The 72,089-nt window shown below is 37.6% G+C and overlaps 1 protein-coding gene across 1 annotated transcript; it reads right to left on the bottom strand.

The window, feature by feature from the left end:
* Positions 1–29,684: 29,684 nt before the first annotated feature.
* On the bottom strand, positions 29,685–56,676 carry TMEM47 (transmembrane protein 47). Its single transcript, XM_052663610.1, has 3 exons — positions 56,291–56,676; positions 40,931–41,071; positions 29,685–30,559 (listed from the first exon to the last, which is right to left on the bottom strand). The coding sequence occupies exons 1-3, from the start codon at positions 56,514–56,516 to the stop codon at positions 30,381–30,383; spliced, it is 546 nt and encodes a 181-aa protein (XP_052519570.1). The 5' UTR covers positions 56,517–56,676; the 3' UTR covers positions 29,685–30,380.
* Between the last annotated feature and the right edge of the window lie 15,413 nt (positions 56,677–72,089).

Here is a 72,089-nt window from a genome sequence, read left to right as displayed (position 1 = left end):
AGTGGTCTGGTATTCCCATCTCTTTCAGAATTTTCCACAGTTTATTGTGATCCACACAGTCAAAGGCTTTGACATAGTCAATAAAGCAGAAATAGATGTTAGTGTGACTTTACCACCAAGACAGAGAACACGTTCCTATCTCCCCAGATCCCCAATCACCTTCCTCAATCACAGACACACAAGCACTTTCAGTTGTGCTGTAATTTAATTACACTCACATAATTTGCTAATGGGGGCTTCCCAGGTGGTGCTAGTGGTAAAGAATCCACCTGCCAATGAAGGAGATATAAGAGACGTGGGTTCGATCCCTTGGTCAGGAAGATCTTCTAGAGGAGGAAATGGCAACCCACTCCTGAATTCTTGCCTGGAAAATTCCATGGACAGAGGATTCTGGCGGGCTATAGTCCATGGGGTTGCAAAAAGTCACACATGACTGAGAGTCTGAACAAAATTTGTTAATATGTCCTTCTCCCAGACTAAACTGTGAACTCCTCATAAATGAAAAATGAATCTTACACATGTTTGTGCCCTACCCCCTTGGTCTAGCACATGACCTAGAATAAAATAGTTTTCTAATTACTCTCTATAAATGATTAAAGTCACATTTGTGTTAATTCTTTTGAAACTTTTGTCACCAAAGTCAAACAGGTGTTCAATAATTATTTCCAAGGTAAAAGAGTTTTTCAAAGAGTAAAGCAGGAGGAAGACAAATATCAGCAAATCCTGAAGCTCCTTTCAGCAGGACTTCAACCTAATGGCAAATAATCACATCCCTTCTGGTGATGTTTATGAACTAGAGAATGGTCCCAATTGGTCAGTTTCACACAGGTCTGAATATACACATTTTGATTGAATTTGCTCAAAAGAAGATAGCTGCACTGTCAATCATATTTATTAGTTGATTTTAAGAATTCATGCATTTGATTGTTCTAGAATTAGATAAACCGTGGAAATATGACTGCGAGAAATGGCTAAGAGTTTCATTGGGGATGACAGAAGGCAAAGCTGAGCAAGAAGGAGGTTTGTAATCCTGCATTAATTCTGGAGTTCATCAACCCATGACTATGGAAATCTTGATATATTTGAATTGCAACAACAATTTATAAAAACTCTTAAATATTTTTTGTCCTTCTGCTTTCTCCTTCAATATAAGCCTACAAAATTATAAGATACTTAAGGGTTGGGACCATGTCTCTGAATCTTTAATAACAAACACACTCTCATAGTAGGTGTCCAAAACTATATTATTGATTGTTTCATATGTGAGTTGGAGAAAGATGCATAAAAATGTTTAAGCATGCTAGATTCTATTTATTTATTTTTTGGCTGCACCACTCAGCTTCTAGGATCTTAGATCCCTGACCAGGGGTTGAGCCCAGGCCTTTGCCAGTGAACGTGGTGAAAGCACAGAGTCCTTGGGCCACCAGGGAACTATCTAGAATTCTTCATATAGCCATGACAGAGTAACTGGTATTAGACTTACCCTCTTATCATGAAGTACTATGAGTGAGTGTGTCACTCAGTCATGTCTTACCCTTTGTGACCCCATGGACTGTAGCCCACAAGTCTCCTTTGTCCATAGAATTCTCCAGGCAAGAATACTGGAGTGGGTAGCTGTTCCCTTCTCCAGTGGATCTTCGCAACCCACGGATCAAACCCAGCCAGGTCTCCCACATTGCAGATGGATTCTTTACTGTCTTAGTCACCAGGAAAGCCCAAGAATACTGGAGTGGGTAGCCTGTCCCTTCTCCAGGGGATCTTCCCAACCCAGGAATCAAACTGAGATCTCCTGCACTGCAGGAAGATTCTTTACCAGCTGAGCTACATGGGAAGCCCTGCATTGCAGGAGGATTCTCTACCATCTGAACAACCAGGGAACCCTTTTGAAGTATTATAACATTTGGCAAATTATCTGTGGCATGTGTCCAAGCATTGAATAATAGGTAGCTCAAAACTTTGATACTTAAGAGAAGGAAAACACTTGGGGTGAACCACTTTTCAATGTGACTTTCTATATGGGGGCACTTTTCAAATGCTGAACAGGGAAGTGGGGCCCAAGTGAACTAACAGGGGAGAAACAGTACAAAGCAATTGATTGATCTCTTACCAGAAACAATGAGTGCTATAACATTATAGAACATCTTTAAAATGCTGTAAGAAAAAGAGAAGGAAAAAAAATTTCAATTCAGAATTCTACATCCATTGAAAATATCCTTCAAAAAAGAGGGTGATAAAAGAAAACATAAGAAAAATATTTGTGACGATGGATTCAGTTCAGTTCAGTTCAGTTGCTCAGTCGTGTCTGACTCTTTGCAACCCCATGAACGCAGCATGCCAGGCCTCCCTGTCCATCACCAACTCCTGGAGTTCACTCAGACTCGCGTGCATCTAATCAGTGATGCCATCCAGCCATCTCATCCTCTGTCATCCCCTTCTCCTCCAGCCCCCAATCCCTCCCAGCATCAAAGTCTTTTCCAATGAGTCAACTCTTCGCATGAGGTGGCCAAAGTACTGGAGTTTCAGCTTTAGCATCATTCCTTCCAAAGAAATCCCAGGGTTGATCTCCTTCAGAATGGACTGGTTGGATCTCCTTGCAGTCCAAGGGACTCTCAAGAGTCTTCTCCAACACCACAGTTCAAACGCATCAGTTCTTCGGCATTCTACTGACCCATTATCAATACAATGACAAAAATACTCTAAGTTCTAGCAGTGATGTGAACCAACTGGAAATACATTGCTAGTATAAACGTTAAATGGTACAGCCATTTTGCAAAATAGTGTGATGGTTTCTTATAAAGTTAAACGTACAGATTTACACAAGTGAAATGAAAATGTATGTTCACGCAAAAATCCATTCATATTTGTCTATAGTGGCTTTTATGCATGATCAACAAAATTTGAAACAAGACAAATTTTCTCAAATGTGAAGTGGATAGACAAATTTTGGTATATTCACAGCATTAATAAATACTATATAGCGTAAAAAAGAATGAATCATTTTTAATTTAATTTTTATTTTGTATTGGAGTATAATTGATTTACAATGCTGTGATTTGCAATGCTATGTTAGTTTCAGGTGTGCAGCATAGTGATTCAGTTATACATGTACATATATCTATTCTTTTTCAGATTCTTTTCCCATACAAGTTATTACAGACTATTGAGTAGAGTTCCCTGTGATATGCAGTAGGTCCTTGTTGATTATCTATTTTATATATTCAATAGTTATAATTGGTGATTTCCTTACCCCTCTCTCAATAATTGATAAAGCAAGTAGACCAAAAATTCATAAGACTGCAGAACATTTAATCAATATTAGCAACCAATTCAACCTTATTCATATTTCTACATCACCTCAATAATCACTTAAAGGCCTTAAGTTTCCTAATTCCAAGGTTTTCTATGCTAGAGTAATTGAAATATTATGATATTATAAATAGGCATATACCTCAAATGAACAGAATACATCATCCAGAAAAAGATTCACGCATAAAATCAATTGATTTTCAGGAAAGAATTCAATGCAGTTCAAAAGAGAAAGGAAAGTATCTTCAACAAAGTAGGCTTGGTAAACTTAATAAACATGGAAAAAATTAACCTGACTTCTTGCTTAATGGTACACAAAAATTAATTGGAGATGATTAAGATCTAAATATAAAAATTAAAACTATAAAATTTTTTTAAAGAAAATTGCAGAATCCTTGTAAATATGAAGTCAGCAAATATTTCTTAGTGCATCACAGAAAAAATATTGAACTTAAAAATGAGAAATTAGACTCCAAAATTTTTTAAATTCTCTTTTTTAATAATTGTCTTTATGAAATAAGAATGAAGTTCACAAAGAAGTTGAAAATATTAACAACATACATTCTTGACAGAGGACGTATGTCCATAATATATAAAAATCTCTCTATAATGATACATATACTGCTATATTTAAAATAGAAAACCAACAAAGACCTACTCTAGAGCACAGGGGACTCTGTTCAGTATTCTGTAATGACCTAAATGAGAAAGGAATTTGAGAAAGAACAGGTGCATGTGAATCACTTTACTGTATACCTGAAACTAACACAACATTGTATTCATGTAATGGAATAATGTCTACCAGTAATGTTAAAACACACACCAACATGTATGAATCTCATAGACATAATGTTGACTAAAAGATGACCAACACAAAACACTACCTATTATATGATTCCATTTAGAGGAAGTTCTAGAATATACAAATTTAACCCATGGTGACAGAAGTCAGAACAGTGGTTGCTTACCTGGGGGTCAGATATGACTGGAATAAGGCAATACCAGCATCTTTCGATTTCTTCCTGAGTGGCTATAGATTGCACTTGCTTATATGTATGTGTGTGTATACAATCAAATATCATTGAATTGTATACTTAGAATAATGCTTATTTCACTGTATGTAAATTTAACTTCAGTAATTAAAAAAAGTTCCAAGTTAATTATTGGAGAAAAGATATATAAGTTGAATAATAGAAAGGGTAATTTGCCCAGCATGCAATATTGTTTTTCCTTTTCTGATCTAGTTTGTTTGACCTACAAATATTTTATGATATATACTTGTGAGACCTCAGTGAAAACAAACTTCTGTTCTGTTACTTTATTGCTGAAAGTTATTCAAGTTCACTGAAGCACATCTTTTGATTCCACAGTCAATGTTAGCTTTTAAATAATTGTACATAAACCATATAACTACTATTATTCCTGCAAATTGAAGTTGCTGCTTTTGGGGGGTAGGGGAAGATTTTTTAATTTATTTTAATCAGGGAGAATAAACCATTCAGGTTATTGACTAATGCTTCCTAAGATACCTTGTAATCTGAAGTGTTGAATAAAAATCAGAGAAAAATCCTTGAACTATGTTAGTGATTTGGATAAAATGAATTCAAACTTTTAAGTTACTTGGAGAGGGAATTTTCTGGCTGTCCAGTGGTTAGGACTTGGTGCTTTCACTGCTATCACCTGGATTCAATTTCTGGACAGAAAACTAAGATCTCACAAGCCACATGGCACAGCCAAAATAATAATAATAATAATAATAAAACTACTTGTAGCATTAGCCCACACCTCTACATTTAACATCTCTTGAAGAAGATATGATCATTTGCAAATGTGCTATTTCTGGAGGAAACACCAACTATTAACAACTATTTGCAGTTCTTAGAGACAACTGATCAGAGGATTCTAACACAAACTATATGACTAGGCATGATATTAGTAACTCAGCATGGCAAGTTGCTGAAAAAGTAAAGGAGATACTCTTTTTTTGTCCTGATTAGAATGCCATCATTTATCTGTTCTAACTAATCTCAACAAGGAAAGGTACGGGGAAATTTAGATGTCTGCAGCTTTCAGAAATTGGTTCATCTGTTTCTAAGCTAAGTGAATTATTTATCAGTGACTCAGCACATCACTGGTGTTTGAAGGCATATTGTACAAATTTAAAAGTAGATTTTATTTATTTCTGCAGCCAGGAAACAAATCTAATTAAAATAAACAGTTTGGAAAGATTTTTATTTCTGAAAGTTAAAAATAACTTCTTCAGTATAAAAATTCAGTGTCTTCATTTTATGAACCACTTTGTACTCAGACTCCAATGCATTTTCAGTACTCATCTCTTCACGTGCTAAATGACATGAACTACTATTAAATGCCCATGTGGTGTAGATAAAAATCTCCAAGATATTATTATTATTTTAAATTTTGGCCACACCATGCAGCTTTCAGAATCTTGCTGACCAGGGATTGAACTTAGGCCATGGCAGAGAAAGTGCTGAGGCCTAACCACCTAACCATTCAGGACCACCAGGGGACTCCCTTGAAAATAATAGAAAATAGAATGGAAAGCAGTTGAAGCCACACTTTCTCTTTCCTAACAGAACCTCAGTTTTGTTTAGGCATCTACTCTATTTCTAGCTCTACAAGGAGTTCCTATTTGCCAATGGAATAAGAGCAAAGAATTTCTCTTGCTCCATATAGTGGCGCAATGGTAAAAAAAAAATCCACCTGCCAATGCAGGAGACACAAGAGAGGCAGGTTCAAACAGTGGGTCAGGAAGATCCCCTGGAGAAGGAAATGGGAACCCACTCCAGTATTCTTGCCTGGAAAACGCCATGGACAAAGGAATCTGGTGAGCTACAGTCCATGGAGTCTCAATGAGTCAGACATGACTGAGAGATTGAGTGCATACACATACACATATAGCCATGTGACCTAAGTGGGATTATCAGATTAAATTTTATTCCATGTTTCATGAAAAAATTACTTTATTTTAGAGAACAAGAAAGTAATCACCTTTAGTTGCCACTGGCGTTCGCTTGAAAAGAGGTTATTGTTAAGGAGAGCAAACTAGTGAGAGAGATATTTTACTGAATCATTAAATCACTGATGTTTCAGTATTTGACTCTGTACTACCTCTAGTCTTCCTGGTATGAAAGGAAATGCATTTCCTTGTTGTTTAGGAAAGTTTAGTTTTTCTTACCTTCCCCCCCAAAAAAAAACATTTCTTCTAAGCAACTTGGAAGCATCTCATTATCTGTACTTAGGCCTTGACTCACAGTAAAATACTTAGTCATTCCACTGAGTTTCAGGCTAAAATAAGATATGCATAGTTCATGCTTCTTGTCTACATACAAGCAACAAAAAATAAGTGAATATGCTTTGTTTTATATGCTGTAATCCAACTCTGAAGTAGTTTATCAAACCATCTCCAAGAATATCAGAAAACAGCATTTTTGGTAGCTGAAAGACTCTAAAATCCTCTAAATTATGGAAAACTTCAGGACTTTAAAAAAGCCTCAAATATTAAAATCTCTCACAAGATACACAGAAGCAAGCAACTATGGATTGAATCCAAGAGGATTTGATTGAAGGATAACAATTTTAGAATGTTGAGATTCAAGGAGAAGTAATTCCTATTATATCTACCAGGTGATTTTTGAATGGTCATAGAAAGCAATGGCTTTATTGAAGTTTTCTGTGCTGTTAGGAAATTGTGATTAAATTCCATTGTTGGGCATGAGATACTGATGAAAAACAGAATGGATATTATTTCTCTCAAATGTGAGAAGTAGGAAAAATATGACCTGTGCTTAAAATATCGTCAATACAGAGATAATTTTGCAATGCAAACTTAACCCTCCAAGTTAGGAAGATGAAAATCAGTCATTGCTAAATAGAAAGGGATTTAGACTACTATAATATGAACAGAAGAAAAGAAAATGGGGAAGAAATAAAATCCTGAAAAAAAAAAGAATATTTATGATACATGTAGCAGAATATCAAGATTATTAAAGCCATTAAAAGGGTTCCAGTACACGATGGAGACACAGGAGTCTCCTGAACTCCCCTTCTCTCATGGACATCGGACATACTCATCCTATAGCTACACACCAAGGAATTCTCTCTGCAAGAGATCTTGAAACTAGCTGAGCAGTGCCTACACACTGGTAAATGATAAAATACCCATATCACCCACACTGAAATGTATAGGAAAGGCTGAGACACTTTTGCACAATAAACCCCACCCCCTAGCACAAAGCCACATAATCTGGAAGGAACTTTCACCTTCCAGCATTTCCCTGGGGAGTGAAGAGTGTGGTTCCCACATCTAGTGCCCCAACTTCTGAGACTCCCAACTGTGCAACAGGCCCCTGAAACATCTAACCCTGAACCTGTAGGGCTTGCATCCACAAGACCCAAGAGACTATAGCCATAAAGAAACATTTCTTGACAGGCTTTTGTGAACTTGCCATTGCTTTTTCCCAGGGTTCAGCACAGAGGGAACAGGCAATTAAAAAGAATAAAATCTATTTCCCAATCTTTCCCTGAGAGAAACCTATTTGTATACTTTAATAACTACCCCCTGAAGATCAGGCTTATAATTTAACACATATCTAGAGGCTGACTACAGTCCTCCCTGTTGATCAGGAAGGCCAGAGACATCACCTTTGCCTTCTCACTTGAGTTGATACCCCCTGGAAGGAGCTTGTATACAGATCTGGTGCACCAGCTTTTGTGGCTGCTACTGAAGACTCGGGCCCCTGGGTCACCTATCACTGATACCCATTAGGACTTGCATTCATGTCTCCCACAGAACTGTAGCAGACAAAAAATTAATGGGTGCAAGAGTACCCCCTCCCACAGCTATACAGCTGGGCCTGGCACAGAGGGAGTAGGCAAAAAAGGCTGTTTCCCAGTTTCTCCTTGGAGTTTATGATAGAGAAATCTGACAAACACTAGTTCAGGCAGGTGTGCAAAATTAACCTCAACAGTGATAAGTCTTGTTAATAGTATGCACCCTGGATATGAGGTGATGAAAGTTGGAACTTTATCTCTGTGGTCATCGTTTCAAAACTAAATAATCCTAGCCCTGTCATGAGAAAAACACAAGATAAACCCCAATTGAGAAAAATTCGATGAAATACCTGATTTCTCCTCATACTGTCAGGATCATTGAAAACTAGGCAAATATGAGAAATTCTAACAGACACAAGGAGCCTAAGGAGACACGATGACTAAATGTAACATGGTACCCTGAATGTGCTCCTGAAACAGAAAAAGGACGTTAACAAAAGTCTGAGGGAATCTGAATAAATTATGGACATTAGTTAATAATAATGTATCAATATTAGATCATTAATTATAATAAATGTTTTATATTAATGTAAGATTTTAATAATAAGGGAAACTGTGGTATATGGAAGCTCTGCTATCGTTACAGATTTTTATAGACCTAAACCTATTCTAAAATAAGTTTATTCAGAAATCAGTGAGAGTAGTAGAAAAAGAAAGAAGAAAATAAGACAGAAAGAAAATAGGACATGGGAGAAAGACTGTGTACTGACACCCCCACAAGAATGTCATTTAAGTACTACAAAAAGTGTGTTGTGCCCTTTTAAAAACATTTCAAACATTTGCATTTAAATAACTTTAGGTATTAAAAGCCAGGATACTTTTTTTTTTTTTTAGTTCAACCTTGAAATCGTGGATTCATTCATTCATTAGCTATTTTCTTCACTTCTTTGGTCACATTTATGTCCCCCTTACACCCAAATTCTTAAAACCGTTAAAAGTCCTACTGAAGAATTCCTTTGCTTTCTTCTGCCTTCCAGTTCTATTTTAAAACTCTTCATAGCACAATGATCATTCTCCCATTTTTTTCTGCATTCTTTGCCTTCACCCATAATCTTCTCTTCAATCCAGAAATAACCAACTATTTTCCTGCAGTCCAAGTCTGTCTTAAGACTTAGTCTTCATCGTGCTTCAAAATGAATTGAATATAATGCCACTAAGCAATTCCACTTGCGACCCCATGGACTATACAATCCATGGAATTTTCCAGGCCAGAATACTGGAGAGGGTAGCCTTTCCCTTCCCCAAGGGATCTTCCTAACCCAGGAATCGAACCCAGGTCTCCTGCTTTGCAGGTGGATTCTTTACCAGATGAGCTACCAGGGAAGCCCAGGAATATTGGAGTGGGTAACCTATCCCTTCTCCAGCAGATCTTCAAATCGGGGTCTCCTGCATTGTAGGTGGATTCTTTACCAACTGAGCTTTCATGGAAGTCCAAGACTTAGTCCTTATCGTGCTTCAAAAGGAATTGAATATAATACTACTAAGCAATTCAAAGTAGCAAACTAGTGACAAATGTAACAAAATGGATGAATCTCACCAACAGTATGTTGAGCAAAAAGAGCCAAATCCAAATTGGCTATGTCATTCCATTTATATTAAGTTCTTGAAAAGGCCAGTTTAAGTTATGGTGATTAGAATCAAAGCCGCTGTTCCCTCCAAGGGAGGGGAATTGACTGAAACTGCAAATAAGACAACTTTTTAGGGGGTAATGGAAATATTCTATAACTTGTTTGGGATAAAAGTTATATGAGTGTATATACTTATCAAAATTTATTGTTACATATTTTAAGTATATATAATTTATGTAAATTTCATCTTATAAATTTGAGGGAATGAGGACTCAAAAACTAACAAAAGTTATTATAAATTAATGGTTAAGTGATTTTTTAAAAAATAGCAGCCCCCATTTTCAATTTAGAAATCTGTGATTCTGACTTTTTATCAAAAATGGAAAAACCTAGAAACATTGTACCCACCTTTACACATAAGCCTAGACTCAATGGCTCTGGTCTTAATCCCTTTCATTCATTTATGGCTTTTTTGTTGTTGTTAGGTCCTTTGGTCTAAATTCTAGTCCTTACTCCCAATGTGACTATTGTCCTTGTATTCAGACAAACTGACAGTATCCTAAGATTACACATACGTACCAATAATATATTCACAGTCACATGGAAATGAGAGACCCCAAGGTTTACCTGACAAAATATGCCATGGACCTAAGCAAAGTCACGTCCTAACCATTGACCCAGAGACTCTGGAACTAGATGCCTTTTATAAAGGTACAAAGATATAATAACATAATAAAAAAAATACACATGGCCTGTGCACAATGAAGACACTACTTTATGAATGATTAACTTTTCCTGATCATTTCTGAGTTTAAATTTATAAGGATATCAAAACCTAAAGTCTATGTCATTAAAATCTCTGAGTGTATCTCATTCCACAGTGACATTATTCTCCAAAGGGCTTGTAATTAAACACAGAGCATGTAAGTGATTTTATTAATGAGATTTTCTGCTAATTTCAAGTTATTCCATTTTTAAGACTGCCTGAACTTTTATAGGTCACAAATTTTTTTTTTCAAAGATTCCTTAATGGAAAAATTACTAAAATAGGTTAGATCAAGATAAACTTCACCTTCCATCAGAGACTAGGCATGAAATATTTTCATTCCAATGGAGTATTTGGGGGGGCTTAGGTTGACCTGATGAATGAGATATGAAAGGCAGATTTCTACCTTTGCTGGGAAATTTTATTTAAGCGACCATATTCCTCTCATTTCTATTTAGTAGTATACCCAGTGAAAACAGAAACACTACAATTAAGTAATCATCAAGTTTCCCCATAAAACACACTGTGTTTCAGATAATATCAAGAGAACATGATAAACAATCCCCAGGACATAGTCCCCAGGACTACCAGCAGAATGTTTTGAAACCCACTGTCAACAATATTTACTAGGCATGACTTAAGAAGATGGAGGAGAAGGAAAGCAGTAATGACTAAAAAGGTCTTTAGGCAAACACCTGTAGATTGCAATTTGAAAAGGAATTTTCTTAGAATCAAAAAGAAATTTTAAGTAAGTATGTTATTTTCCTCCCTGTAAACATCTCCACTGATCTACTTCTCTAGGTTGCTAGCCAACAGGATCCCAGTTGCATTGTGCTTTGTAGCATCTACAGTGCAGAAGATAATAATTTGCATTGCTAAATCAAGAGAAAATACAAATTAAATTAAGCTAAATTTCTGCTTCTCACACTAGTAATAAACAGATGGAGGTATGGTTTGAAATATGAATTTTTATTTTGGTCAAGTATCCTAAGCCCACAGGGAGGTAAAGGTCTAAGAATGATACAGTTTTCTTAGACACACTTGGAAGGTTCAGATACATTTAAACTTTGATGCCTGTTAGGGAAATGAAGTAGGGTGAATAGGGAAAAAAGAGAATGAACAAAGTAACATTGCAATCAGTTGTGCACTGGTGTTTACAAATGTTGGCCTGGATTTTTAGAGCTTTCAGGAACAGAGTTAAATTATACTAGGCCAGGGCCCTGAAAGGTTTTGTGCAGTCAGGCACTTGTCAATTTCCAGAATGATGCTTCCAAAGCATTCATGGCCTTTCTCACCAAACTAAATCAATGGTGTTTGGACATTAAGTTTGTTTTTCTCCTAGATATTAAACATCCCGAAATAATCTTTTATTTCTCGCTACATGAAATAGTAAAGGGAGAAATAAATTTAAGAATCTGAATTGTCCAGATCATTATCTAACTTTTCCGAATTTGATATAATGCAAATATGTTTTTCAAACTTTTATCTCTAATGCAATTAAAGATAGTGATTTGAAACCCCTAAATAATGAGCATATAGTGTACTTTGTGCTTTGTATTAATTATCTGATATAATCTTCACTATGTCTCTATGAAATAATGCTTATTTCTATTATAATTCCCATTTTACATATGAGGAAACTGGGATTTTAATTTGTTCACAGTCTCTATGCAAGTAAATGCATGATTTAGGGTTTAAATTTAGATCTGTTTTACTTCAAAGTATTTTAAAGCCTATGTTGTGACACATTGTTGCTGGGATACTGATTAAACTTTGTAAAAAGTAAAATAATTACAATAGAACAAAGCAGAGTAGAAAATACTAGGCAGCAACAGAGGCAGCAATAATTCATGAAACTTTTATTTCAGGTGTGTGTGTATGTGTGCAGCACGTGTATTAATATGAGCTAAAATTAAAATGAATTTACTTTATCACAGTAAAAATAGTCTGAAAAATAATGAAGTCTATAGTCTTGAGTCAAAATAATCTGTGACAATTATAATATGCAAAAAAAGAAAAACCCTAAAATACAGTGCTATAATTGGAAGATGTGATTGGTAACTTTCTCAGCTTTAGAGGCTATGTAGGCTATTTTTCATTTTTTCCTTCACTAGATATATAAGCAGATATCTCTCAGAGAGTTCTCTGGATTCTTAATGCAAATCAGAACTTGACCAACAACTGTGTGGCATTTCAGTGTACACAATATCTCATTTGATGACAAGTAATTGTGTGAGTTAAAGTTAGAGTGAAAGTACTCAGTTGTGTCTGACTTTGTGACCCCATGAACTGTAGCCCGCCAGGCTCCTCTGTCCATGGGACTCCCCAGGTAAGAATACTGGAGTGGGTTGCCCATGCCCTCTTCCAGGGGATCTTCCCATCCAGGGATCAAACCCAGGTCTCCCACACTGCAGGCAGATTCTTTACCATTTGAGCCACCAGGTCATAGGTTAACAGTGTCAGCTAGGGCTTATACAAATATTAGATACAAGGACCCTGAACTTTTTAATAGATACCTTTCCCAAAGTCATCCAACTAGTACATGACAGAAATAGGAATCAATTTTGGACTCTGTGGTGTCATGTCCCTTTGCCCTCACACTTCTCTTTAGATGGCATATGGAAGGTGTTAGTTATACACACAGCTTTCAGGTTCAGAGCAGAAACAGGATGCTTAAGAAGTGTGAGCCCTTAGGATGTCACTGGTATTGATAAGATGCTATGGCTTTTTATACTACTAATGAACATATGCCCTTCCTGATTTGACAGCACCAACAAAATGAATCAGTGCAATCATTTAATTTCAAAAGTATTAAGCAACAGAGTTCTGCAGTTTTAAAATTATCAGTTTTTTGGAGAGTGAAGAATCGTTTGGTACTCCTGACCTTAGTGTCAACAGGTAGGGAGGATGCAACTGGGTCTACTGTAACTAAGATACTAACAGATAAGGAAACAATTTAGCAGCAAGATATGATAATAAGCCATGTCAATAGCTTATTGCTCTTTATAAATATTCTTTCCTTCTGAGTTGTATGAAATATTATTTGTAATTGGAAGAATAATTTAATTTTGATGTTCATTTAATTGACTCATCTGAATCCATACATAGGGAAATCAATTGTATCGTAACTGTATGGCTACTTACTAATGTAGTCAATAGACTGAGTAGAGGCCATCCCAAAGATAATACATGGAACATCTCTATAAACATTGTGATGCACAGTTTAGTGTTAAATATATAATAGTCACATGTGTAAGATTAATCCAAATGTATATTTACACATAATAGATCTGTTTAATTGGCTCAAATATAATGATATACGGGTATAAAATATATTTGGAAAAAACACCACAGCCACTGTGGTTAAGGAAATACAAGCAAGATGAGCATGAAATAATGTATTTTGCTATAACTCACAAATTTTCAAGTGCTTTTGAGATGGCTTTTCTGAGAGTACTGATATAGCATTTAGCTACTACCAGCTTCATTTCTATTTCTAGAAGCTAGTAACCAGGAGATGGAATGCTACGGGGGTTACTGTTGGCAGAAGACCAGGCTTTTCAGATATCAGTACTCATTGGCAGTGCATGAGTTTTATGAGGATAAAGAGTTGGGAAATTATGTCTCTGTGTTATATATAAAGTTGTGTTATAGTTAGAATTATTTATCTATTACCAAGCATCTCAAATTGCAGCTATAATATAAAAGAAGACAACTGATTTTAGAGTCAGAAAACTACATTGAAATAAAAAGCTAAAATTTACTAGCTGATTAGCTTTGAAAATTAATTAGGCTTCAGTTTCTTCCACTGAAAATTACAGATGATAATCCCCTTTTATAGGATGTTGTAATAGTAATTTGAGGTTGGATCATATAAAATTGCTGATATTTGATCATTTTTATCTACAAAAATGACAGTTGCATTTAGATAAGGCTAATAGTAATAGCTTCACATTTATTGAATCCTCTGTCTTATATGCACTTTGCTATGTTTTACATGTTATAGTAGATTATAATGATGGCTTCGATTTTTTTACCCATCCCTGTATTTATGTGCTTTGCAATATACATTCTTAGTGTCTTCTCATCAAGACTGGGCTGACCTTCCCTATCTCTGGAGTTTGGACCCAATGAATTTACTTATTTTGTTGGTGGAGTATCAGCATGGGTAAGCAGACAAAAGATTGCAATTAACTTTAGCAGCAGGGTCTCCTTCTTGTGCCGAGAGAACATGTCCAGGACAGACGGCTGGAGAATGAAACACATCTAGAACAGAGTCAAGGACACCCAGCCATTCCAGCCTAGACTATCCTAGGTTAACTGACACACAGCCAATTCCCAGACTTGCTCAGGAGACCAGATGTGATTAGTATAATCAAACTCTAGCCAAACTCCAGCTATCAACTTACACTTGCACACCACTAAGGATATGTATCAGTGCACATAACAGATACAAAGGATGATCTCATCTCATTCACACAACAAATCCATAGGCACTGCTATCATCTCACTGAACAAAAGAAGACACTGTAACCCAGAGAAGAGTCCAGCAAACTGTCCTGGGTCATATTAGCAGATGTAAATGACTAAAGAAGGGTCTGAATTTAGGGAACCTCAGTCCAGAGACCATATTCTAACCAGTACACAGAATGGCTTTGTTCTTATAAAGATGAAATGAGATTATTTTTTGAAAGTGCTTTGTCAATGTTAAAGCACAGCAAAAAATATGTCATTATTATGAAGCTTCAACTCCCTTTCAAAGATGCTGTAAAATTCCAGCTAAATTTTCCTTCGACTCATTAAAAAAAAAAAAAATTAAAACCCCAGGCAAGCACTAGATGATTTAAAAATGCACTGTTCTTTTATATGCCAGTTACACAGGGAAAACTGATAAATGGAGAAATTTAACATGCCACCTTCCTTCTGAATCAGTGATAGACCGCTGCTATTTGCTAGGCAACTACCAAGTAAACAGAAAAAATAAAGCCACCGTTTTCTTGGCAAGTGTCATTAATAATAGATTAAGTTTACAGTAAATGTAATCTGTAGCATAGATCATACAGATGAAAAAACCTGACGGGGAAATGAAGGCATTAATAAGATAGTTCTTAATTTTATGAAGCGTTATACACATCAGACCACTGAACCAAAATAACCTAGGGAAATAGCAATGAAACAAGGCGTTTATTCCTCAGCTTCGAGGAGGCATGCAAGTACAAATGGTGCAAAACAAGAAGCTGATTATGCCTGGAAATTGGAATAAACATAAAAAAGAAAAGTCTGGTGATGCTAATAGGCATTAAGATCATGAAGTGTGACTTTATTTACATGGACTATTTTCTACCGGCATGAATTTTTAAAATTCCATTGAATTTTTCATTTTTACATATATTGAACCTCCCAAATTATTATTTTCTTCAAAAATAAAATAGAACTAGAATGCTGCACTGGGTGGAATGAATAATGGGGAGAACTGAAGGCAAACAGGACTCTGCATGGAAGTGTGCACTGAAGTGGAGCCAGGCATAACCAGAAAAGGGAATTCTTGATCTGGAAGGTTTTTGTCTGCAGGAGTCCTCTTTTTATAAAACAGAGAGATGACTTTTAAATAAATAGAAATTTAAAAAGTGAACTTAACAGAAGAAAAGAGAAGAAAAAAGAAAACAAAGCTCCAAAGAAATGCATAAAACAGAATAGGAAAACAGTTCTGTTTTGGAAAGCATAACCAAGATTTTAATGATTTATACAAAACCTGTTGTTTCATAAATATCTCCCCCAAATCCTAGGTTTGATTTAACTGGCTCTTATTTTAATCATTTGCTTCTCCTTTGATGACTGTCATCTAATTTTCTTGGTCTTTCTTTGAATAAAAAGAAAATTTAGAGGGAAAGAGAGAGAATACTCAGAAGAGTTTTATCCTTAACTATCACTTTCTCTAGTATTCTGCTGTGAAAACAAACTATTCATTCATTCACTTATTCATTCACCAACAAACATCTAGGGAGAAAAATGATAACTCCTTGTTAGGGCAAACACAAATCCTGCTGAGAGAAAGCCGATTGCACCACTTGATGTACATTTGAATAACATTTATTTTTTCCTGACAACTACACCTTCATATGGAGAAGGAAATGGCAACCCATTCCAGTATTCTTGCCTAGAGAATCCCATGGACAGAGGAGCCTGGCGGGCTTCAGTCCATAGGGTCACAAACAGTTGGACACAACTGAGCGACTAAACCACCAAACCACACCTTCGTAAGATCCCACTGTCTTTTCCATGTGCAGTTCAGTGATACTTAGTCTTCTTATACTGTACTTGCTCAGAAGATGTAGTTTTGTATAGTTCCCTGCTGAATTTTACCTCATTGTCATTGCTTCATTGTCCTAGCCTGTCAATAGTTCTTAACCCTGAAAGCATAATCCTATAATGCTATTTGCAAATTTTTATGTATTCTTAAAAATCATTGTAAAAGTTTTCTACAGGCCAGATGACTAAAAACAATCTGAAAAAAAAATTGGCACTGTATTTGTTACATGGCACCTGGGCATGCAAATTGATACCTGCTAAGTCCCTTCAGTCGTGTCCGACTCTGTGGGACCCCGTGGACTGCAGCCTACCAGGCTCCTCCGTCCATGGGATTTTCCAGGCAAGAGTACTGGAGTGGGTTGCCATTGCCTTCCCCTAAGTTGATTCCACTGCCCTGGAAAACTGCTTGGAAATACTTATTATGTTGAACATGTAAATTCCCTACAATCCATCAATTATGTTCTAAGTATACAACAGAATTATGTGCAAAGTTTTTATCAAGGGGCATATACAAGAATAATCATACTAAAATATTTGTAATAGTCCAAACTGAAAGGAAACTATATGTCCAGCTTTAGTATAATGGATAAATAGTGGCATCTTCATATAATGGAATGTTATACAGTTATGAGATGAACAAAGAATGACTTATATGCAAAAATTTAAACAAATATCAAGAACATAATATTGAGCAAAGACAGAAACAAAACAAATATTCCATGAGTTCACTTTCCTGAGTTCAAAAATCAGACTAAATGAAACTAATGGATAGCAATGAGTAGTTAGATGCTCAAGCTACTTTTAAAAAGGGCACAAGGAAATGATTATCTCTAGGGGGAGGAACTCAGAGAACAGTGATGAGTGGAGAGTGAAAGATATCTGAAATGCTGGCAATTTCTGTTTTTTTATCTTGGCTATAATTATATGGTTGTTTGCTCCATGATAAATGACTGAGGTCTATATATTTGTACATTTTTGTGTGCATTTTATTTCATAATAGAAAAAATTAAACAAACAAACAAGTAATTATAGTTAGAATGTCATGTTTGGAAGCATTTCTATAAGATCATCTGGTTCATCTCCATTTCTTTAGCCTAAGCTTCCATTAAGCACCATATTTTTTTAATGAGTGCTTTTTTATGGAGCAAATCTTTCAAATAAATTACTTAAGGTCTTCTCTAATATTTGTCACCATTATTATTTTGTAAATAAATGATGTGTTAGCCTGGAGTTGCTAGGCTGGAAACATATTTCAGAATATATACAGATGAGTCTCTCCAAATTAAAGAAATGGGAAAATAATGACTGATATATGACAATTAAGTCTTCATAAAACTCAAATATTTAAATCATAACTAAGAGCTAATTATGAAGTGAAAATCTTTTGGTGGTGGTGGTAGTTTAGTCACTAAGTCGTGTCCAACTCTTGCGACCCCATGGACCCCAAGCCTGCCAAGCTTCTCTGTCCATAGGATTCTCCAGGCAAGAATACTGGAGTGGGTTGCCATTTCCTTCACTTACAAGTAAGTAATAACAATATTTCATTAATCCTAAAACTTATTTTCTCACATCTATGAAATCAGGATCCATCTTATAATCAACTGCATCCTCAATCTTTGTCAGCCTGAATCAAAGTTAAGGTCTTCCAAAGAGAATTTTCACTTACTTTTGCCAGCCAAATTCAGGCACTACCCATCTGAGACCAGTTTAAATTAAATTCTCTGCTTGAAGCTTTTTGGACCACATAGAATTGTGAATTCAGACCTCAAACTTGCATGAGTACCAACTAGTTGTTCAAATTCTCCACCCAATGCCAAGTTTGAGATATTAAGGTTCCCTTGCTGTTCTTTTCTCTGTGGCCACTCTATTGAGTTGCTTAGTTTTAAACCGAAACTAATACAGCTTTTGGTGACCCAGTTTTATCCAAAGAACTCCTGTTACACCATGTCTCCATTCAATCTTGGTGTGTTTTTTCCCTTTCTTATTGGTATGTGAATTCTTGCAATCCCTGGTATCTTAGATCATACAGGTAGAGATTTGCTTTTTTCATTTTTCCAAAAGAAAATATTTAGCCTACGAGTGCACAGAAAAACCCGTAGTGATTCTTCTGTGTAACCATTTTAATGTAACCATTAACCATTTTAATTTTGGTCAAAATCTTGCTACATACTCTGTATTGTTAATAAAATATTAGGTTGCAATTAAAATTAGTGATGTACTTTGAGAACTGTAAATCATATCACCATGTGAGGCAGAATTATTGTTTCTATGTGCACATTTTGTGTTTCCTACTTGAATTATAAGACCCAACCAAGGAAGTCTCAGATTATACCTTTATTAACATCTCATTGCCTTGCATGTTATTGAGCCCATATTAAAGACAATAAAACTTAGTTTGGAGGGGTGAAAAACAACACGAGGTTTGCAAGAAACAAACACAACTTTCATAAATAGGCTGTGTGTTTGTCTGTGCGTCCGTGCCCGTGTGTGTATGTGTCTCTGTGTGTGTCTGTGTGTGTCTGTGTACACCTGAATGCAAAGTAAAAGTTAACATCTGGGCACAGAATCAAAGAAAGTTTGCTTGTTGGTCTTCATTATGAAAATATTTTAACTTTGCCAAGATTAGATATTATGGAAGACTGCTTGGGAGGGGATTGGGAATCATATCTACAATACTTGCTCCAACAGATTCAATTCACAGCCTTAGCAGGTAATAAAAGAAGCCTCTGGACCATGTAAGGGATTGCCCAGGCATAGCTAGGTGCATTGGTCACTTTATGTATTAATGCCAATCTCAAATAAATCACTTTTCTGGTCTGCTGTGGAAGGAAAGAGGATATTTCTGTCAGTAAGTGAATGGAGGATTACTGACTTGCTGACCTTTCCTGACTGTGATAAAAGATGACTTCGTTCCTTTTAGCAATACTTCAAAAGTGGAAATTGCTCTTTTAAGTGTACAATGTGAGAATGAAGTAGGGAGCCTGCTACTATTCCATAAATAGATCTTGGCAGAGGGCATCCCTTGGGAAAAGGAGAAATTCTCATTAGGGTTATTTTTCTAAGAGCTGTCAATATGCATGTGTTTGCATTTAAAGAATGGAGAAAGGAGGAAGCCGGTCCTGACCGGATGTATTTTTAAGACTCTATTCTTATTTCTGCAGCATTTAAATATAGTGTGTAAAATACAGCACTCCTAAAGGCCTCATGCTATGTTTGTTCTGAGGATTCTTATGCCATTTTCCTGATGAAGGAATCAGGAATGCAAAATTATTTTGCCTTGCATTGTTAAATCCAAATAAGAATAGAAAATAAGGCATGTGTTTTACCTTAACCCAGGATATGTGACAGTTGCCTGGTATTTCAAATACAAATGGCTTTTGTTGCTCAGGCCACAGGAAAAAAAAAATGTGTTAAAGGATTGGACTTGGTGTTAAATATGTTTAAGGGTCTTTAAAGGCCTGAAAATTTTAACAAGTGAGAAAATGATGATGCAGAATATTTAGTGATATCAAATACTGAAACAACTCAAATGACCCAGAAATCACACCTTGTCTCTGCAATGTTCTACTCATTAAGTCTTAAGTGACATTTCTTTCAGTAGTACCAGTTGTCAGAACTAGATTTTGTTTTCTGTTCTCTGTGCATGTGACTTCTTTGGACAATATGAAGGTATTGTTCACAAAGAGCGAGGATCCTGTGTTATACCAGTAGATGCTTCTGGTGATGAATCAGTTTTTCTTAAGGGCTCGAAGCCATCTGCTGTCATACAGAATCACAGAAAAATGTGAAAGATGTGTAAAATCCACATCTATCAATAAAACTTTGTTTTGAAATTAAAAAGGAAAAAAAAACTTCTGAAAGTGAATGACTTAGATGACTTAGCCCCAAGATGAAAGCTGTGTAGATGACAGGTGATTTGACTGCCTTCGATACTTTGCTCTATGAACTAAAAAAAGAAATCATGCTAGCATATTATTTAAACACCTAAATATTTTTGGACTCATTGCAAGAAAGAATAACCCTCTTTTTGAAGGTATTTTTCTATGTCATAGTGCACCGGATATTGAAACACATGATATATCAGTGAATTTTCAAGAACAAGTAATGGTCTTTTCTTAAAACACACACACACATTTGCCTTTGGGAGGATACAGTAGCAAGAAGCAGGAGGGAGGGTTACTTCCCATCTCATTTAACCCCAAGTTGAGTTGGGAACACAAATGTGGGGGAGATTAAGTCCTTGACCTTAGGCTCAGTTGTCATTGTTTGTGTATAACTGCTTTTTTCATATGTAAAGCCATCAAAGGATGATCCAAAAATAATTGAAACTGTTAGGTTAACTTAAGCAGCCATATAGATCAAGTCTCCAGAAGAGTTGGATGAATAGACTCTTTTACCAAATACAATTAACAAGTTCACTCCAGCATGCTTGATCTAAATGGTCTTGATTCACCTAAGCCAAAGTGGGAAGATCCCCTGAAGGAGGTCATGACAACCCACTCCAGTATTCTTGCCTGATGAATCCCATGGACAGAGGACCCTGGCAGGCTATAGTCCATGGGATCACAAAGAGTCAGACAAGACTGAAATGACTTAGCATGCACGCACACAAAGCAGAACCAGAGTGGAGGCAATTGAAATCTTGGTTGATAGTGTTGTGAGTGTGAGGTATTACTCTGAAATCCTTAAAGGAATCAATTAAGTGTAAAGAAACAGGCAAAGTCAGCAGGACTAGCATTTTTGGAAAATACATGTGAATGGTGTTCTGCAGAGTTGTGCAGCACGACAGTCCTTATGGACTAAGGTGGATTGCCACTGCATTTGAGATATAAGAGGGAGAAATTACCATGAGTGGCTCTAGAGATACCAGGACAGTTTTCATGTCATCTAACAATTATTGATCTTTCCCCCTTAGCATAGACTTTGATCCTGGGGAAAATATACACACAGAAGGGAGTGTTTACACTAAAATATTTTCACTTCATTACATTTTACTGTGCCTAGACAACTGGGAGCAATTTCAATGGGGAAGTTAGAGTGTTAAGGTGCCCTGGGGTAGGATGGGAAGTGTGTCAAGAAATCTTCATGTACTTTCCAATTCTTTTTTTGAGATTTAGCACAACCTGAATGTTGAATCCTCTAACAAAGGGTGCTTTGTCTAACAAAAGGTTCTATTGGTCTAACTAAAACTAGTTTAATCAAAGCAGAAAATTATTGAAAGAACACGGGAGCATTTCATGGAACACAAGGCAGCTTGACCTTCCTAAGAACTAGGGCCACTCACTCTTCTCTCTGCATCATATAGGGTCCCTCTTGACTGCTTCTCTGTTCATATTTATTGCATTCCTTTATTCTCTGCGGTTTGTCTTTGCATCCCTGCACATACCCCCGAACTCCGTGGTTTATGCATTTTATTACTAGCTACATGCAGAGAACAATTCCAAATTAATGGGCAAGAGAAACAGAGGGGGCTAGCTTTAAGGCAGGAACCATCTCTGATGTATGTAATCACCTCTGACCAGGGGTACAGGGTCATGTGGTGCAAATATGGCTGCCTGCCAAGCTCTCTAATGTTCTCAGAAAAATCATCATGGGTGGAGCCTAGACTCCAAAGTTAATCAACTATATCAGCCTTTCAGATTTCTACCCTCATAAAACTGCAGTCTTATACCACACAGTTTTGACTAAATAGTAAAAACCAGAAGATCCGACTGTTAGATCTCCTATTCCTGAGTATATTTTTTTCCCATTCTTATGCTCTCTTTGTATATTTCCATAGATTGAAAATAATTCTAAGAATGCTCTGATTTCAAAATAAAAAATATATGTGCAAAACATTCTAAATATAAAAAAAGCACAAATATGTATTTATGCTCGTAAATTGAAATGAGCCTACCTTTAGGAAAACAGCATGTTGCATGTGTGCGTGTGTTTTCACCATCCAAACAGCACAGTAGCCAAACAAGCCTAACTGAAATCAAATAGTGCTTTTGACTTGAATGGACATAAGAAGTCTTAATTGTTGACTGAACTTTTGGAACATTTCTGGTTCAAAGATGTCATGCAATTAGAAGCAGCAGGAGGAGGTTGCCCTGTTTAGGATCATACTTGAACTTCCTAAAGCTTAAATACTTGCCCAAATACATACTAATATTTATTGACTTTCTGATACAAATAGGGAAAAAATAATTATACCCATGCCTGAAAAAAATGTGGAAAAGAAACTTAGAATTTTCCGTGTCTTTCAAGTTGGCTAGAAAGATGTGTTAAATATTGAGGTTTGCAAAGAAATATTTTGAGAATGGATTTTCCAAAATTCTGCTTCATTAAGAAGCATTTAAAAATGTAACTGAAAATTTTATATGAAAAATATAACTGGAAATTCTATATGAAACATTATGCCTCTATGAGGATTTCTATATCAAATTTATGCAAATTTGTTCCCATAGTGAATAGCACCCATATCTTGGAGTTGAATGAGAAGCATACTTTTCATTCCTACTGTATAGCACATGGAACTATATTCAAAATCCTGTGATAAATGATAATGGAAAAGAATATGAAAATAAATAAATAAATATATATATATCTGAATCACTGTATCTGAATCACTGTACAGTAGAAATTAACTCATTGCAAATCAACTACATAGGCTTCCCAGGTGGCGCAGTGGTAAAGAACCCATCTGTCAATGCAGGAGATGCAAGAGATGTGGGTTTGATCCCTGAGTGGGGAAGAGACACTGGAGTAAGAAATGACAACCCACTCCAGTATTCTTGCATGGAAAATTTCATGGGCAGAGGAGCTTGGTGGCCTAGTCCAACATAGGGTCACAACATCTCATTCTGCTTCTTTCACACACGCCATGACTCAAATAATTAACATAGACATAATGGCTGGATAATGTGTAAGATCACCTTAAAGTTAAAAATTGGAAAACTTGATCTTGATGTCAATTGCCATTATAACCACTGAGTAGTGATATGGCTACAAAGGGGAAGTTACTCTCCAAAAATGGTTTGATTCACAAGTTTTTCAGGGAGAGGGAGCATGATAGCATTATTTCTATCTTCTGTTAAAACACATTATCAAAATCGACTAAAGTAGTGTTTCTCCTCCATTTAACCCTTGATAATATAATCCAGAAAAACATCTATTTCTGCTTTATTGACTATGCCAAAGCCTTTGACTGTGTGGATCACAATAAACTGTGGAAAATTCTGAAAGAGATGGGATGCCAGACCACCTGACCTGCCTCTTGAGAAACCTGTATGCAGGTCAGGAAGCAACAGTTAGAACTGGTCATAGAACAACAGACTGGTTCCAAATAGGAAAAGGAGTACATCAAGGCTGTATATTATCCACCCTGCTTGTTTAATTTATATGCAGAGTACATCATGAGAAACGCTGGTCTGGAAGAAGCACAAGCTGGAATCAAGATTGCTGGGAGAAATATCAATAACCTCAGATATGCAGATGACACCACCCTTATGGCAGAAAGTGAAGAGGAACTAAAAAGCCTCTTGATGAAAGAGGAGAGTGAAAAAGTGGGCTTAAAGCTCAACATTCAGAAAACGAAGATCATGGCATCTGGTCCCATCACTTCATGGGAAATAGATGGGGAAACAGTGGAAACAGTGGGTGACTTTATTTTTCTGGCCTCCAAAATCACTGCACATGGTGATTGCAGCCATGAAATTCAAAGACGCTTACTCCTTGGAAGCAAAGTTATGACCAACCTAGATAGCATATTCAAAAACAGAGACATTACTTTGCCAAAAAAGGTCCGTTTAGTCAAGGCTACGGTTTTTCCAGTGGTCATGTATGGATGTGAGTTGGACTATGAAGAAAGCTGAGCACCAAAGAATTGATGCTTTTGAACTGCGATATTGGAAAAGACTCTTGAGAGTCCCTTGGACTGCAAGAAGATCCAACTAATCCATCCTAAAGGAGATCAGTCCTGAGTGTTCATTTGAAGGACTGATGCTGAAGCTGAAACTCCAACACTTTGGCCACCTGATGCAAACAGCTGACTCATTTGAAAAGACTCTGATGCTGGGAAAGATTGAGGGCAGGAGGAGAAGGGGATGACAGAGGATGAGATGGTTGGATGGTATCACCGACTCAATGGACATGAGTTTGGGTCAACTCCGGGAGTTGGTGATGGACAGGGAGGCCTGGCAGGCTGCAATTCATGGGGTCGCATAGAATCGGACACGACTGAGTGACTGAACTGAACTGATACTATATATATAGTATATATATACTATACATATATAGTGTAGATACTATTTTCTTCATTGATTCATGTCACATGCAGAAACTGAACTGTTCAAGGTTTTTGCTGGTTTGATGACATTTTCCAGTACTTGTTCCAAGCTTCTTTTATAATCACTATTTCTATGAAGTCATTCAACTTGAAAATAATTGCTTGCCAAAACTGAGTTTCTCTGGTGAACCACTCAACACAGTTTTAGTTTTACAAAGAACACCATTCTTTGTGTGCTGTTAATCTTGGCTTTGAAACACCACATATTATCCTTCCCACTTGAACAGTTCAGCTCCTGTTCTCTTGGTTACACTTTGGAACCATTAGACTTACGGCTGGAATATCAATGTGAGTCACCTAGCTGGTGACTCTTTGAAAACAGATTTTCCAAGTATGGATGTGTGGATCCTCTGCTCATAGCAACATCTAGTAGTTGTTAAAAATGTGAGGACTTCCTGAACAGTCTGCAAACCTGCGTTTAATCAGAAAAATTGCTGGCGTTCATTACATGGGGTTTTGTTACTTGGTCTAATTTTAACTTTGACATTAAGTATCTATGACATTGTGTCCCCAATACTTGACACAGAAGTCATTCACGTTAAATTATTCAAATAAATTAGTGCTTCCTGTGAAAATACTATGAGTTTAATTTTCATTTTTATTTGCTCCTTTAATCTTATCTCATTTAAGACTGCAGTTCTAAAAAGCTATTAACAGAAGGTCATAACATGAAAATTTGATCAATAAATTAAGAATCCAGGTATTCAGTGGATTATTCTACAGAATACAAAATAATTTCACAATCAGTTCATTTTCTAACCAAAATGACTTAAAAAGCTACCAAAATGAACATTTTGTTGACAAAGCATGGGCCTGACAATAAAACAAACCACAAATTGACTATATGGCCATTATGGCAAAGCAAATTAAAACTGTTTTCCTATTTCATGTTCACAATGACATCTCTGAAGGCAGTGAATTTTCCCTTGTCAAATCCTAGTGAGGTTATGTCTCCATGCCTTCCAAATTCATAGAAACTGGGTCATGGATAATTACCAGGCTAGACATGTTTGTAAAGGTGTTTTGTACATGAGAATTCTGTATGAAAATGAAAGTACTTTATACTGAAAATATAATACATCAAATGAATGATGTTACTCCATCAAAGTAGAATAAGGTCATTGTCATTGAAAAGGGAAATTTCTACAATGGTAGAAAATTTGTGGAAGTGTTAGAATTTATTTGGATTGGCCAAATAGTTCATTCAGGTTTTTTATAACATCTTACGGAAAAATTTGAACAAACTTTTTGGCCAACCCAATATAACTTAAACATGCATACTTTTGTACACCTGATATTAAATATCTCATAGATCTACTAATGATTTATAATTTTTCAGCAGAAAAATATACTGTGAACCTGTCTTGAGGGTTCATATGAGACATAAAAGGATATATATCTTCATGACAGAAATATGTATTTTTATTTAAACTGATTTTATCAATACAGAAAGTTTGCTCAATTATATATGGTTCTATTTCTATCTTCCAGAACATTTTCTGACAATCATACAAGTAAATTTTTTGCTCTAATATAAATTCCTTTCCAAGTATGCTCACAATTTATTTAGCACAAAGCGTGATAGGAAATTTGGACTTACAATTTATGAACTTCTTCACATACACACATTGAAAATTTTAAGTGTCTAATTAAAAAACAGAAATAATGCAGGAAAGCCTTCTTTAATGTACACTGCAACTATTGAAAACTGAACAAAAACCAAAATAGAAGATCGAATCCTTCACTACTCCTCTAATTGTGCGATAAGAGTAGGAAAAAGGATAACCTATACTCTATCTCCTCTCTGTGCCTTTTAAAACGAAAGTTTTAAAAAAGACATTTAATATCCTTTATTTTATTGCTCACATAACTCAGCTGCAGAGGACAGAAAGGATTTGGGGAGATAATTTGAAACAAAAAATGTTTTAAAAAATTTTTATACAAAATGAATATGTCATATCAAGCTATGTTTTCTAAATAACATATATTTTACAAAAGAGAAAATGAAGTGAAGACATATAATTTAGAAACCTGTTAAAGAGAGTCCACACAGTAGAAAAGACACAAAGTCAAACCACATCAGGGAAGCCACTTTTATTTTTATTTTTTCCACATAGATAATTTCATGTCAGCTACAAAAATCATGAAATGAAGAACTGATCGTGAAACTGCAAACTCAAAAACCACTGGATTGAAAAACAGGATCTCCCCAAAGGACTGTTAAAAAAAATAACCAGAATACCATGAATTCATATTTAAGTAGTAAACATGTCATATATTTTAAAATAATAAATATAGAACAGCAGTAGAGAAACTAATAGCATAAACAGCATGGAATATATTTCATTTTTAAGACAGATGAAATTTCTAGGCACAGTTTTAGGCATTAAAGAGGACACAGAGGCATAGGTTAGTGTGCTGCTCTGTACAAAAATACAGTCTGAATAAATTACATTGCTGGCCATACAATTAGACGTCACTTACCAGTCAGCTCATTGCATGTTTAATAATATACAGTTACATGCTAATCCATATATATCATTTATATTTCAAACACATAGGTCTCTCTATATTTATGTCTTTAAAATTTACATGTTGAACTTACAAAAAGCTAAATTGCTGTGCAAGAAATCCAAATAACTAGCCCTGCTGAGTACTTTATGCTATATGCAGGTGTGTGTGTCTCTCTCCCCCTGACAGACAATGGGATTAGAGTTAATAGTTTGGCTAGTAAGAAAACAATAAACAAACCTAAAGCTGCAAAGACATAATATTATTGTGAGTGAAAAATTCACTTGTGTTTATTCTGATAGACAAAACAGTATTTCAAATGAGCCATGATAACTTTCATGTTGTACTGAACTTGTTAGTAATGAAACACTTTCAACTATTAGTAATGGTAGAAATATAGCAAAGGGCTCTTCACTGGAAAGGGGAAAAAAGTAATACAAGAAATCTATTTTTCATTAAACTGCAAATATGTGTGCCTTAGCTATACCATATTCTGTCACTTCCAGCTTTTTCAAATGGACAGAGAATGAAAACTTGATCAAGACTCGAGAGGTGATACTGGTCTAACAGCACACTGAATCCTCTACTAGGACTAAGAAAAGTGCCTCATTGATGTCAGCACCAAAGTACTGTTCTTCCATTATTCAGGAATAAAAAGATTCTCTCACAACAGAGAGTGTTTAGTAGCCGGAATCCCTATCCAATAAATATCATATTTCCCATGCTGCTCTGATAATATGCAATTAACTACAAGACAGTCTGGCCCAGATTTTACTATTTCTCCAGAAAATTGCTTCAAAAGATTCTATAATAGTAATATCTTTCTGGAAAATGTCCACTCATAGTTTCTTATGATTCTATACAGGATTATATACTTTTATAAAGGTTTCTCTCTAGAATGCATTTAATTAGTTTTGTCTGTCATTGCTAAAATAAGAATACGCTCGGTTCTTCAAATTTACTTCATGATTCCATAGAAAAGTCAAAAGATAAGAGGTTTTATTTTAAGCATTTGAATAATAAAATAGTGGATTTTTTCCTGTTGTTTTTGGCAACAGTTCTTAAGACAAGCTGAAAGCAGAACTCTGCTTTGGGAGGTAAAGCAAATTATTAAACACTATTGATGTAGTCCTGTTCTTAATGGATTTTGCAATACAACAGAATATTTTTAAAATGGTTTATCCAATGCTTCTTTCTGCAAGAGGGCCAAATAGTGTCCTTGTTAACAAAAATAATTATTTAAAACTTTTATATTAGAACTGTATATTTGCTATAAAAATATGTTTATAATTAAACTATCCAAATTTGTATATTAAACAGGATTAACACAAGTTTGCAGTGTAAGATTCGCTGCAAACTTATTCCCTATTATTATTTCCTTCCATTTGAACAATCAATAAATGATTCCCTTACCATAAATCCATCTTAATTGTGTGCACAAATCAGTTAGCCCATTAGTTAACATCAGAGGACCAGGTGATAACCAGATGAAAACCAGATGAATTCTACTCCTCTACTGACAATTATATAAATCTATCACTATTCCTTTTTTAATGAAGATATTTAAAATACTTGGAAAAAAAGAAGCCTTCTATTTTAATGAATTTTAAACAAAATGATCATCCTAATTGCTACACTCTTTTGAAATACAGTGCTTACAAAAGAATCATTAATTTTCAGATTAACACCATTTCGATTTTTCTTCTTATACAATTCTATTTAACACTTTCCAATGAGAACATAGAGCAAAAGCTTTTATATGCACTTTTGTACAGTAAATAAGTGTGAATACCGATCTAAGCCTCTTAACAACGTGTACAAGGTTAGTGTTCAAATCACTTCACTAGAGCAAATATTAATTTTATGTGCAATCGGCAAATGCAGGTGTAGGGTTAGGGAACAACTTATTACCATTTATACTAATGGCTCACCTTCTATAAAAATACTTAAGCTTGTTACATATGCACAATTGTTGCTGTAATGTTTGGTAAGTGATTTAAAGGGTACTTAGGATAAAAGCAATCATGCATATTTCTTTCTAGTTGCCCCAGGGAAAATAAAGATTCTCAATTTTTCCTCATTCTAGATATGGCTGAGGCACAATTTCTAACCACATAATGAAATGCACGTCTCCAAATCTTGACTCCCTTCCCAGCGAGATGCTTATTGCCAAAGCATAACCTCCCATTAAAACGTAGGTGGAATATATATTATTAACCCAGTTACATTCAGAACCCCCATTAGATGCTGAAGGGAAGTTTACTTTTCAAGAGTTCACTCAAGCAAATAACCAATGTAGTCACTGGATGGGATAAGCAGGCAATAAGGACTCTAACAGTGGAATCCTTGTCAGCGCAAAGGAACTTCTAAATGTTGTTTATGCCAGCTGTTCCCCTGCAGGCAATAGGAAATTCAGGCATTTCTCATTCCAACTAGTTTCTCACAATGGTTGCTGTCATATAGACCCTTCACTTGTCAAGAAAAGTGACATGAATATATTGGAAGTTTGCAGCATTTGCCTATGTCTAATCAGCTCTCTTAATTTGTGCAGGTCCCTAAAATGGATGTAAAAGCTGGTTATGATGTTGACAGCCAAAAGGCAAAAGATATTAAATCAACTGAGCAAACTCTTTGATGCTCCGCAAGTGTTTTAGAAAATGATGAATTAGAAAAAATGCAGACGTAATCCTTTTGTTGGATGGTTGATTTTTTTTTTTTTAATTTGAGACTATTGGTTCTAGTAATAGTCTTCGTAGTTCTTAGGGTTCAGGCAATAAAGGATGGCACCCCCAAATGAAAATATAGTTGCACCCCAGGCCAGGCCATAACCCCAGTTGAACTCATGGTAAATTTTCAAGCTCACAGTTTCAATGAACTTGATTGGGTAAAGAACCAGGCTGCAAACCTGTAAAACAACTGAAAGAAGAAAAACAAATCAAAATTAGGAAAATATTATTTACAGGAAATAAAATGATATACAAATATACATATGTATGAGAATTACACTTTAATCAAATAAAAAAGTCAAAAAATTTGAAGCATTGCTTATTCTAGATGGTATTCTTTAAAATACTGACAACTTTTTCTGTTTAACACTACTTCACAGTACAGTAGTACAGTAAGGATTACTCTATTAATAATTAGCAAATTACTATAATAGTATTTGATGAAATAGTGTAATATACTAATTTATATGAACATACAAAGTAGTGATTCTCAGTTTACAAACACATATAATTATCACTATTATGGCAAGTAGTACTAGTTTAGGTAAACTGTTTTACAATATAAAACTTGTAAATAGCTTCCCAAGAATAGTGACCCCGAATACCAGCTAAAAACCTCTGTTATTTATTTATACTCTTGAGAAATTGGGGAATCTCAGTTCATTTGTACTGATTAAACCGGTATACTTGTGATTCAAGATGTACTTTTGTTGTTGTCACTTCTCAGTATCATCTAACTCAGCCCAACACTCGAGAAAATCCTACCTTGATGTCCTTACTTATATTACTGACTATTTTTATTCTTTTCTTCTCATCTAGTTTATACCTCTCATCTCTTAAAATGGGTTCAAAAGTCATCTTTGTCAAGAAGCCACACCAACTCATAACATACCCTATTAGATATAACAGACGACATTTATATATTTACACCTCACTTATTTTCAAAAAAGGATAAAGTCTCTGAAGGCACAGAACATAATCAAACTAGAAAACCTAAGCTAATGATGTCTATCACAATAGGACACAAAACTTAGCTCTTACTTCTTAGTTAAATCTTAGTTCTGAGTCAGGGCTAACAGGGAAATGTGATGAGTCATACTTAGTAAAATATTTGTATGAGAGACGCTGGATTACACAAGACAGGATATCCTCCATTCAAAATCATAACCTTCTCTTATATGTAACATTACAACTGCTACATAATTTCTCTTTTATTTCAATCAATTTAACAAGAATTTACGGGATGCATCTGCCTTATAGATGCATCTCTACTATATGATGGCTCCCACTCTCAAGAAAGAGACAACCTTCTCCCTGAAAACTCTGAGATACAGTAGTATGTGACATGGGTTGGCAAACTACCAAATCTGGTCTGCTATTTATTTTTGAAAAAAAAACTGTACTGGAACACAGGCACATTCATTTATGTACTGTCCATACTAACATGGCAGAGTTGAATGGATGCAACAGAAACCATGTGGCCCGCAAAGCCAGAAGTATTTACTATCTGGCCCTTTATAAAAAAAAGTTTGCCCATCCCTAATATATGACATAAATTCTGGGTTAAAATGATTCTTATTTAACTCATCTTAAAAATACCATAAATTCCAAAATGCAACAACAAAAATGTGAATAATGTGTAGGAGGCAAGAATAAACTTTGAAAAAGTAAAAAATGAATCAGTTTATTACATTTTTTTAAAAAGAGCAGCAGGATGGATAGCATGTCTAATTAAACTGGAATTTTGTGCTATAAAATCTACTCTCATCTATTCTCAGTACCTGTAAAATATTATTATTACCAATGTGATTAATGTTCCTAGAAAGTCTACATAACAGTCATCTGTCTCTGGCATAAAACTGATGAAATACAGAAGACTCATGAGGGCATGATTCCTCAAAATCATTACTTTCGATAAGGCTCAGACTTGGAGTGACGAGACCTTTCTGAAACCAGATACAAGAATTCCAAACATTTTTGCTATGTAGCTCAACACTCCTGTGTGCCAGCACTGGCCTACCATATTTCCACATTACTATTAAGCTGTTTGCCATTTAGTCAGTAAGTTATGTCTAACTCTTTTGCAACCCCATGGACTGGAGCCCACCAGGCTCTTCTGTCCATAGGATTTTCCAGGCAAGAATACTGGAGCAGGTTGCCATTTCCTTCCTTCTTGTGTTCTTGCTTTCTCGTATTATCACATCTCTTAGCAACACCTGCCATATTTTGTACTTCTTTACTAATAATGGACTGCCTAACCATGAGGGTAGCAACTTGTGTTACCAATGCCTTAAATCGCATCACTTTAGAAACATTTTTTGAATGAGTAAATGAATTTTACTCATTTACTAAATGAGTAAATGAATTTTACTCATTTACTAAATGAGTAAATATACTAAATTTACTACATATTTGTAAATTTGTTGAATTTGAGTAAATGAATTTTACTCATTTGTTGAATGAGTATTTGTTGAATGAGTAAATGAATTTTACTCATTTACTAAATGAGTAAATATACTAAATTTACTACATATTTAATATTTAATTTGATCCTGACCCAGGGATTGAACCTGTGTCTCCTGCTTGACAGGCAGATTCTTTACCACTGAACCACCTGGGAAGTCCTTACTACTGAGGGTGGATAGATAAATAGGTCCATATAAAAGGAGAATATCTCAACATTCAAAATAGAAATCACACTTTGTTTATAGTTAAAATCTCAGAAAAAGTTTTAAGTCATTGTTAGAACAACTAACAGCATATTATATAATCTACACTTCTGTTTCCAGCCAGTAAGTGCTAAATGTGTATTAATTTTAAAACATTCAGCTAGGTCTCTGCCTTTGTGAGGGAAACGGTGCTTGCATGTTTTAAATGTCTTAAAATTAACAAGAAGTCAATTAGTATCAACTGTGAAATACAGGCAAAAATATTTCAAAATTACTAAGTTAAAAAGAAAAAAAAAGCATTTTTCTCCTTTGGTTTCTATACTCTGGTCACTAATCAAATCATGACTGATCCTGCCAGGATATGATTGAAATATAAACGTGAATTAGGGATAGTAAAATTCATTTACTCATTCAACAAATACATGAATGTTTCTAAAGTGATGCAGTTTAAGGCACTGGTAACACAAGTTGCTACCCTCATGGTTAGGCAGTCCATTATTAGTAAAGAAGTACAAAATATGGCAGGTATTGCTAACAGACGTGATGATACAAGAAAGCAAGAACGCAACACAGAGAGCTGCAGGCTGCTCTTTTGATGAGACCTGAAGAAGGCCTCTCTGGGGAGGAGTCATTAGAAGTCAGACCTGAATGAAGTGAGGGGTGCAGGTCAATACAGTAGGAGGTGAGTGATCCTGGGTAGAGGGCACAGGCAGTTAACAAATGAAGGAGCACATTATGTATAGTGGAATATCAGTAAGGATGCTGCAGATATAGTACAGCAGTACAGAGGGCAAGGAAGGGGACGGCATGAGATGAGATGGAAAAGACAGCCAGAAGGCCATTCAGGAGTGGTCTTGTGAACCATGGTCAGGGGTCTGGATTTTGTTCTAAATGTGATGAGCAGCTCCAAGAGGAGTGTGAGCAGAGAAGTAATAACTGGTCTGAATTATATTTTAAAACGATTATACTGCTTGTCAGTCAGTCAGTCCGTGGAGTGAGATGTTTACCTAGCCTGCTTTTAATATTCATTTCAATGTGTTTTATTTAGCAAATATTTGGCCTCCATGGTATAATACAAAGATATAGTTTCCCTCTAGTGGGAAAAATAAAAATACAACTCCATTATGCTTCACTGGCCTCCTCCACTCTTCTGAGCAGCTTTCTTAGAGACAGAATTTTATTGTGTTGTTTGCCACATGAAAATGACCCTAAAATGCTTTATGCTTCTTAATTATTTTTACTCTCTTTGGAATCACTGAGAAAAATGTGTGTAATGCAAAACTGAGAAAAAAATATAAGCCTGCATTTGTAAATGATTTTCTTCATTTAATACAATATACAGATGCAGGTTAAAATGTCTCCTTGACTTTTGGTGAGCTGCAAAGGAAAAAACAAGTAAGTCTAGAGTCCAGAACTCAAGAAAATGCCACCATACTCTACCACCAACCAATGAAACATAACAGATGCTGGTCGTGGTATTTTCTATGCTCTATCTCGGAGGCATAAAGTAAAGTTGTGTAGCATTTTAGAATTTGAAGGGAATTTGAGGTTCATTTTATCCCCTCACCCTACTTTTTGGAAAAGCAACAAAACTACCAGCCATGAAATTGTGCAGACAGAAACAAGACAAGAACTCAAAGGTTCTTATGTTATTTCTAGTTTTCTTTAAGGGGATATTTTTCAATGTTTTCTATACTGCACTATTCAAAACACTCAATATTGAAATAGTCAATGTTTTCTAACATGGGGATATTTCAATATTTCAACAAATATTTATTGGACGCCCACTGTATTCTAGGTGAAAGGGATAAGACAGATAAGACATGGCCCATGTCCTTTGATATTTCATACCCTATCGTGGATACAGACACACAGATACAAACAAATGCATTCAACAGTAGTAGTAGAGGCACATTCACTTATAATCCATTCATCACGTTTATTGAGCTCTAATGGTACTCCAAGTACCACTTCTGCCTGGAGAAAGAAGGGAGGACTTCAGAGATGAAGCACTATTTGAACTTGTTCTTGAAGAGAAAGATGAAAAGACCTCTAGGAAGAAAAGACAGCTTGCCATAAAGCTTAGATACAAGAGGGTGTGCCTATAGAAAATTCACATGGATAGAATGAAGGGTACAGTCACATGGAAGTGTTTGGTTTAGACTATAAAAGGCTTAGTGTGTCATAAAAAATAATAAGACTGGTTTCTATAGGGAGACATCTCAGAGGTTATTTGAACTATAGATGCTGTTGGTACCCTATCCATATACTCTCATTCTCATCATTCCGCTACATGTCAGCCTGACTTCCAACTGTCAGCACCTACACTTCTTTGCCCAACTTTTCCTCAGGCCACTAAAGCTACTTTGTCTGACTGTGGGGCAGACACAGTGTTCTGGGAAATTAACACTACTGTTGCCCCATCATCATCATCAACACCCCTTACCAATGACTATCAAAATTTGGTTTATAAATACTCCAATTCCCTAGTCCTTCCAGTGAGGTAACTCTGAAGGGCATGTTCTGCACTGGTTTCCAGAATTTTTCCAGGCAGATGAAGCTCCATGTGCTTACAGTGACAACTGGTTTGATAATGTACTGTTTATTGGCTGCCTTCTCTTCCCTGTCTCATTTTTCATATTTGCTCTTTTACCTCCCAGATTAAGTACTTGCACTTGACTCATATCAAGTGCAAAAGAGCAAATGATAAGACCAGATTTGTATTTCAGAATTATACCTCATGTGTTTGTGTGCAAGACAGACTAAATGGGGAGGAAACTGGAGAAGAACAGGCCCCTAGGAGGTGAGTCTGGGCATGGATACCTGTGCAAAGTGATTATTAGGTAATGTCAGTGGGAAAGGTCAGGGAAAGAAAGACTATAAAAGAAAAACTGAGTAACTGGATTCTAGGAAAGGGAAAGGAAGGACTCACATAAACAGTTTTAAGTAAACAGAAAAATAAAACAAATTAGAGGGAGATTCAAATTTGGGAACTGAGATGTTCCACTTGAGGAAGAGATATTCTCTCAACTAAGGCAGTAATGGTGGTGTATTAAAAAAAAAAAGCTACATATTTAGAACATAATTTAAATGCAGAATGGATTGGACTATCCAGCCAAGTCAAATTTGCATAAGGGAAACAATCATTTGAAAAATAAAAAGCATTTACACAGGAAAGGTTAACAAGAAGCTATCAATTTCTTCCCTTTTAATTTAATCTGTTACTACTTCAAGGTAAGCAGTACATATAAAATGAATTATTGGTGGTGATACTGTAAATTGTTCTAATAAAAGGGTAGTTTGATATGGATAAAGATCTGTGAATGGAAGAACTCCTTTTTAGTTTGAAATATAAGCTGGACACTGATTTGTCTGTCAAAATCTAGACTTGAGATACCTCCAGCCATCTCACTGCTCCTGATAGGATAGCATGAAGGGCTGCAAAACACAAGCCTTTAGTCAGAGATGGAAAGCAGGTGCAGGATCCACCCCCCAAAAAAAATCCCCATCCTGCATAAGCAATCATTTACAGGAGGCTTCCTGCATCAAAAAAAGAAAGGAAACATCCTTAACAATACAGTTAGTGGGGACTCCCAATTTTCTGCAACTTGTCTTAAAGGCCATGGGCAGGGGGTGCACGGGATACGGGGAAGGAAACATTCTAACTCCCAGTGGGGCAGGGCCTAAAAAGATTCACAAAACCAGACAATAAAAAGGGGGCCAGAAAAAGGCAACCCTTCTCATTTCACTAAGTTTTCAGTGAGAACTAGAAGTCAGGTATCAGAATCTCACCATGCATTATCTGTCACTGTCAATTACACAAAAAATAAACACGCTATAAGTCAACTGTACTGGACATGTGCACAGTTTTCATGATGTACCAGGCTTCAGTCATGCTGTACTGATTAGTCTGTGATCTTTAGAACACTTTATAACAGTTGCTGCTGTCCTTCAGGTATTGCTCCCAAGAAGATGGAATAACGTGAGTTATAAGATGGACTCCAACCACAGTACACAGTTGACAGCTGAATTGAAAAATTTAAGGCTGATTCAGCTCCTGTTTTTCTATGTGTTACACATACCCCAAAACAGATGACTTGTGAAACTTCACTTGGGCTCTCAAGTCAGAGTGATACCCTGAATTGAAACCCTGGCTCTGTGACTTATTAGTTGGACAACTCCAGAGAATTACTTAACCCTTCTGATCCTGCTTTTCCACTGATAATATGGAGAAAATAAATACCTAATCTTAAGACTGTTATGGGAGAAGGCAATGGCACCCCACTCCAGTACTCTTGCCTGGAAAATCCCATGGGCGGAGGAGCCTGGAAGGCTGCAGTCCATGGGGTCGCTAAGAGTCGGACACGACTGAGCGACTTCACTTTCACTTTTCACTTTCATGCATTGGAGAAGGAAATGGCAACCCACTCCAGTGTTCTTGCCTGGAGAATCCCAGGGACGGGGGAGCCTGGTGGGCTGCCATCTATGGGGTTGCACAGAGTCGGACACGACTGAAGCAACTTAGCAGTAGCAGCAGCAGTAAGACTGTTATAGCAGAGACAGGAATGTGCCATGGGTCTAGCAGGTAGGTGCCCAGTTAATTATTATCATTATCAACATTATTATTATAAATAATATATTATTCTGAACTCTAAATTTGTAGGACCAAAAAGTGGAAGAGTTGCAGAACACAGATGATTCAGATGGGCTGCAGCAATGACTAGCTCTTAGCTCTTCTAGCCATTATTCAAGCAGGTGCAAGCCCACCCTAAACCAAGAACCTCAGAGAAAAAGAGAAGATCAAAAACCTTTACAATTTGTTTCCCTGTGTTTATAAGACTTAATCACCAGCTTTAGTAAAAACCTTTAAGAGTACAGTATCTAAGGCCAGGATAGTGGAGGTGCATACTATAGGCACCCATCATATATTTGTTAAATGAATGAAAAATGAATATATGAAAAATAGTTTCCAAACTATTACTTTTCTGAGCTGTCTTGGTCTTAAATCTGTGGTCACAAGAATCTTGCTGCTTCATAAATTCCCAAGAGAGCAATGGATTAAGAAAAACTACAGTTAGCTAGTTGTTTTCATGCCTGTCTTTTCCTATCAGATTATAAGCCACACACCTCAATGATTTTTTCCATCATTCATTCAACTATTTACTGAGTGCCCCAGAGTACCAGGCACTGCATGGTACTGAATTCATGATACAGTTCTGTGTAGAGATGTTTCCAAGTGGTAGTGCTATGTCTGTTTTGACTTTATGTACTGCATGTCTTAGCAGAAGCAAAAAAAAAAAAAAAAAGAATTACTTCTTTGTTGAGGTAAATATCATTCCCTATGTGTGTGAATACCAAGAAAAGGCTTAATATTATTTGCAGAAGAAAACGTTGTGAGAAAAGCAGAGAAACACAAACCATTTTCAAGCAGACCACAATGAGTAAAAAGGGAAAATAGCCCCAAATACACGTTTGCAAAGAATCACTGAACTGGTGAGACAAGCCAACCACTAGAGTTAAGTATGTTTCATAAGAAGCAAGCAAGATAAACAACTGTGATTTTAGCTAGTATTGTTTCAAATAGGCAGATTTTCCAACTTTGTTAATCTTAACACCCAAATTATAAATGCATTATTATGTGTAATAAATATCTTTTCCAGAAATCAGCTACAGGCAACTTTCATAGCTTTTGCAGATGGGAGAGAGAAACCTTTCCATTACATGTTTCAAATAAACAGTAAGTTTTACCTTGCTTATATGCAAAGCGAGCACTAAACTAATGGGTATTTCAAAGAAAGCTTCTATAAGCACAGTCTCAAAAGAGAATGAGTAAAATTAAATTTCAGCACGTGTACATTTTCAAAATGTAGCAGTATAATGATCATTTTAGGTCTCAGCACGTAGAATAACATATGAATACTGCTGTAGGACTTTGTCTTACTATTTTATAATTTACTAATATTTGTGGCAGCGAAAGCTAAAGCAAAAACTTTTTTACCAAATCCATTACCTTTAACTTCTGTTCATTTACAATGTTTTCTGCTACAACCAGTACTTAACTTTCACATTTTCATAAATTTTGCTATAAGTGGAAAAAAATATAGAACTTCTGAGGAAAAAATTGGAACTTCTAGCTATTTCTGTAAGAATGTTTATAATAGGTACATTAAATAACAGACTTCTTTATAGTTTCTGCATATGCCATTATGGGGTAAGTTAAAGGCTAAATGGGATGGTAACTAAGTAACACAATAATACTGGATATTTACAACAGAATGCCTACCATGCCTCTAAAATCTTCATAAATCAGAAACATATGAGTATTCTAAAAATTGTTCAAAACATAATTCATTTTAAAGAATCATATCATTTCAGAACAATTTATCAAATAATTCTATTATGATCGACTCTCTTATCACTATGTTAATAAATCCTAGCTACAAAGATAAACTTATGCTACAATTAAAATATATACTTTATTTCATTCTAATAATAGGAAAAAGAGTCTTGGTAAATCCATGAACTGGAAATGAAGTGGAGAAGAGTGGTAGAATCTTTAGGAGAATCTTCATGGTGTTCACAATAGAGAACTTTACTACACATGAGATCAACAAAATAATGATATTGTGGTATCTGCCTAAGAATTCAAAATATTTTTTGTAATAGTGTTTTCTACTCTATTAGACAGTATCTGCCATGCTATTTAGCCAGTTTTATAGGTGCCACAATACAATGAACAGTCCATAACAGGCACCAAATAAACAGTGAATGAATGAATCACCAGTTTAAGATTCAGTAGCTTCCTAGCCCCAGGTCCACCAGTAACTACTATGTGATTTTGAGCAAGTCACTTAAGAGATTTTAACTCGATCTTTTTCTACATTCTTTCAGTCCTGTGGAGGTTTGTTTTTTATGACCTTTGCATTTTGACAAGTCCTCATGGGTATAAGACAATGAACACAAACAGCAGGGGGCAGCAGAACACTTCTGATTTTATACTTTTAGATCCAATGACCCTTCAAATCCTGAGAAATTTCAGCTATCCCCATCTTTAAACAGCTTTAAAAAATCCATCTAACAGGCTAGATGGTTCTGTCAGTGTCTTCATTATTGAGAGTCACAGAGGCTTATTTTGCAGTCTTCAAATAAGCTATGACTGATAGGGTAAATTGAAGGTACCACAAGAATATTTCAGCTGGAATCATTTTTAAGAATATTTAAGGAGATTCTTATAAATGAAAATTAAACCCATATCAAATAATGTGCTGGGCTTTTAGCCTTATAAGCCCCTTTTCTAAACAGCCCCCTGACTTTTAGTAAAACTTTCATTTTACCTGGGTTGATCCAAGCTGTGCTTCATAGAAAGATGGTTGCTAAATGAATATGCCATTGACCTCACACAACTGAAATGCCTGATGGTTCATGTTATACATCATGATTTTTCAGTATAACTGTGTTTATTTCAGAACAGATGTGTACCTTTAAGGGGACACATATTGGATTTCTCTTTTGCAGCTTTATGTCAGGAAAAAAAGATAACATTAAGATCATCAATGGGGGCAGTAAAAGGAAGCAAAAAATATTAGATGTGAAGAAAGACTATTGGTAAATACACCTGCTGCAATTCCTAAAGCAAGAGCCCTAGCAAGAGACACTATTTATTCACGTTTTAGTTAGAATTTTAGAAATTGCCACTGTGTTATGTGAAATGCTTTAATACACTGAAAACTGACACTATGATAAGCTTTAGCCAATTTACCGTAAAATATAACAAATGCCTCTCAACCTGTAGGTAAATATAGCAACCACATATTGCTTCTTCATGAGAGGGGAAGATGGTAGAAAGGTTCATGAAACTTTAATACTGGTTTGAAAGTAATGAACATATTTACCTGCTGCAAAAAGCATGACAGCAACAGGTCTATAGAAGCGCCTTCGAGATCCCACGCAGATGGAAATCAAACCCACCAGGAATGCAATGAGAATGATGGCAGCACCACCCAAGAGTAAAGCCAGAGTAGCAATCTGCCAGTCTGCAAAGAAAAAAAGAAAAGCATTGCTTTTTTAAAGCAGTAAACTATGCTCAGCAGCAGTCACCTTGCTACAGCTAAATAGATGCGATTTTACTGCATACTAAACATCCTTTGGGATTTGAAATGTTTTGCAACAAAAATTACTATAAATGTCCTTATTCAGAAGTCTCCTATGTTAAGCTAAGCAGTTTTTAGACCATGGGTTTGCCATGCTTTTCTTCCAAGGATTCTATTAAGGATTCAGACTAAATGTGATGCCCCTTCTACAACCTATTTTCATTATTATTAAATTTTCTATTGAGCTATAACGTGCACAAATCATTAAGTACAGAAAGTAGGGAACTTGATGAATTTTATGTATACACTCATGTAAACACCATCCAGATTAAGACATAAAACATTTCTACCACCCAGAAGGTTCTTTTGTGCCCCTCCACAGTCAATAATCACCCTCCCACCTGGGCGACAAACCAACATTATTTGTGTATTCAATTTGATTGTTCTTAAACTTTATGTAAATGCTATCAACTCTTTTATGTCTGGCTTTTAACTCCGTGATATTTATTTTGTGTCTGGCTTTTATGTCTCTGATTCTCATCCATGCTGTTGCAGTGGTTGTAGTACTTTTTTTTTTTTTTTTGCTGTTCTTTTAGAAATCCTTCCTTTGCACTAAACCCCCACCTCCCAACTTTTTATTTGCCTTTCTCTCCCCCCTCATGAAAACAACTCCCCCAGCAAATTAGCATCAGGAAGATTTGTTGTTTGTTTTTTCCTCCTCTATTTCCTTTCATTCTAATCTTACTGTTATATTTACCACCGTAGGGATGGTTTCTGAAAATCAGTATTCCCAAGGTGCCAGAATGGACTCTAAATGGCTCCCTGGCTCCTTTCTTCATTCATACATATTAACAGTAAGCATATACTGACCACTTACTACATGCAGGCCTCTGTACACAGATACTTAAGAGTCTACCATGCCCTGAATGAAACATAGACCTCGCTGAAATGTATTTGTCACTTCTTATAAAATAGAGATTTAGAATAAGTATGACAGAAAACTGGCCCATTTTCCATTTTACAAGGGTAGAATGTTTTCTAAGTAGAGTGAATATATAAAAGCACCACTCAGCTTAGGAAGCATCATAGAAAATGATACGGTGAACATTCTTCTGTGGGATTTGTTTGGAAGTTCCTCTTCTGACCCTCACCTTAATGTATGTGCAAGAAAGAAAAATAGACTTTAATCCACGGTTAAATTGCAATACAGTCTATCTAAAGTCAGGAACTCATGATATTTTGATGCTGCACTTTGAAATTATCCCTCCAGAAAGCTTACAAAGTGCACCCTTTGCCACTGCAGGATATGGGGCAAGTAGAGAAACCTACAGTGCCCTAAGATTTACTTCTTTTATTTACACTTACATAACCCTGCCTCAAGCATCCTCTTCCATATCCTCTCCTCCTAATAAATTCTGGATATATAGCTGCCAGTGAACTAGAACTTGCACAGCGTTCAAGAAACAAACAAACAAGGGGAAAATAGAACAAATCCACACTCCTTAAAATATAAAGATGAATCACCAGAAAGTGCAGAGCATTTTTTATGCCATCTATTTGTAACAAAGCAATATAACTTCAAACAAAAGCATTTTAATTAAAGTTTAAAAGGATAGCCATACTATGGGTTTTTTGTTGTTGTTGTTGCTATTGTTCCATAAAAGCATCATGTAGCTTTGAATAAAATCATAATAATCATAATAATAATAGTTTTTATATTTGGAAGTCTCTAAATTTCTTTGAAAAAGTTTACTCATAGCATTATTTTATTGTACTTTAACATAGGAGAATTCCTTCTGAAAAGTTGAAAGTTGAAATTTCTGAATAATAAATCAAATTTTCATGATTATCCAAGAGTTTGAGGTACAAAGAAAATAATAACATCAATCTACCCAGACATCAATCAAATCCCTGGAGACTTTAAGAGGCAATTTTCTTGCTGGAATATTATTTTCATAAAATATTATTGCTTTTAGTAACTTTCTCCAATTTATTTTAAATAAATAAGAATTTTGAAACTATCAATTTTGTTTAAATCAAGATACAACTAACTATTCACTCACTTTAAAAATATCTTAAAAATATAAGCACAACAGATTGCCTTTTTCTGATAAGCTCTTTCAAATAGCCCCAAAGGCATAAATTGCCATACATTTGACTATTTCTAATTTTCAATCCGATCCGAAATAAAACAGGAATTTTGATCACTTTTCTCTACTTTAAATATCCTCATATAGTTAAAATATGTTATTTATTTGCATTTTGTAAAAAACAAGACTAAGGAAAAAAACTGGCCAACTTTCCCCTATAAAGGACCAGATATTAAATATTTTCGGCTTTGCAGGTCATGGCCTCTGTTAGAACTACTCAACTCTACCACACTGTGTGTGTGAAAGCAGCCCAAGACAGTATGTAAATAAACGAGCATGGTTGTGCCAAGAAAACTGTATCTACAAAAACAAGTGGGAGGCTGGTTCTGACCCTCAGACTATAGTTTACTGACCTCTGGTCTATGCCTGTGTATCATTTTAAAATGCTAAACTTTCTTCTAGGCCTCTCAGACATAATAATTTCAAAATGAAGTCAATCTGATAAACGGACTAGTACAGGAGTACAAAGTGGTGCTTATCCAGCATAGCAACAGATTACTGCAAAACAATCCTAATCTCACATAACGTTCAATTTCCTTAACACAGTAATACTTTATTTCATATGGGAAGCCAATAAAGTGCAAGAAAAACTACGAGAGGAATAAGAAGTATTAAAAGGGACTAGAACCTAATTAGGAAGAGAACCTCTTACAGCACAGGAAATAGTTTTAAAAACAGATGAATACAACCAGTTCTGATTTTCTTCTATATGTCCTATATTCACTTCGAGTATTGAGGCTGTAGCTAATGAGAAAGTCACTTCAGACACAGTGAAAAAAGAGCACCAATCACCAGCATCTCCACTCTTGTGATATTGCTACCCTTCCCTTTGGGCCACAACCATAGTTATACCGGCTCAGGCAGAAAAGTCATTTTTATTTTCCGAGAGAGACTAGACTAGAATTGGGCCACATATGTCCTGGCCAGAAGCTGAGGCTGAGACTGCAGTTCCGAGATTGGATCCCTGGTGAACAGTGCCAAGTTTGGGGATTGTTGTCACTATAACCATTCGGAATGAACCACTCAGGCAGGTTGCCCAGGACCAAAGCTTTAACTCACTGACCAGCTGAGTATCAATCAATAGGTTGAAAAAGTGGTTTGATACGGCTACCATAGTTAAGCAGGCTCAGGGCAGTTTTCAAGGTTTAGCACTAGTGTCGCTTTCAGCAAATAGCAACAGAATCCATTGTCCAAATATTAGGACCTGCCTCATAGATAAAGTCAGGACTATGTAGATTGGTCTGATACCACTTTCCTCTTTCTTACTGAACAAAACTAGGAAATGGGGAATAAAACAAATCCAAAATACTTTTACAGATAACTACTAATGGCCATTAATTAATAGGCTGGGATTCCTGTTTACAAAGATATATACTTACTTATCTAGCAAATGTAGATTTAATAAGGATATATACATATAAAATGTTTTGTTATATACTATAGGACTGGGCAATTTTACATTAATAGCATAATAAATGACCAAAAATCTCTATGCGAATTGCTTTTTCCATGAGAAGGTTTACGTGCCACAAATACTTGCTATCCCACATTCAGTATCTACAAAATATCATAAAATTCTCAATTTTTAGCTCCATTTCTTCAAAAAAATCATCTATTTTAAGTTCTCATAATTGGTTAATTTCTGTATCAATCTTAGTTCCCCAATTTTATAGCCCCCACAGTATTTAATCAGATGAAGCGTTAAGAGTCCTTAGAGATTTATTACTCTGCATTAGTTTTATACATTTCTGTAAATGATAAACTGATACTGTAGTGGAGCAGTGAACATAAACCAGCTCTGCAGAACATCAGTGGCCATAATACTGTTTCACAAACTGCAGTGCTCTGTTCAATTAAAATTGGTCATTGTTCAATGTCAGGCCAGCTGATTTGAAATCTGAGTCTGGTTTCTAACACCTGAGAGAATAAGTGATAATCGGTTTTGAGGAAATAATGTACAGCCTTGGTCCATAAACTGGTTAGGTCTCAAACAGGCTGGAAGGGATGTTTTGGAAATGGAAATACAACCTGAAATGAGGCTGCCATTTCAGGTTGTAGTTCCACCTAAGAGTATTTTGGCAAAACTGACACAGTGACACACTGGAGGCACTGGCACTGCACCTACAAAAGCCAAGGCTTCAGGTAAGTATGCACTTCCCTATGAGAGCTTTCTCTAACAGAAAATAAAAAGGAAAACATAATAAATAAATATATATATATATATATATATAATACACACACAATGTTATAAGTTCCTTTGTAGTAAGAGAATAAAAATTGGGCACTTATATCATAACATCAAGTCCAACATTAATATGCAACTCAGGAATTAAATTCAAATCCTCTTTCAAGGTATTTTTATTAGCTGGTGCCAGAGCCTCCAATGTCTATAAATGCTTTAGTATTCTGCAGAATTGTGCTGACTTACTTAACAGTCTAATACATAAGACTGGCCTGAAATTGCTACTGCATTATGAAAATTCTATGGGCCACATTACAGCTGCCAAATTGGAGACTTCACATTCCCTTGGGGAATTCATGGTCAAAATTTACTTCCGATTTTCGGGAAAGGCAAAATCTAAATGATAATACATTTTCCACACTCTTTGAGCCAAGGTCAGTGTACCACACCAGTGCCTAAAGCTTTCCTCCACCTGTCTCATTTCAAAACCTTTACCTCATCAAACACTGGCTAATTTATTTAATTCTGTAGGTATTGTTTATACGCTAAGATGAGTTCTACATATGTAAATCCCTGCGCACACAACTGTCACTTCTTTAGCAAATTAGATATAATTAAAAAGTAATGAAGAAACAGATTTTTACTCTTATAAATTCAGCTCCCACAGCTGGACTGGGTAGTACTTCCCCAAGTGTATTCTAATGTTTTAATGCACGATTCTCACTATTCCTATAATTCTCATCACAAAGTAAAATATTGATTTTAATAACTTTTATAATTACATTCAAATTTGCCAGACAGGCACTTATATACTTACCTTTGAATTCTGCAAAAGAATATTAACCAAAATGGTATCTGTAAGTGCAATAAAAATCAGTCTTCAACCTAGACGAGTATTCTTTCCTATGATCTTGACACTGCCTCACAAGTTATCCAGAAGTTCTCTCTAAAGTTTAGTCTACATTTGGCCGATGAAATGGAAAACCAGAACCATTACTGAGGGACTTTAAACTTTGTTTTCTTGGCTAAGTTGCATTCTGACCTAAATCCATCAGCATTGCATTAATTTTCCACTGTTCCATGAGATACAAACAAAGGCAGCCAAAAGAAGAGTCTGGATTCTAACTTCAAAAATTAAAAGGACCATCTCTTTTCTCAAACAACTAACATCAAAACTAACATTCTTCACGTGCAAACAAATATTTATGGCCAATAACTCTGTGTCTTTCATAAAATGACAGAGGTTAGACACTGTGCAGCGGGCTGCAGAAAGTTAAGTGGAACACCAGAAAGAAGCACCTACTTTGAAACTCATGTTAATCAAGTTGGCAACAATACGATTTAAGTCTTACTCTTTAGGCCCATCTTTGGATTAAAAAAATGGGTCAAAAGTACAGTACCCACCTGATTTTAAACACATAAATGACCCCAAGTAACCATCAAAATATATAATACAACAATTCTAATGACCAAAGTACAGGTCAATTTTACTAACATTTTGGTGGTAATTCTGGTGGTCTAAGAGTGTCAAACAGGCTATCAATTTTCAATATGTGACAGTTACGTTCAAGACATTTGAGTTGTTTTGTGTTGATGCTTGATGAACACACATTCTTCTTTCTTTATAAAGGGGCACTTCAGCTGCTTCACAGAATTTGGCAGAAATATGATTTATCATCTAAACACCATAACATATGGTGTTTTTCCCCCAAATAAAACCACTGTATACTTAGCAAACCATTGTGCTTAGCAGAAACCCTACTATTAGAGTATGTTTCAATATTTAGACAAGAAAGAAAGACACCGTTACTGCTAATGACTGCTGTTTCTTACCAAGTATTATATCAGAAAGCTTACATCTGCATTTGATGGTAACTAATATTAACTAATGGGTATTGGTATTTCTCAACAGTAATTACTAATCATAGTACATAAACTTGTGATGTGTTTGTTACATCAAAGATTGTTCCTTCTCCATTCTTTGGAAAAAACCTAAGAAAGTTACAATTTGAATAACTTCATTATTTGGAAAAACAACAAAAAGAAAACCCATGCCAAGACTAAGAGTGGGTGACCTGCCTCTAAGCAACTAAAAAGCTTTTGTGATGGGTTTAGTGTAGCTAATAATAATCAAAGAGCAGATGGAAGACAGCCAGCCAGTCACCCACGATCAGTATTAAGACGCCCCTAGTAAATATGGAGGAACAAGTTTGGCAAGCTAGTGCTCCCACCAGTTCCCTATCAACAAGCTTCTTTAGATGAGGGCCCTTCTTTGTCCCCCTGCAAAAGGTGAATTTATATTTATTTTCTCCTTCATACTACTTCGTCCATTTATATTATTTCATCAACTTGTTTAAAAGAAGCCGTTTGTTTCATTAATCACCTTGCTCTCACCACCAGAAAGACTGGTTGACTTTGTACCAGGACAAAGCCCACTCCCTGCTAGGAAATCAATGAATATGTTTCAACGAAGTTAACTCCTTGGATACATAAGAGGACATAGGAAAGACCCTCTCTGGACATTTCTCTCTTTAAGTCACCTCTTAGTGCTAGGAATAGACTACAGGTTGCATTCACAAAGTGCTATGCATGACAATGAACATTTGGTTTAAGGACCTTAAAACATGACAGAAAAATCCTTCGATGGAAATTTGAGTTCTTTCGTGGGTGTGCTTTTTCATGCATAGAGACTATGTGACTTGGGGTCCTAACTTCTATTCTGTATCATCGTTTTGCCTAACACATATATTTTATAAAGACAGAATCAAGATATGTGACATTATCTTGAAAAAATGGCTCATTAAACTATCATTTAAAATCTCACAACAGTTAATAAGCTGTTAGAGACAAAATAATCTAGATATATTTTTTCCTGGTTTTCTGGGAACCATGGATGCTTCATTTTTGTTGGGGTTATTGTTTTATTAATGAGAGTCTTTGGTGCCAAAAGCAACACTACAATAGAACAGAAAATTGATGGTCTACTAATGTCTCAAACTTCCCAAACAAATATAGCAGCAAAAAAGGGTAAAGAAGGTGTCCTTGTCTAATTTTCAAGGGAGATGATCCAATACTTTGAAAAGACTGTTAAGATTTAACTGTCCATGACCTTTGGCATGTGAGGATGAAATTCTGCTTAAGGAAAAACCTGTCACTTGATAAGTAAGTGTATCTTTAAAAAAAATAAAACCAGAATGCAGTAATAAGTTGATCTAGTAAAATTTATTTGCATATAGTCAATTTAAGAAACTTGCATGGCTGGCTTCCAAAGGCTTTTTTGGAAGTTGTTTTCAACTTAAAATTAAGTAGTTGTTTTAACGTAGACGATCGTGGAGAAATTTAAAGAAAAATAATTTTTTGTTGATTTTTAAGGACTAGCCACACCAACTGTAAAATTTGATGATAATAAATAAACATGATGATAATAAACATGTATGAGTCTACTTGAAAACTCTTTAAATTCCATAGGAAAATGAAATCTTGGATGATAAATAATCTTGTAAAAAGTAGATACCTATTTCACAGTAATCCTTAACTTCATCCAAAGCTCCATACATGATGTGCTGTGTGTGCTAAGTCGGTTCAGTTGTGTTCCACCCTTTGCGACCCCATGGTCTGTAGCCTCCCAGGTTCTTCTGTCCATGGGATTCTCCAGGCAAGAATACTGGAATGGGTTGTCATTTCCACCTCCAGCGGATCTTCCTGACCCAAGGATCAAACCTGTATCTCTTATGTATCCTATGTAGGCAGAAGGGTTCTTCACCCCTGGTGCCACCTGGGAAGCCCTTCCATACATGATGGTAGTCAACAATCCTTCACACACCTAGAGATAGCTATCTGCAATATCACTGGAAATTTTCAAAACCCATCCTGCAAAAATACTATGGCTAAGTACAATCTCTCTATTGAGTCTTTAATATTTTGTCTCAACTCATTTTTTTTTATCTATGCAATAAATTCAATTGGGCAAGATTATTTTAAAAAATCTTTTCTAGTCCAAATGTGGTATGATTCTGTGATTCAACATATGGGCAATTATCAAAAGAATCATGTTATTAAAATAATAAAAAAACAAGCAAACAAAAAACCTCTGCAACTCTCATAACTTTCTAGCACTATAAAATTTAACTGCTGTCTGGAATTTTTAACTTTTTAACACTGTAGTGCTCATGTACAAACCATTTCATCAGACTCATACAAAACTTTCTAAAATGGCAAAAATTTTATCATGCAACATAAAGTATCAAATTAGGAAGCCAGATGGGGGCTTCCCAGGTAGCTCAGTGGTAAAGAATCAACCTGCCAATGCAGGAGACACAAGTTTGATCCCTGGGTAGGGACGATCCACTGGAGAAGGGAATGGCAACCCACTCCAGTTTTCTTGCCTGTAGAATTCAGTGGACAGAGGAGCCTGGTGGGCTACAGTCCATGGGGTCACAAAGAGTCGGACACAACTGAGCATGCACACATGCATTCTCAATCAGTTTGATCCTTTTGAGACTATAAACCAAAAATGACTTAAGATGTTTATATATAGACAGAGAAAAGCATTGTCTGTTTGTAGGCAGGTTAGGTTCTTGAGTTCATTTCCTTCCAAATCCAGAGTAATCCCATACAGGTGACTAATCATTAAAGCCATGTGTTGGTTGAGGGCAGCTTTCACCCCAGCCAAATATTATTTATATAGTTGATTCAAATTTCTCAAAGAAAGGAGCTATGTAGTTGTCTTTGTTCTTCAGAGGCAATAAAGAAGGCAGATTTGTAGTTAGACTCTAGTGTCAGACTAGCAAACGTGGCCCAACAATATTTCCTATCCTACATGCTTTTCTACAGTGTGACCTTGCCACTGCTCCATCAAGAAATAGAACCCAGTTCTCTTCCCCTGGAATCCGGGCTGTACATATGGCTCCTCTGATTTCCCAGGCTGGTTCTGACAGGAGACTGGTTCTTCTCCAACCCTTGCTCTCACTCAGGAAAACTACTCATCCTGTAAGAAGTCAACTATCCCGAGACCATGCTAGACAGACCAGTCCCAGCTGAGTCCAGCCTCCCAGCCATTCCCACCAATGTGTCAAACCTTGTGAAATTATTGGGAAGAGGATCCTGCAGTTCTGCATGTTCTAGTTTCCAGCCATTCAAATCACCCTGGGCCCCAGCTCCAGACATCCAAAAGCAGCAACAAGGCATCCTCATCACACCCTATCTTAATTCCTGACCCACCAAAGTCATGGACATTATTAAATAAATGTTATTTGACACCACTAACTTTGGAGGTGGTTTGTTTTCCAGCTGTAATAACTGGAACACTCTTGGAAAAAACCTGTCTCTACCACTGATTGAGAACTTGGTAAATGTACAAAAATGCCTAGCCTTCTTGCCTGGAAAATTCAATGGACGGAGGAGCCTGGTAGGCCACAGTCCATGGGGTCGCAAAGAGTTGGACACAACTGAGCCACTTCACTTTCACTTTCTCAATAATATAGGGGGTATCATTACCTACATTTCAAATTTATTCAATACTGGGAATAAGTGAGATGTCTGGCCTGGAATAGTACTGAATAAAAGGTCGATAGTAGGTAATAATTTTGTGATTAGGATCAACCAAGAACACTGTTAAATGCTGGGTCGTACCTTTCAAAATTTAAATTTGAGATGAACAACATACTTAATCATTTGGTGTGAGGAAAAAAAAAAAAGTTTACCACCTAAGGAAGAAAAAGTCCTCAATTAATGAAAAAGAATACATCATTTTGGGTTTGCTTCTCTGAATATACAATAAGGAAGAAATGCAACCCTAATGAGCACATATGTATGTATGTTTAATCTTCATGGCAAACCATGTGAAGATGTTAAGTAAGTTTTATGAGGTCATATAATTGGGAAGTGGCCAAGTTCAGGGCAGCTTGAATCCAAAGCCTCCCTCATGTATTCTTCACAACACTACTCTGCCCTCTTACAGGATTATGCTATAATATAGGATAGTTCATACAAACATTGCTGTGATATTCAGGTTATATAATCCAGGGACTTATTTGGGAACAGTAGTCCATAGGGTGGAGAAGGCAATGGCACCCCACTCCAGTACTCTTGCCTGGAAAATCCCATGGATGGAGGAGCCTGGAAGGCTGCAGTCCATGGGGTCACTGAGGGTCAGACACAACTGAGCGACTTCACTTTCACTTTTCATTTTCATGCATTGGAGAAGGGAATGGCAACCCACTTCAGTGTTCTTGCCTGGAGAATCCCAGGGACGGTGGAGCCTGGTGGGCTGCCATCTATGGGGTCGCACAGTCGGACACAACTGAAGCGACTTAGCAGCAGCAGCAGCAGCAGCAGTCCATAGGGTCTCAAAGAGTCGGACATGACCTAGCAACTGAACACCACCACCACCAAGCCCACTTAGGGAAATGGTGGAGTACTAGATATATTAATGAAAAGGATTGTTGTTGTGGCTGTTGTTTAGTCACTAAGTTGTGTCCGACTCTTTGTGACCCCGTGGACTACAGTATGCCAGGGTTCCCTGGCTTACTATTAAACTTGAAAGTGATTCTTCAAATTTATTCCTGACAGCAGGCAAAATCTATTGCTTGAAATATGCTTTTGTTTGTTTTGGTTTGGTTTTGAACTGTTTTATGAAAGGCCAGGCTGCTCACATATTCATCAAATCCCTTAGCTTACAAAGATTGATCTAAATGGCCCCCTGGAGATTACAATCATTCTATGATTGTGAGCAAAAGAGGAATTATATCTGCCCACAAATTAAAATGTCCTTTGTAAAAGTCAACCTGGGGAACTTCAGAATCTTAGGAGACCTTAAAAGAAAATCACCATGAGGATCTTGAAATGTTATACTTCGTTTTCTCTGGATTATTAAACAAGAAAGTTTCAATGCTAAGTGCTGCTCTTTGAATAATTTTCCATCAGTCTACACCGTATAGGTTAAATAAATTCTTTTGTTCTAGTCCTGTTCTCTTTTAGGAAGCCAGGAACTGTCATGACCTCCCCAGCTTGCCAAGCTATTTGTAAACATACATCAGTATCAACTCATTTCAAGCAACAAGCTGAACCTTCCCTGGAGTAAATCATATTGTGAAGTTTTCCAAGGAAATTCAGTTTCCCAATTAAAGTATGGATTCAAAATATGCATACATGATACGCATCTGAACTCAGAACCACTGTACCTCAAGTTTTCTAAGATTTGCAGGTGTTTAGACAGGTTTTCTTATAATGCCTTTTAAAGTGGATTTTTATATCAGTTTTTAAAAAATAAGCTACATACAATGCACTCTTAAAAGAACCCGTCAACTGAAAATAATAATATTCACCTGTTATTAGCATACAGTGCACTGCCATTTCAAAACTGCCAGTGACTCATGTTACAAATAGAGCTATTTTTAGGGCAGTGCCTGGATGATGTTAACAATATTGTATGAAAAAGGCACTAACTATCTGATCAAGTATTTTGTGGATAGAAAGATAGATAATTGCCACTTGTTATATTCCAAAATTACTCTCAGTAAATTGTGTTCATTTGGCCATCTGCACATACTTGCATTTTGCTTAGTCAATAAGTAACACAGACATCAAAAAAGCAATCTGATTTATATGAAATAGCTATGTATTTATAAATTTTATAGAAGAAACATAAAATCACCCAAAGAGGTTATACAGTATTTTTGAAGTTAAGTTTAGGGTCTCAGCATTCTGTATACACTGAGTAATCCTATTTGTACTAAGGATTTCTCTTGTAATTGCTATGGCTGTGAAACTCTATAAAAATTATATTCTAGAAAAAAGTTATCTAAATCAAATGTGACTAAGCAAATGTCTAAAACATTACTATCATTTAAAATAAATATTTAAGATGTATTAAAAGACCGCCAAAATCAGAAGTGGGGAAAACCATCCTTAGAAATTCTGTGGCCGACAGCCATATGAGGACTACCTATTCTAAACTTCCTAACATACTTTTTCTTTTTTTTTTTTTTTTTTCGTGTTTTCACTGTGAATGCCAGTCTATTAGCCATTTTCTCACTGGTCTTTTTGGGAAATTTATAGCTTAAATATGAATGCCTGGGCAGTCCCCCATAAACAGAATTGGGACACCAGAGAAAAGCATTACGGTTGACCGACACCAACTGGTTCATACTAGAAGTGCTGACGCAACCTTCAATACACCAGGACAAAAAAGGCACGGTTCTGCTTTTGCTTAAAACCATAAAACAGGTTATAAGCAGTAAACGACACATATTTGGTACCAAAATTAAAAACGCACCTGTAAAAATAATGGCTGAGAGGAAAGTTTCTGTAAAAACTGGGCCTAAGTAGGACATACTGTCATCAGTAGAAACATTCCTGAAATTTCCCTTCTGTATTTACAAGCTTGCCTCTTCACGGCAGTTTTAATTCTAATTAAGACAAAGGTTTTTAATTAAGCCCTGAAGATGCTGGTAAAGGGCCTTCAGTAAAACTGTCCTTGGTGGTTCCTCCTGAGGCAATTCATTTCGAGAGACAATGAAGTGGATCTCTTAAAATCTTCAGAGAAGACATTGCCCTCCCTGCTTTCTGCTTTTCAACACAGCAAACAGACTGAGAAAAGCTGCCTGCCCTTTGGAACGGGCAAGGAAAGAACTGCTCGTTTCACTTCAAGCTTCCCCCCTTGTTTCAGAATACTGGTGAACAGAGGCTTCAAGTCCACCAAACACTGTAAGAAAACAGACTTTGTAAAGTGTCAAGATGGAGCAATTTTCCATATTGTGTTTCCTTTCCTCCTGCACCCTCCCCACCCACCACCATGGGGAGGAAAAACGAACTGCTACTACATAAAGCAAGTCAAGAACTTGTTTCAGATAGCCTCCAACCAAACCATCTCCACCACCCCCGTTCGCTTCTGAGGTATACTTTTTTCCTAGGATGAAAACTATTTTCAGGAACGAAAAAAGAAATAAATGCTGGAGTATGAGTTTCTGCAAGAGGATAGAATAACGGGCTCAGAGGGGGAAAAAAATCAGAAACTGTACCAGTCTCTGATTTTTACCTTGCAGAGTCCTATTATCACTATATTTGCATTAAGCTTGTGTCTCCCTTTTTCCTTGTTTAGAGAGGAAAAAAGCAGAGATAAGTGGGTATGGAGGCAATTAAGGAAATTAGCAAACACTGCTGACGCTCAACAAACTCGAGCTGTCTTCTCCCCATTCCCCACATTCCTGGTCGAGAGAAAAGGATATGGGCCTGAAAAGAAAATGAGAGTTGAAGCTCGTTTCTCTAACCTATCTGAAAAGTCTTTATGCAATAAGGGGGCTATTATTTCAGGAGACAGTGAGAAAGGGGCAAAAGATTCACGTTGCTAAGGAGACGTGCTGAAGCTGGCATTCCTACATAAATTTCCATTTCTACTGGAGTAGAGAAAGAAAAGATATTCTCTCCAAAGTTTATTTGGATCCCCTGGTTACTGAAGAAAGGCATTTTACCGATTTTATCTTTAGCTGTAAACAACCAAGCCTGAAAGAATTAAAAGACCTAAATGTTGACCTCCCACTGCCAACCAGTCCCCTCCACAGTGAATTAAGCAACAAAGACAAAATCCTTCAATGGAAATTTTGAGGTAATATCAAAGAAAAAAGCCTTTTGTAAACACAATCAAATTTATGGAAGAAACTAAAACAAGTGAACTAATTTCCCTTATAACAAGAAAAGAAAGACAAAAGTAAATCTGATTTTTGTGGCTTTCTTTCCTATTTCAACTTGCCTAGAACTTGACACGTTTTCAGTAAAGCTTTATAAACAGTCCCAGAGAAGACATGAAACTGTCACGAAGGAATTTAATGAGTTTCTCAGGGGTGCACGTGTAGGTGTGCAAAATCACAGCCAGGTCCTCTTTTATTCCCCTTTCTCTGCACTGACACCAGCAGCTGAAGAATCAAGATTAGCAAGGAATAGCGGTTTACAGGAAGAAATCCGAATTTTGGCAGATTTCTGCTAAGGGCGTAACTGGAGTGCAGGGGAAGGCAACCGGGGCTCAAGGAGAGAGTAAAGCAGAAAAGCCGGCCCCCTCCCCCGGGGACTACCTTCTCCATCCTCCACCCCATCCCTTTGCAGCTTCCAGTGCTGCCTGAGTAAGCCGCAACTTTCCAGGCATCTCGTGAGTACCTCATGCAGAAGAGAAAGATCTGGAGGACAGAAAAGGCATTTGGAGTGGGAAAGAAGGAAGAGCAACTCTTAACCAAGGACTGTGTCACCAAAAAAGGAAAGGAAATTAAAGCCTGTCCCTCTCCCAACTTTCCACATCCCTCAAAAATTTAAGGAACTAAAATCCAAACCGAAACTCATCGGGGACAAGCCAGATAAAGAGGAAGACAACAGACAGAAACGCGGGCACCAAGAGGTAAACTCAGGCAAATTTCTCCTAGAGAGAAGAAAGTGGGGAAGGCAGAGAGCCCACAGTATCCCGGTGGAGTTGGGGCGCTTTTACTTTTTTTTTTTTTAACGGGGGTGTGGAAGGCGTTGCATTTTCAACACAACCACACGGTTCTCGCCTTAAATGATAACAATATAGCATACGTGTTACTCCAGAGCCAGAGGAATAGCCACGGAGGAGAGGGCTTGGGGCATCGCACTAGGTTCGGCGACCCGGACTGGGGAGCGGGGAGGGGTGGGGATCGGGGAGGTGGCTGGAGCCCGAGAATCCGCGAAGGGCCAGCATGAAGGGGACGGACTAGGGTCGGGGGACACAGAATGGGGGCTGGGAGGTAGAGGAGGTAGCCGTCCAGGCAGCGGGGCGCAGGGCGGTCCGGGGCGGGAGACAGGGGTCGCGGCGCGCCGGGCCCTCACCGCTGCTGAGCGTGGACTCGCAGTGCCAGATGTCCAAGCTGGCGGGTTTCCGGCAGGACTCCCACAGGGACAGGTAGTACTGGTGGTCGGCCGTGACCCAGGCCGGGCTCAGCACGGCCCCCAGATCCAGACACAGCGCCAGGAAGATGCACACCAGCCCGACCAGCTTCAGCGGGGTCAACACCGACACGCGCACCTCCTCCATGCCGCTGCCCGCCGAAGCCATGCCCCGGGCGCCGCAGCCGGCCCGCCCCGCGGGAGACGAGGACGCCAGGCGGGTCCGGAGAGCCGGGAGCCTGACCTCCCACGGAGGGAAGCAGCCGAGCCGCCGCGCGCGCGGGGACTCGCTCCCTCGGAGCTCCGCGCGCTTCTCGCCGCGCCGCGAAGGTGGGTCTGTGGGGCGGGCGGCCGGGCACCGGGTCGTAGGCAGCCGCAGCGATCCCGATCCCGCCGCGGACCCTCGCAGCCGGCCCCGCGCCGCGTTCTGCCCGCGCCCGCTCCGCCCCGGCGCTGCCCGGCTCGCTCGCTCCGCCCCGGCCCCTCCCCGGCTGCGGGAGGCGGCGCCGAGCGAGGAGGGGCAGCGGTCAGCACCCAGGCGGCGTCAGGCTCCGGCTCCGGCTCCCGGCTCCCCGCGCGAGAGGCTCGCGTCCGCCCCGCCCGTGCCCGGTGCGCGCAGAGCGAGTCCCTTCTTTCTCGGCCCCGCGTGCCTGGTGCGCGCTCAGCGAGTCCTCTATCCCTGCAGAGCCCAGTGCGATCCCTCCGCCTCCGAACCGCTGCGCCGGGCGATTCCTCGAAGCCGCGGGGGCCCCGGCCCCGCCCCTGGCCGCGCTTGCTCCGGGGTCGCCTGGTTTCCCGCCCCCGCCCCCTCCCGTCACGTGGGTTTCCTTTTCTTAGGGAGCTGGGGTGGGTCCTTTTCTAGAAGGCGTCAGCTGTAGATTCCTAGGTTTCCTGGGATGTGGCCACTGGAGCCAAGGGAGGGTCTCTCAGTGATGTAACACGCCCCCTCCCGCCCTGCCAATTTCTCATCCCGGGGATTTGGAACATGGAGAAAAGTGACGAAAGTACTCTCTTTTCAAACTCAGGATGGACCTAGTCTTGGAGCAAGTCATCTCCCCCCACCCCCCAGTTTTCACTATTTCCTAACTTTCCCCGCCAGCTTACCGGCGCTTCTATTCTCTGAGCTCGCCTATTTTCGCGCCCCCTAGGAAGGGCGCTTGCTCAGGGAACGAACAGCAGGAGCTAAAATGGGAAGGAGAGCTTCCACAAAATGTGATGTAAACCTTACTTGCTTACCGGCTGCTGTGTTCTTCGCGCGTTGTCTAAAACCTTTATTCATTGGGCTTTACATTATGCCAAGTTGGATCTGAGTCTGTAAATGGCATTAACCTTTTTCTGTGCCTGGAAGACCTGGCCCAGGGCCTGGCATAGGAAAAGTGGGCTATCTTTAAGTAATCAACCTATCCGCGTTTACTGTGTGCTTGGGGCTAAGGATTCAATCCGGTTTGACTGGATTTTTAAGGAGACGCCGCCCCCACCCTCACCCCCCCACCCCCCCACCCCCACCCCCCGCTCCCCACATGAGGAATAGACTCACCTTGAAATTGAATTTGCAATTCTGTAATTGATTGGTTCAGCTTGTAATGGTAGGTTATCTGTCTCTTGTATCTCTTTAACTACTTTCCCCTTTTTCCTATAAAATAAACAATTTATTGAACAGTTCGTTGGGGGTAGGGATGGTCCCAGATCTTTAGCTATCTGGGAAAGTTGGGGAGAAACCCAAAAATACTGGTTAAGAAAGGAAGACTGGATATACAGAGTGAGGTAAGTCAGAGAAACACCAATACAGTATATTAATGCATGTAAGTGGAATTTAGAAAGACGAAGACAGCAAAAGAGACACAGATGTAAAGAACAGACTTTTAATCCATGTGAGAGAAGGCAAGGGTGGGATAATTTGAGAGAATGGCATTGGAACATGTGTATTACCATATGTAAAATAAATGACCAGTGCAAGTTCCATGCTTCAAGCAAGGCACCCAAAGCCAGTGCTTTGGGACAACCCAGAGGGATGAGGTGGGGAGGGAGGTGAGGGGGAGTTCAGGATGGAGGGACACATGTACACCCGTGGCTGATTCATGTCGATGTATGGAAAAAACAACCACAATACTGTAATTAGCCTCCAATTAAAATCAATAACTTTTTTTTAAAAAAAATAGGAAGAATGGAAAAAATTCTTGCTCTTTTAATGAAACATCACCCTTTCCCACTGCAGGAGTTACTTTTTTATGGGTAACTGGGTTTTTGTTGTTTGCTGTTTTTATTTTATTTATTTATTTATTGGCCACACTGGGAAGCATATGGTATCTTAATTCCCTGACCAGGAATTGAACCCATGTACCCTGTATTGGAAACTCGGGAGTCTTAACCGCTGATCACCAGGGAAACCAGGGAAGCCCTGACAGTTTCTTTTCTTCCAATCACATTTTTCCATAGAGCTGACTACATTTTGACTGAAGCAACAATTTGAATGTAAGAAACAGTTGAATTAGTATCAAATGGCTTGAGAATAACCAATCCAATGTGAAATAAAAACCCATGGTTTCCTTACATTTGGAAATTAGAGAACTGGCAACTTACCCCTACCTCTCTGTCATGATATTTACTGCGCTTAACGAAGAACTGGAGAAGGCAATGGCAACCCACTCCAGTGTTCTTGCCTGGAGAATCCCAGGGACAGGGGAGCCTGGTGGGCTGCTGTCTATGGGGTCGCACAGAGTCGGACACGACTGAAGCGACTTAGCAGTAACGAAAAATGCTAGAGCACTCTGAGCCCCTTAACTTCTAACTTCCAACAGGCTTTTTGGCCTCCTATCATTCCAAGGAAAAATAATCTTACATGCTTATCCTTGAAAATAGTTCCTAATGGAACACTGAAAAATCAAAAAAAAAAAAAAAAAAAAAAGACAATTAATAGGGATGACCAGACCTGGGATATTTTTCTATTCAGTTCAGTTCAGTCGCTCAGTTGTGTCTGACTCTTTGCAACCTCATGAACCTCAGTACGCCAGGCCTCCCTGTCCATCACCAACTGACAGAGGCCACCCAAACCCATGTCCATTGTGTCGGTGATGCCATTCAACTATCTCATCCTCTGTCATCCCCTTCTCCTCCTGCCCCCAATCCCTCCCAGCATCAAGATCTTTTCAAATGAGTCAGCTCTTCACATCAGGTGGCCAAAGTATTGGAGTTTCAGCTTCAATATCAGTTCTTCCAATGAACTCTGAGGACTGATTTCCTTTAGGATGGACTAGTTGAATCTCCTTGCAGTCCAAGAGACTCTCAAGAGTCTTCTCCAACACCACAGTTCAAAAGCATCAATTCTTCAGCACTCAGCTGTCTTCACAGTCCAACTCTCACATCCATACATGACTACTGGAAAAACCATAGCCTTGACTAGACAGAACTTTGTTGGCAAAGTAATGTCTCTGCTTTTTAATATGCTATCTAGGTTGGTCATAACTTTCCTTCTAAGGAGCAAGTGTCTTTTAATTTCATGGCTGCAATCAGCATCTGCAGTGATTTTGGAGCCCAGGAAAATAAAGTCACCCACTGTTTCCACTGTTTCCCCATCTATCTGCCATGAAGTTATGGGACCGGATGCCATGATCTTCGTTTTCTGACTGTTGAGCTTTAAGCCAACTTTTTCACTCTCCTCTTTCACTTTCATCAAGAGGATCTTTAGTTCCTCTTCACTTTCTGCCATAAGGGTGGTGTCATCTGCATATCTGAGGTTATTGATATTTCTCCCAACAATCTTGATTCCAGCTTGTGCTTCCTCCAGCCCAGCGTTTCTCATGATGTACTCTGCATAGAAGTTAAATAAGCAGGGTGACATATACAGCCTTGACGTACTCCTTTTCCTATTTGGAACCAGTCTGTTATTTGTTTAAAGTGTATATTTGAATATAATATTTTTTAAACGAAAATAATATTTAAGAATATTTCTTGACTATGCTGTCAAAGTTACCTTTGTTCCTCCAAGTTCTATCACTTTCCCTTTATAGATTCCATTCCTAGTCAGCCAATATTTTTCTTTATCTTTGTTCCATCTAATTTGGGCTTTCTTCTTTCTCTACCCCTCTCAGCCCCCTAAACCCCATCCCATGCTCCTTTTGCTTCATTTTTCTTTCTGGCTTGGTCTCAACTGCTTACTTGAGTGGCTCCATCCTTCATTATACCAGCTATGAAATTGTCTTTGTACTCTCTCAAAAGTTAAAAAAAAAAGAAGGCATTTTAAACAACAAGTAACCAAATTCTCCTAGAATACCCCATTCCTCTTTTAATTATGTTGAATTTACAGAGTATAATGCAGCCTAATAATCCTAAATCTTCATTTTCATAATACAAAAAGCTCTCAAGACAGAAGGTTGGTTTTTTTTTTTTTTTCCTTTTCATAAGTTTGTAGCAAATTCATTTGGTTAAAAAAAAAATACAAACTGATGTGAGGCTGTTTATGGTTTTGGTTTATTCCACTTAGTGTGAATAAATATGGAGCCGCAAACCCTGTTGGGCATTGTCTAATTTATAGCATATGAGCCACAGTAGCATTCAACGATATGAAAAAGGTTTTATAGTATTTGGGATGGTGGACCTGCATTTACTCTAAAAATGGAAATAGTGAAGCAAGGATTGTATCAGTAAACACTGAATAAAAACCTACCAAAAAAAGATATCTGGATATCTGGCTGGAAGTGAGATGGGAGATGACAACCAAAGACTCACTCTCTCTCTCTCTCTCTCTCTCTCTCTCTCTCTGTGTGTGTGTGTGTGTGTGTGTGTGTGTGTGTGTGTGTGTGTGTGAGGGGAGTAGAAACAAAAGTTGAAAAAGACCCATACTGAGAAATGAAGGGGGACTACATTGAACTGTGAAGAAAGAGTCCCTTGCTTAGGCAAATTTTCAAGAGAACTGTTAGAAGTGATAACTTTGTTGGCCCTTCATTATGATGCGAAACAGACGCCAGAGACCCCCTCTTTCACCTGAATCTAGCTTGGGCATCATATCACCATGGTCACTCCTATTCCTGGACCTTAGGGGGGCAAAAGCTAAGGGCCCAAATTCTATTCCACAGTCTAGGAATTCCATGAAAATTGGCATCAGAACTCTGACACGTAACTTTGCCTGAGTTATGTAGCCACAGAAAGGCAGGAAGGAGTCATTCCCAGACTCTGAAGTAAAGAAAGAGATCAGACTCAGGTTTGAAACAGTCAAGTCAGAAAAACTGGCAGCAATGTGTGAATGTTTTAACTTCAAGCTACTTCTTATTTCATAATAGTACCTATGACCATAATAATTTACTTGCCCACAAAGAAAGGAAATAAATCATGAAAAGGAAAACACAAAAAGCCCCTGGAAATGAAGGGTGATTAGTTTTAAAACAAATATTGATATGTTTATTGTAATGAAGGAAGTATGTCAGATGCCCAGAAAGTAAGAATACAGGGAAAATTAGGATATTCCCAGTGGGATTAATGTTAAATGTCTCTTCCATCTTTTTCAAACTTCTGTTTCCTTAAAATCACTTATGGTACAAATCCTACTGCATATTTATATTTTAGTTTTATTCACTCAGAGCTTTGTGGAGAAATGACCAAGTATAAGCTCTTCGAGTACTTCATGCATACTGTGCGAAGTTGCTTCAATTAATTGTGTCTGGCTCTTTGTGATCCTGTGGACTGTAGCCCACCAGACTCCTTTGTCCATGAGGATTTCCCAGGTGAGAATAATGGAGTGGGTTGCCACTTCCTACTCCAGGGGATCTTCCTGACCCAGAGATCGAACCTGCATCTCTTACATCTCCTGCACTGGCATGCAGGTTCTTTACCACTAGCACCACTTGGGGACTGAATTAAAAAAAATGTTTTTATTGGTGTATATCTTACTGCATTTTTAAACTTCTGGTTTCTTTGTTTCTACAACTATAAATGGAACCTTTTGGTTACCCTGAAACAAATGGATGCCTACCCACATATTCTCATCCTGGTGGCATTTCAGTTACCCTTGGCCATCATCATCAGGATACATCACTTCTACATCTCTCCTGGTGTGCCCCACACTTGAGGACTAAATTGAAATTGGAACCGTGGAAGCCTCAGAAATATTGGGGTCGAATGAGCAGGTTTATATTATGCTTTGTGAAGGTTGAAGGGGATTAGTGCTGAATCATGACTTGGGTGTTGGCTTAAACACAAATCAAGGAAATTAGAGTAGAGATGGAATCATCATCAAAATCACCCTGGGAAATTGTTCACATTTTCCATTGCTCTCTTTGGAGCTCATAAGCTAAGCATTCTCTGTGACTTAAGATTTCAGTCTAAAGCCATCTTTGTGCAGGTCTTTCCTGGTGGTCCAGTGGGTTTGATCCCTGGTCAGGGAACTAAGATCCCACATGCTACAGGGTGTGGCCAAAAGATTAAGAAAAAAAAGTCATTTTTGTGCACTTCTTGCTGAGTTTCCTAAAGATCTTTTACTCTTGGACATTTAAGTGAAGATACCCATGACTTGATGAAAAAATTTTAAGAAGTGCCTGCTTAGAACCTCCCCTCCCAAATTAGACTGCAACAGTGTCAGTTTCTCATCTCAAAAATAGTTTCATAATACATGATGAGTAGCACTGTTTTATCCTCTCCCATGTGTTTATTTGGTGTAACATAGATGGTCTCAAAAGTGTAACTGGAAGTGCTTCCAAATGCTCTCCTGATAGGTACTATATAAGAAAGTTCTCTTTCATTAGAAAGTGTTGATCCCTTCTCTTTTTTGTGGCCTGAAGCACTCACACTCACGATGGAAAAAAAATGAACCCCAGTTCATACATCTTAAGTATAGTGATGGCTCAAAGTTAATTGAAGGAAAGGCTGAAATTAAAAAAGGATTAAGTAGAAAGGGTACCTGGAGCAATTTATATTCACACTTCCAAGCAGAAGAATGCAGCTAAGCTATTTCTCTCTGGAATTTCCAAAAGGTGGTCTTAAATGTCAGCAATGCTAAGGGATTGAGGCTAGTGGGGAAAAAAAAAAAAAAAAGATCCTCTTAGGAATTGTATTTCAGTGTAACTCTCACCTCTAGATTTCACCTTTTAAATTTTGCCTGTAAAGTTAGTGAGTAGTACTGCATGCATGATTCATCAGTAGTCTGTCAAAATTCAAAATGTCAGTTCATTCAGGGCCAAACAGATATTGGTAGAAATATCAGAACAATATGAAGATCAGAGCTTTTTGTCATTCCCTGAATCATTTTTTTAAACTTTTCCTTAACCTGTCTGTTTCACATTTTCCTGTCTTTCCTTTCAAGCTTTCTGGTATTCAGTAAACAAGAATAGGTTTTGGTTTGATTCAGCCAAACCAAGGTTAAGATAATCACTCTGGAATCTACTGAGTATATGGATTTGGGCATGCCATTAACCTCAGATCCTTCCTTTATAAAATATGGTTATACCTACATCATTGAGTTGTTGTGAGGATTAATGAGGAAATTTATATAATGTGTAATGTCTAGCATACGGTAAGCACTAATCATAATTATTATATTAGCATAATCCAGATGTCAGCTTAAAGCCTTCTGATCCCTAAGAGATTTAGGTAAACTTTGTTTGCCTCTATAATTTCATGATCCTTCAAAATCCAAAATCCTTTTCTAAATCCTTACTGCTTCCGTTCTTCTCTGTATCTGGTTCTGCATCCAGTCAAATGCTCAGTTCTACCCCTAACCAATCTAGATGGAAATATCAGCCCTCACCAAATTTCCAGGAAAAACATATCCAATAGCACTGTATAGTTTTGAATTTATGAAAGTTTTCTGAGACATCATGAGGAAAGGGTGCTACATTGGAAAAAGAAAAGCCTCCACGCCTTGCTTACCTCATCAGAACCTACATCTATCCTCTCTTCTCTGTCCCATCCCTTTCTTCTCTCTCCATCTGCTCATTCAGTGGATTCCATCCCTACAGCCCTAAATCCTTACTCTTCAAAGTGTGGTCCATGGGCACCAGTAGTGTTGGAGTCACCTGAGAGTGCCGGAAATGCAGGTCCTGACCTCACCGCCACCCCCCACCCCCACAAAGCAACTGAGTCAGAATTTGTAGTTTAGTGAAATCCATAGTGATTAGTGCACAAATTAAAGTTTGGGAAACACCTGGTCTACATCTACTCAGGTCTCTCAGGGCTCAACTTCTACTGCAAGTAGCTGTGTAAAAGCAGCTACTAACAGAATTATTTTTAAAAGCACCTTTTCTTCCTTACTCTTCAATGCATTATGTGGTGACCAGGAGAATGGAGTATCATTCATGTGCACTTCACGGCAGGCTCTAATTGTCACTGATTTTTGATCCCATTGGCAATGATTAGTCAGTGTTGTGTACCTTAAGGGTCATCAGTGCATTTCTGATTCAGTAGTTGTTCATCACCTTTTTGGTTGTTGTTTTTCACCCTCCTCTGAGAGTGGTCATTCTCAGTGCGATTCCAGGAGTTGGGCATATTAATTAACTGATGAATACAAATGATGATGCTTCTTCAATTGCACATTAAAAACCAACTTTTAAGACTGAAGTACGCTAAAGAATGATCCCTGGCTTCTTGTGAATTCACTCTGAGATATTTATTGCAACTTGACATTACATAAATAAGCTGCTGCTGCTAAGTCGCTTCAGTCGTGTCCGACTCTGTGCAACCCCATAGATGGCAGCCCACAGGCTTCTCCATCCCTGGGATTCTCCAGGCAAGAATACTGGAGTGGGTTGCCATTTCCTTCTCCACATAAATAAGCTACTAGGGATCAAGAAGTAAAAGGCAAAAGTTCAATTATCCAAGTCATCTGAAAGAGCTTCATGGAATGAAGTAGAAAAGAGTAGCTAATCCCCACTGATAAAGACCATCAAATACAGAGAGTCATAGACCTGGAAATGATATCTGTGGGTAAAGGAAGACGATGAAGCTGCATTGCTGTAGTTTCAGACTCAGGCCACTTTGACATTTGCTCTCCAAACTCTTTTTAAATTCTTTCTTTAGCCAACCCAGTTATTAGATCTGGGAAACTCACATACACTGCTCTTAATTGAAGAAATGACAAACAAAAAGTGGTGTACCAGTTAACAGTGTTGAGAACATAAACTGGCTGTGGAGTCGAAAGTAAGCTAAAGACAGCATTTGGGAAAGTTTATCCAGGGGACATGTAGAGATGTATAGAGTGAGTGGACACAGGATTTTTCAGTATGATGAAGAGAAAACGAAAGTGAAAGACAAAATTTCCTTTAAAAATTATATAAAGCTCAATTATATATGAATAGTTAGCAGATCAGGAGAAAAAAAAGAAGATAAATAAAAATCATTGACTATTAGAGTTGACAAAACTAAAGGTCAGGCTAGTAATGCTTATAGGAACCAATTTTGGCATAAAATTAATGTGATTGATGCCACCATTCTATGTTTTGACATCATCACCCTACTGTGAACTAAGCTGTGATTTCTGATAACCCTTCACTATTTCTTGACAAGATATCACCAATTTTGATAAAACAAGACAGATAAAGCAGATTCCTAAACACATTCAGAGAAGTACATTTTTTATAATATATTCTAGTCAATATCTTTTGCAATTTTTCTCAACATGTTTTGAGTCATTTTGCCAATTCACTGTCACTTTCACTTCAATCTCTGGACACTTCTTTGTGTCCATACATTTTAATACTTTGTGTGTGTCCAGGAGGGAGAGCACATATTTTGTGTGTGTTGTGTGTTCTTTGGGTCTTTTAGTCTTTTTAAATGTATTTTTTCATTGACTAAATTAGAGCATGCTGCTGTTTCTCATGCCTTTCCTGGAGTCCATTTCTTTCTTAGAAACAAGTTTTCTTTTAGGAGAAAACCCAGATCTACTTTTCATTCCTTGCTCAAGTTTCTGAAGGTAGGGTCAAATAATATAAGAAAAAATAAATACATTAAAGTTGTTCTTTGGAGTTGGCAAGACTAAAATAGAAATTATTTTAAAGGGTGTGATTTTAATTTTTGATAGACTTGAGCAAAATCCCTTCTGGTACTCCATGCATTTTAATTCTACTCTCATTTAATTCTACTCTCATATTCTTAAAAATTCATGGTATTTTCCCAATAGTTTTGTGTGTGTGTGTGTTTACTCCCTTTCCCTAAATCCAGTGAGAAAAACAGACCCAGAAAGAGAGAGGTTAAAGCAATCAAAGGCATTTCTTAAGCATGTATACAAGAGTTACCTTTTCCCATTTTAAAAATCTTTCCCTCTTTTTATTTATTTTTCTGCTGTTGTCATAGTCTCTCACATTCTGCTTTTTTAAAAAAAAATAAGCAAGCAGTGAATCAAACTGGCTTCCCAGGTGGCTCTAGTGGTAAAGAACTCACCTGCCAATGCAGGAGACATAAGAGATGCAAGTTTGATCCCTGGGCCAGGAAGATCCCCTGGAAGAGTGCACAGCAACTCACTCCAGTATTTTTGCCTGGATCTAGGTACATGACCACACCCTCATGGTTATGTGGGTCATTGAGACCTTTTTTGTACAGTTCTTCTGTGTAGTCTTGCCACCTATTCTTAATCTCTTCTGCTTCTGTTAGGTCTTTACCGTTTCTGACCTTTATTGTGCCCTTCCTTGCATGAAATGGTCCCTTGATATCTCCAATTTTCTTGAAGAGATCTCTACTCTTTCTCATCCTATTGTTTTCCTCTATTTCTTTGCATTTTTCACCTAAGAAGGCTTTCTTATCTCTCCTTGCTATTCTCTGGAACTTTGCATTCAGTTGAGTTTATCTTTCCCTTTCTCCCTTGCCTTTCACATCTCTTCTTTTCTCAGCTATTTGTAAGGCCTCCTCAGACAACCATTTTGCCTTCTTGCATTTCTTTTTCTTTGAAATGGTTTTGGTCACCACCTGTTGTACAGTGTTATGAACCTCTGACCATAGTTCTTTAGACACTCTGTCTTACAGATATAATGCCTTGTATTTATTCATCATCTCCACAATATAATCATAAGGGATTTTATTTAGGTCATACCTGAGTGGCCTAGTGGTTTTCCCTACTTTCCTCAATTTAAGTCTGAATTTTGCAATATGGAGCTCATGATCTGAACCACAGCTCCAGGTCTTGTTTTTGCTGACTGTTTAGAGCTTCTCCATCTTCAAAGAATATAATCAGTCTGATTTTGGCATTGACCATCTGGTGATGTCCATGTGTAGAGTTGTCTCTTGGGTTATTGGAAGAGGGTATTTGCTATGACCAGTGTGTTCTCTTGGCAAAACTCTGTTAGCATTTGCCCTACTTCATTTTGTACTCCAAGACCAAATTTGCCCGTTACTCCAGGTATCTCTTGATTTCTTACTTTTGTACTCCAATCCCCTATGATGAAAAGGACATCTTTTTTTGGTGTTAGTTCTAGAAGATCTTGCACATCTTCATAGAACCGTTTGACTTCAGCTTCTTTGGTATTAGTGGTTGAAGCATAGACTTGGATTACTGTGATGTTGATGTTGTTGGAAACAAACCGAGATCATTCTGTCGTTTCTGAAGTTGCACCCAAGTGCTGCATTTTGGACCCTTTTGTTGACTCTGAGGGCTACTCCATTTCTTTTAAGGGATTCTTGCCACACTGTAGTAGATATAATGGTCATCTGAATTAAATTCACCCATTCTTGTCCATTTTAGTTCACTGATTCCTAAGATGTCAGCGTTCACTCTTGCCACATCCTGCTTGACCACATCTAATTTACCTTGATTCATGGACCTAATATTCCAGGTTCCTATGCAATATTGTTCTTTAGAGCATCAGACTTTACTTTCACCACCAAACACATCCACAACTGAGTGTCATTTCTGCTTTGGCCCAGCTGCTTCATTCTTTCTGGAGCTATTAGTAATTACTCTCCACTCTACCCCAGTAGCATATTGGGCACCTGGCGGGGGTAGGGGGGGCTCACCTTCTGGTGTCATACCTTTTCATACTGTCTATGAGATTCTTGCAGCAAGAATACTGGAATGTTTTGCCATTCCCTCCTCCAGTGGACCATGTTTCATCAGAACTCTTCACTATGACCCGTCCATCTTGCATGGTCTTGCATGGCATGGTTCATAGCTTCATTGAGTTACACAAGCCCCCTCACCACAAAAAAGCTTTGATTCATGAAGGGGGTGGTAATCATTAATGGTACTTTAAATGGAAAGAGATCAGAAATAGAGACATTTGTCTAGATTAAGTTAGAGATGACTATGCTTGTGTGCATGTGTGTTAAGTCGCTTCAGTGTGTCTGACTCTTTGTGACCCCATGGACTATAGCCTGCCTGGCTCCTCTGTCCATGGGATTCTCCAGGCAAGAATACTGGAGTGGGTTGCCATGCCCTCCTCCAGGGGATCTTCCTGACCCAGGGATTGAACCTGTGTCTCTTATCTCTCCTACCTTGGTAGGTGGGTTCTTTACCACTAGCACCACCTGGGAAGTCCAGAGTTGACTATACTTTGAATAATTTGACAACAATTCCATAAGAAAAAAAAAAGTCTGGAAAAGCATTACATAGAAAGAAAAATGCAAAGCTTGTTTGGAAACAACCTAGATATGTGATATTAAAGAGCAAATATTTCAAAGATTCTACCATTCAAGTCTGTTTGGAAAACGAATATTCAAAAGACAACTAACAAAAGTAGGATAGTGGTTGGCAGGGGCTGGGAGGAAGGGACGAACGGGGAGTTACTGTTTACTGGGTTTAGAGTGTCAGTTTTACAAGAGTTCTAGAGATTGATAGTGTTGATGGTAGCACATGATTATGAATGAATTTAATTCCACTGAACCACATACTTATAAATGGTTAAAATGGTAAACTTTATGTTATGTGTATTTTACCACTATGAAAAATTGAAAGAAACAAAAGACAACTTCTTTTCTTTTCTTCAAATGTCTCTTTAAACATTTTTTGTGTGGGGTGAAGAGTTGACTCATTGGAAAAGACCCTGATGCTGGGAGGGATTGGGGGCAGGAGGAGAAGGGGACAACAGAGGATGAAATGGCTGGATGGCATCATCAACTCAATGCACATGAGTTTGAGTGAATGCCGGGAGTTGGTGATGGACAGGGAGGCCTGGTGTGCTGCAATTCATGGGGCCGCAAAGAGTCAGACACGACTGAGCAACTGAACTGAACTGAACTGAACTGAACTGAATCTTCCTCCACTCTTCATTGAAAACTCTTACAGAGTTCATGGATGTCTGTTCACTTTCATGTAATAGAGAGTCCTGTGGTCAATTTGGGGCTTCTCTGGTATCTCAGCTGGTAGAGAATCCACCTGCAATGTGGGAGACCTGGGTAATCCCTGGGTTAGAAAGATCTCCTGGAGGAGGGCATGACAACCCACTCCAGTATTCTTGCCTGGAAAATCCCCATGGACAAAGGAGCCTGGCAGGCTGTGGTCCATGGGGTCCAAAGAGTCAGACACGACTGAGTGACTAAGCACAGTGCAGCACAGCACATGGTCAATGTAGGTGGCAAATATAGTCTTGATTCAGATTAGAAGGCCCAGCTACACTGTATTAATCAAGCTCCAAACTTCATTTAGCATTAATTCTTTGTAGGTCGGACCTCCCATGGCCAGAGGAGCCTGGCAGGCTACAGTCCGCAGAGTTGTAAAGAGTCGGACACGACTCAAGCAACTTAGCGCGCACACACACACACACAGGTTGGATGTATAAAGCTACTGTTTTATAAAGAGGTGCTGCTTCTAGTCTACATCTGTTTTTATGTTGCTGATTAGGATGAGGGGTTCAAGAGATGGAACTGGTTCTACTTTATTCTTTGTAAATAGGTAATTGGAAGAAGGGGTCTCTGTCACTCTCACTCTGGCATGCCAATATCTTGTCTATTTGGTATCTCATTTAAGTTTGAGGGAAGGAGAATTCCAGTATAAGACCCTGTTACAATGTGCTGTCAAGTTGGGCTAGTAGGTTGGGAAAGAGAGAAAATACTGTGGACATCACTCAGATGACTGATCAAGGACTGTCAAAGACTTAAAAGTTGTGACACATGAGTATTAATACCTAGTAAGTGAGAAATACAGGTAGCTCCAAATCAGATTTCATTACACATCATTTTATTAATATTATTGTTAATTATAATGTTTGAGCACCTATCAACTGCTAGCATTTTCTAGGTGTTTTACCCATGCTTTTTAAATTTATTAAATGAATACAATCACACAAAATGGAAGGTGACAGTACTGCTTTTTAGCTGAAATAACTGAGTTGCATGAAGTTTGAGTTACTTACCTAAGGCCTTGCAGTGAAGTAGTAAAGCTGAAATTTTTCTCTTATATCATCTGAAATTGATAGAACATTAAGATCACTTCATTATCCCCAACTAATTTTTTTTTTAGAAGGAGGCCTAAAGCTACATTATACTGAAGGAACAAAAGTTGACAAACACTGCTAATTGCTTTTGGTTCTTTTCCTGCTAGTAGATTTCAGCTCAGGACTGATACCCCCGCTCCCCTACACACCACCAATCATTCTATCTTTTTCTTCCTCTGTCATTTCTAGTCGCCTTTTTCTCCAATTTGAGATTTAGTTTTTCAGACTAAGTAGTATTTATAAAAAACACACACCAAGCTCACTTTGTGCAAAGCATGATCTGAATACCAATACAAGTCAAAAATGTGTAAGATTACTGCGTTAACCAGGGATGAATGATGTCATCTTAAGTGAAAGATAATATATAGGGTCACAGTGACTCCTAGTTCATATATCTTTTGTACTTTATATGTCCTTTTTGGGAGGCCACACCACAAGCAGCTGTGGGATCTTAGTTCCCCGACCAGGGATGGAACCCAAGGCTTTGGCAATGAAAATGCCAAGTCCTAACCACTGAACCACTAGGGAATTACCTATAAGTCATTTTAATGTATCATGATCTCATGTAAGAAACCGATTTCTATTCAACCAACTAGCTAATCAAATTAACTAACATTCTCTACTGTCTGGAGCTTCCCAGGTGGCGCTAGTGGTAAAGAACCTGCCTGCCAATGCAGGAGACATAAAAGACATGGGTTTGTTCCCTGGGTCAGGAAGATCCCCTGGAGGAGGGCATGGCAGCCCACTCCAGTATTCTTGCCTGGAGAATCCCATGGACAGAGAAGCCTGGCTGGCTACAGTCCATAAGGTCACAAAATAATCTGACTCTATTTGGTGACTGAGGACACAGGCACACATTCCACTGTCTCAATAAAGCAGGCCAACTGATGCCCAGGGCATGCTCAAGGCTCAGAGCTACTAAGTTACTCTATTATAGCCCCACTCATTGTAGAGATGAGTGTTTACCAATAATTATTTGTTGGTTATGATACCTGTTTAAGGATGCTTGCCCACATTTTGGTAATTGTCAAATTAACTATAGGAGAAGCAATGGTAAAATATTGAAAATAATTAAACAATATTCTAGCTGCAATTCAGCTCCAGAATAACTCCTAAGTGTCTAAGCTCTCTTTGTCCTTAAAATAAAACCAAAAATATAATCCAGATAAACACATATTTTTGAAAGGTGTTATTAGACTTCTAATAAGGAGTCTTATGCAAAGGAAATGTCTTGGATCTATACCACAAGATTGGTAAATAGGTGCTCCTTTATAAGAAGATCCCATTTTACTTGGAAGAACAGGGCTGAGAATGTGAGTGTGACCTTAAAAATACATACACATGTGCACACACATACATACACAAAAAATGATAAAGTTGGAACCCTAGACCAGGATACT

This window comes from Budorcas taxicolor, chromosome X, assembly GCF_023091745.1.
Source record: "Budorcas taxicolor isolate Tak-1 chromosome X, Takin1.1, whole genome shotgun sequence".
Taxonomy (NCBI): domain Eukaryota; kingdom Metazoa; phylum Chordata; class Mammalia; order Artiodactyla; family Bovidae; genus Budorcas; species Budorcas taxicolor.
This window is presented reverse-complemented; position numbering and strand designations above follow the sequence as displayed.

Coding starts and splice junctions, on each gene's coding strand:
- TMEM47 (XM_052663610.1), bottom strand. CDS start 56,516: ATGGCTTCGGCGGGCAGCGGCATGGAGGAGGTGCGCGTGTCGGTGTTG. Junction 41,072..56,290: donor CGAGTCCACGCTCAGCAGCG/GTGAGGGCCCGG, acceptor TTTTCTTTGCAG/ACTGGCAGATTGCTACTCTG. Junction 30,560..40,930: donor TGTCATGCTTTTTGCAGCAG/GTAAATATGTTC, acceptor TTCTTCTTTCAG/TTGTTTTACAGGTTTGCAGC.